Here is a 72,089-nt window from a genome sequence, read left to right on the forward strand (position 1 = left end):
AGTGCAGATTGTAAAGACACACACACGCACACATGCACACTGCTTTGCCATGGCAATCTCCATCCAAATAGTGATGAGAGGAAATGCTGCTGAAGCCAATATAGGTTAACACATGTCTATGCTGACAACCGCGAGTATGATATGAGTGAATCCACAGCTTCTAATACATTACTGAAAATGATGCATAGCCACTTAGAGCCGGAGCTATATATTGGACGTTTCCTTCTTTAGATGCAATGAATCGATCTTCCGTTCCAGTGCTGGGCTATCAGTCCGCACGGAGGGCTTAAAATAGAACAGGGACGTAAAGCTTGAGGAGCCCTTCGCTTAGGTGGGTCGGCCTATCTTTCTATCTGCCCATCTATGCATGCAGCTCCATGCAGACCGTGCAGAAAACATAAGAAAGACATCGTTTCAACTTGATGCATTTTCTGGTCCTGGAGGAAACGGGGTGATGGATGGATGTGGGTTCATTTCTGCACAGTGACAAATAAATCTGGAGTAGACAATTCTCCATGCATGTATGGTGGTGATAGAGGAGGAGGAGGAGGAGGAGGTTTATGCACACAGTGAATATAAGTCACTCCTGATTCAAAATGACATTACACAGGCACCTTTTCCTCCCCCTGTTATAGGCCTACTGGTTCTATAACAGCCTGTGCGATGTCTGTTGCAAGAGCACTGGCCTACATACAGTGCATACGGCTGGGAAAGGCTCAACCGCACCCCAGAGCTGAGAACAGCAGCTGTTGAGATGGATGCTGCACAGATAAAAGCCAACAGGGAGGTTTTTTTTGCTTTTACTAGTCTCAATGCCAGGCTTCATTGAGCTTTTTTTTTTTTTTGCAAATTTCTGCTGCATCTATAAATGAAATATCTCAGGTGAAGTCCAAATACTCGCCACTTAAGGCATTGGTGTGACTGATAATGATGATATTAGGGAGCAAAGTGCAGATGAAGAAAGCAGTTCTTATTTTTCATCTGAATGGAGTGTGTGATGCTGCTGCCCTGCTTTATGATGGGGCATGGTGACACACCCCTTCATCCTCCCACCATTCCTGTTCTTCTTCCTCCCTCCTGAGCAAAGTTACACCTGACCCACCACCACACTCATTAAGCCTCTTACAGAAGAGGAGCGGTGAGAATGTGCAAACTGGAGGTGAACCCTGCGCTACACTGGCCCTTGCATGTTTTCTCTTTCACACAGCTGTAGCCTACATGGGCCTGTAGTGAGTGAGTGAGTGAGTGAGTGAGTGAGTGAGTGAGTGAGTTCTGTGTGGAGGGGGACCTGCAGGATGTACACGCACACGCACACACACACACACACACACACACACACACACACACACACACACACACACACACACACACACACACACATGCATGGTCAGATACAGTGGAGTGATGCTGACACATTTCATCCATAAGAGAAAACAGAGGTGGATGGACTTAAAGGAAATAGCCCAGGCCCAGTCTCTCACACTCTCTCTCTCTCGCTCTCTCACACACACACACACACACACACCCACACACACACACACTAAACATATGCATGGTCAGATACAGTGGAGTGATGCTGACACATTTCATCCATAAGAGAGAACAGAGGTGGATGGACATAGCCTATAGGAAATAGCCCAGGCCCAGTCTCTCACACTCTCTCTCACACACAGACACACACATAAGCCACACACACACACACACACACACACACACACACACACACACACTTCTCCTCTCTCTCTCTCTTACTTTAACATGGCCTCCTCCTTCGCCTCCTCCTCCCGCTGCCGAGCCAGCACAGCCATGATGATCTTCCTCTCATCCTCCGTCAGATGGCTCAGGTCCGGCTCCGGGATAGCCGGGGCTACGGGTGGGCGCGGGCCGCCCCGAGGGCCCACCGAGGCGAACATCTTCCCCAGCACCACCACCTCCCCTCCCTCCCTGCCTCCTCCTCCTCCTCGTCTTCCTCCTCCTCCTCGCCTCGGTCGGGATCACGGATAGAAAACCCGCTGGCGGAGCCCACGGATCACGACATGGGCCACGGACAAAGCGGCGGTTGGAGAGACTGATGCGGAGTTCCCATGGTGGTGGCGGGGGGCACCCAGGGCGGCGGCGGCGGCGGCAGCAGTGTCGGTGCTAGCTGTGGTAGTAGTAGTAGCAGCAGCGGTGGTGGTAGCGCTTCGGTTCCCGGTGGCCGTTTTCAGCCTCTCTTTCTCCCTCTTGCTGCTCCGCTGTCTTCTCCCCCCACCCCCCTCCCACCGCCCGCCCGCCCGCCTCTCCCCTCCACCACCTCCGCTTTACGGGGAGCCCATGTCTCCGGCGGTCGTGCGGGATGATGGCACACGGGAGCGGGATCTCGGTTCCTTCCTTCAGGCCAGGCAGAGAGGGGGGGGTCCCCTGGAGGCGGCTCAGGTCTCCGCTCGGTCCAGTGGGCTGGCTGTGTGGCTGCGGGGCGAGGCGGCGACTTCTTGTTTTCCAGCGCCGCCGCTGATATTGATGCTGATGCTGCTGTCAGGGAGACGGAACCGTCAATGGGACCGCAGCCCCTCGAGCGCGTTCACTTCTCTTGCGGCGGGAGCGCGCAGCCCTCATTTGAGAATGGGGGGCTCCACTCACCGTTAAGATGCGCGCTCACGCCATCCTATAGCACACTGAGGAAATAAACGGTTCCTCAAGGGTGCACTGGGGGTTTTATAGGACCATGATAAACGGACGTTTGGAATCACTTCGAAAGAAGAATACCTTATATTTTATTTCCCACCTTAAAACGATAGTTAAAATGTAGGTAATAAATTGATTAGCCTATAGCCAAAATAAGATCCTTATTGTATTATTTGCACAGGTTTTTTAAGGGGTAAATTATATCAACAGAATAGGGGTTTTAAGGATGGATGGATGGATGGATGGATGAATTGATGGATGGATGGATGAATGGATGAATTGATGGATGGATGGATGAATTGATGGATGGATGGATGGATGGATGGATGATGGATGGATGGATGAATTGATGGATGGATGGATGAATTGATGGATGGATGGATGGATGAATTGATGGATGGATGGATGGATGGATGGATGGATGAATTGATGGATGGATGGATGGATGGATGGATGATGGATGGATGGATGGATGGATGGATGGATGGATGGAAGGGTTTTGGAGGGGATTTCACCTTTTAAAACTGCTCTGATAACATGAGAACCATCCCTGAAGTTCCACCTTAATTTGACAAATGATGGTGTTTATTATGGGATGGCTTTTGTAATTTTTAAGGGGAAACTGTTTAAAACCTCTGAACACCCACACAGGTGATTTCAGTTCTTCCGGCTGATTAGACTCAGGTTGAAGGTGGGCCGGAGCTTAGATGGGAATTTATCGGGTCACTATCAATCAGAATGATAAAGTCGTCATTTGTCCTGCTCTAACAGGTGCAACAAAGCAAACAGGAGACTCAGGAAGAAGGAAGAGAAGAATCAGTAGACACACCCACACAGTCCTGGGAAGAGGTCTAATCAACCGAAAACACCTGGGTATTCAGGGCCTTTAAAATCTACCAAATAACATCACATCTATCATTTGCTTACTAAATCCTTATATTTTTATTTATTAATTGAATTTTTTGGGGATTTTTTGGGATGTATTCTTGTCTGGAGGGATCTTGCTTGTTCACTCGCTCCTATTCTCCTCTTTGGTCTCTTTACCTCAGCCATGTGTGTAGAGGCTGCTGAGACCATTAACAAGAAATGTACTGTATGCCTAGTATACATGAAGTAGGCCTATAGATCCAAATAAAATGATATTAGTAATGTATAAGAAAAAATGAATGCAAGTCTAACAAACCATTTTCTGGTATTATGGGAAACCCTTCACAATAAGAGTGTTTGCACCCTCCTCCTCCTCCTCCACTCTCCCACCAATCACAGCGTGTTACATAGAATGACGTGCATTCCCCTTTTTTCTTTTTCCTCCCATCCTCCCTCTCTCTCTCTCTCTCTCTATCCACTGCTTCCTTCTGTCCTTCCTCCTTTCCCATCCTTCCAGCAGTTCCCACCACACACAAGCACGCACACGCACACGCACACGCACACACACACACACACACACACACACACACACACACACACACACACACACTACTTCTTCATGCTGAAAAACAATCTGAATGGAGCCTGAGGTTTACCACACAGCCATGCACATGTATGGCTATGGGTGACATTTACAGTATGTCAGTGTACAACATTTTAGTTATAGGCTGTGCGGAGAGGGTTTACAATTAAGATACACGGGAATGTGCCAAAGCTAGGAAGTGTAGTTGTGTCACATTAATCTAAATTTAGAAACAAATGTACTTTATTGAATTATTTTTATCCACAGATCCAGATTTAGTAAAACTGAAATATTCATTGTAGACCATGATTTGGTTTAGAAATTGACAATATTTGTTTACAGTTAGGATCCTGTACCAAAATTAGACTCCTTTAGATTAGATTAGATTAGATTAGGTCCTTACACACTGTGTTATGAACCAGTTGATCAGACAGTATCACTGTAAGTTCATAGTGGATTGTAATATCAGCTCACAGATTTGTATTTCAGCACCATGGTCAGCTCACTGAGCTGCAGCGCTATTTAAATCAACTGAGAGGGGAAACATGTACTGAGAGGAGGAGTAGCTGCAAGTCTGGAGCCAGTAGCACGTTGGGAGAATAGGCATCTAGCTATAAAGAAGGAAATATATGTGTGTGAGTGTGTCCGTCCAGCTGTCTATTATTCGAATATCTCGAGAACCCTTCATCTGATCTACTTCACACTTAAGCATGATTTATGCTTCTGTGTAAAATCTACGCCGTGGCTACGTACATAGATAATCGCCGTCGCTCTCTCATTCGCTCTGCCACACACTCCCCAGCACACACACATGCGGGCCCTGCTAAGAGATCGACGCACACACCAACGCACAAGTATAAACTTCAGGCCACTTACGTACGCCTCCACACAAGCATAAATCACACTTTAGAGGGTGTATAGCTGGGTACCCAGTGCAGTGAATTTGGGGCAATTTGTAAATGTGACGCATTCAATATTAATAAACTGTGAATAAAATGAAACTGAACTGACCCGCATGCGCAAAAGACGTCACACGCAACATCGCAACATGGAGGCCACTGAAGTCAGCCATCTGCAGTGGGCTAACGGCGTCTATTTGGAAATGAATACCGCTGTCTATTTCACTGTGTGTGTTTCTGAGTGAGGGTGGTTGCAGGATACACCAACGTTACAACCAAACTCTTCTTCATTTCAACGAGCACGAACGGATATCCTGCAGGAACAAGCGTCACTCTGCCATTTCAACTCAAATTTCAACTCAAATTTGAAAAGAGTTTGTCATACTAACGTATAACACTAAGGTTAACGCCGGGAAAATAACATTACCTTCTCTTATTAAATCCATGCCTTAATGTAACTTTATAACTGCAGTGGTCAAAGCAAGCCATGTTATATTATAGCACACAAATGTCCATTATAAGATTAACAGGAACCTGTGGTTATCTGCCTTTTCGGAGTTAAAAAGCTCCACAAGCGATTGCGGTTGTAACAAGTTGCTGGTTGTAACAAGTTGCTGGCCCACTTACACACCGGCATCTGAAAGGGCTCAGAGATAACTGTCTCTCTTTGAGTAGTATTGCATTACCAGACTGCTGTGGATAAGGTCTGGCTACACCACAGATACATTATTGGTTAGGAAAATAAATGCTCTGGGTTGTTTGTAGAGATGCACCGATTACAATTTTCTAGTCCGATTCCGATTGCCGATTTTTCATTGAGTTTGACCTGCCGATACCGATTTTAGCCGATTCTGATTTCATTTTTTCTATATTTTCTTTAATAGAACATTTTACATTTTGCATAGAACATTTTTTTAACAGATAACCGATCGCTATAAAATAGAACTATATAAATTACTCCTGCATGGTGTGGGAAATTCACACACATCTAAAGTGCAATGTTATGGAAGAACCATTTGCTTCTTTTCACATCCAATATCCAACTACAGTAAAAAATGTTTTATATATTTAGCAAACTAAACTTCTGTATGAAAACAGGGAAAACAGGTAATGGCAATACAATAATATATAACAAATAAAAATCAAATAAATATAGCCTTGCAGTATAACAACAGTGCCATGTCTTAAAGCAACCATGGGCTTAGTGGCCAATGGTGGATCTGCACCCCTCTGGCCCAGAAAGACTTTTTCCATAAACTTTACATGGCAAAAGAAACTTATATATTTCAGCGGATAATTTTTTTGGGGGTACATCAACTTACCAGCCCGAACACTTAAAGGGTCCTTGTTTAAAACGTCACGTTTTTAACATTTTTAACTTTCACTAGTAGCCGAATCCAGAGTTATTAAACTAGGCATGATGAACGCGCATAATAAACGCGAGCAGACCCGTGGAACTGCACCCGCCCATGTCGCCCTGCACTGCGCATGCTCATATGACTGTTCTCCAGAGGTCCTGTAGCTGTAATAATGGATATAGCTGCTGGTTGTTATTCATCATGTGTTCTATTAATACATCCATGGTATTATCTTATGATACATCCGAGGGATGTATGGATGTATGTATGCTGTAAAGCCTGTAACGTGGATGTAACGTCATTAGTGTTTCCCAAACTGCCGGGGCTATCGGTTAGTAGCTAACATCAGCGGTAGCTAGCAAGGATGTATTAAGAGAACGGTAACACTGTACATAGCTATATGCCTAGATAACGTTACTACAGATATAGTGATTGCATCGTTTTGGTTCTCTCAAAACATCCATTGTTTATTCTGATAAGCATTACTAATTAATACATGCCAAAGTGAAGTGTTATAATGAATATTGTCATTGACTGATGTCAGTGACTGCAGGCTAACCTTAGTTGCTAGCGTTAGCTAGTATCTAGCTAGTAGCACGACATAACGATTACATCTCCTTGGTTGTCTTAATACATCCATCGTTTATTTAGATAAGCATGTAAACGATCAGGAACAACGAAAACACAATGTTTAACTTTAGTGAATATTTTAGACAATGAAGTTCATGAGTTCACCACATATACCATGGATGTATTAAGACAGTGGTTCTCAACCGGTGGGGCCCGCCCCCGTGGGGGGGCGCAGACACTCTCCTGGGGGGGCGCGAGTAGGCTACAGGATCGGAGGAAAAAAAAAAAATCACGTAATGTAACTACACGTCGCGGCGACGCACGCTGTTCGGTCGTGGCTGGGTAGCGTTGCATTTCCTCCCCGACTCATTTCCTGGTTCTCCTTCTCCATCAACAACATGAAATCAAGGAGAGGGTTAACTTTTCCTGCTCCAGATTTCACACCGTGGTCACTGTGGTAACCTTTCTTTTTAGTAAACTCTGTGTACACAAACAATGTTCTCAATGCTTGCGTTCATGTGTAGAGCCCCTGGCGATACTTCGAGCAAAGTTTCATGTTGTGTCGAGCCTTCTTAGTGTTTTAAAAATAGCTATTTTGAGGCTAGCATAAAAGTGCCCCTAGGACTCCCATTCAAAAGGCCATTTGACCCAAAAACGAGAATACGGTAAATCTTAAAAGTGACGCTTCCGTCCTAAATATGCTTTTAAACGAAAGTTTCACTCGGGTACATTCACAAAAAGACCCTAGGTTGCATTTTGGCGAGAGTTACGCTTTAAGGTAAATTAAAGTAAAAAAAACAACTGCCTAGTTCCCCTTTAAGTATCACAAACACTTGCCATTCACACTGAATAAGAATAATGTTAAGTATGATGAATACTAGTCACACTGAATAATTATCATTCTATTTCTGGAGTCGTTGGAGTTGTTGATACATGAGCTGTAAGTTTTCATAATTGTCAGAATTCTTTCCAGAAGATGTCCCACCAGACACCCAGTTCATACTGCAAATGTACAAATATTGCAATACTTTAATTAGTGGGCCATATAGGCTCAATCACCACTGTGATACGTCCTTCAGTGATAGATAGTAACTTAACAGACATTTATTTGAATGGAATTCTTTGAGATTACAATTTACATGCTTTAAAAATAACAGCTAGCCTGTATTCCGTCACAGTTTACATGCTTAAACAAAACATTTTATTGCTTGCTAGCTAACTAAAAAGTCAGTTAATTAGCCGGTAGCTATTCTTAAACAAAACATGTAATTGCTTGCTAGTTAACTAAAAAGTCAGTTAATTAGCCGGTAGCTATTCTTAAACAAAACATGTAATTGCTTGCTAGCTAACTAAAACATCAGTTAATTAGCCTGTAGCTATTCTTAAACAAAACAGTTCATTGTTTGCTTGCTAGCTAAAAGGTCAGTCAGTTAGCCTGTAGCTTTTCCTTAGCAAAACAAAACATTAGCTACATTGTTTGCTAGCTAGTTAAAAAGGTAGCCTATGAGTCGACAGAGAAACTCAGCTTTTCAGCTTCTCCTGTCTGGTAGGCGCTACAGAACACTGTTTGCCAAATTATATAGTGTATTTATTCCTCATTCGCACGTTTTGATGTATATTTTGCACATGTTTTGGCAACGCTGCAAGACAAGGAAAATGAACAATAAGAATATTAAGTTTGACAAATACTAGTTATTGTGCTGATGCTGCTTGGAGCACATCGGCACACTTACATGTATATACATTATATTTAATATTTCAGTTCATAATTAGTGCTTGTTGTATTTGCTTTTACTTAATACATATTTAAGAAATTGAGTTTCAGTTTGTAAGTTAGGCCTAGATAAACAGCTGTACATGAAGTGATAACATGCTATGGTATATGTAATTAGGACTAAAGGGGAACCACCAAAGCTCATAATCATCTTCTTTTTTTTTTTTAAACAGAGACCGGAACATAAATGTATGGCACCAGATATATCACAATTCTAACTCCCTTCTGTTGTCCACGGGCATGTATACAGTGCACATATAACAAAATAAAGTATATCATTCTACATAACACTAGGACACCTGAAGGACAAACCAGCATTATCACACCTAAATGACAACACAACTCTCTTTTAACAATAGTTTTAATCTGACTAAAACGAATACTGTATGTAACTGAAAAAGCAGTTTGAGCAAATGTTGTCCAGCTATGTTTTATATAACACTCTCCCTTTGTTGATGATCTTGTTTGTCTTATTTCACCATGAGCTGTAAGAATAAATAGTTTAAAGCCCATGTTGCAGGTTAACCACCACTGTTGATTAATGGGTACATAAAGCACTCAACATATGTATATCATTGTTAAAAATGTCACCAAATAGTGTTAAAGGCCAGTTTTTACCGTTTTAAAAACGGTAAAAAAAAGTTTTTACCGTTTTAGTCGTTAAGTGGGTTTTTTAACGCAATTCGGTGATGACGTCACGTTGGGGAGACGTGCCTCAGTCAAGTACTAGAACTATGGTGACTGACTGAGATGAGGAAGAGGTGGAAGAGGTGTTTTTACTGTCAGTGAATAGCACCGAGTGAAAGTCAATGTTTTCTTTATATCTAGTGACAGTGATCATGTCGTTAGTTCAGATAAGTACTGGTAATCTAGCTAGATCTAGAAATAGAAGGCATGATCATGTTAGCTATGGGCTAACTTGCCAGTCAGTCCCACCTGTGAAATCCCCCGATGTTGTAAACACATTTTCGATTAGATATCTCACGTTTTGATGGACCCTACTAGCTCCAGTAACAACATATTTGCCTAGTGTTTATTTATTACTTGGATGGGGATGCTGTTCGGCTTTTCACAAGTTTAGACAGCTAGCTAAAGCTACGCCGACGTTTTGCTAATGTTAGTGCAACAGCGTTAGCCTAGACGGCTAGGTAAATATTACGACTGCCTTCATTGTTTCCTCTATCTGCGTTCACGTTGTCAACATAAGACATGTGGCGTTAGTGCTCCTTTTGTACCATAATTGTATTGAATGAAATGTTAAGCTTTGCTCCTACGAGATGGGTGGGTTTTTGTTAGCTACGTTACACACAAAGTTAACTGGCTATAGTTAGCCTGTGCTAGCGGAATTAGCTAATGTTGCTTAGCCAGCCAGCAGCTTCGGCAGTAGTTCCGGTGAGCTAACCACGACAGCTAACACATCCACAAGCGTCTCTATTTCAAACATCACGTTGACTGCTTTTAGCAGGAGAGGTTGATTGTGGGCGACAATAACTGTCGTGGTTAGCTTACTGAAACTACTGCTGATTGCCGAAGTTGCTGGCTGGTTATGCAACGTTAGCTAATTCTGCTAGCATACAGGCTAACTATAGCCAGTTAGCTTTGTATGTAGCTAACAAAAACCCACCCATCTAGTAGGAGCAAAGCTTAACATTTCATTCAATAAAATGATGGTACAAAAGGAGCACTAATGCAACATGTCTTATGTTGACAACGTGGACGCAGATATAGGAAACTCTGAAGGCAGTCGTAATATTTACCTAGCTAGCAGTCTAGGCTAACGCTGTTGCGCTAACGTTAGCAAACGTCGGTGTAGCTAGCTGTCTAAACTTGTGAAAAGCCGAACAGCATCCCCGTCCAAGCTGTGTTTCACTTTCCCTCCAATATTATTATACACATAATAAAGACACATGGACTCGGTCGAGACCAAAAGCCATATTTTGCAACACCAGTGGCACAGACGAGCCCATAGACAGTGAACAGAGACGGGGCTTTCGTCTGTCGTCTCCCCAACGTGACGTAGTGCAATGCATTGTGGGGGAAAAGAGCATCATTGTCATCAATAGTACTACTTTTTCGTATTTTATTCCGTTTTGTGATATCCATTGTATTTGATGTTGTTGGGTAACAGTTTAAATGTTTATTACCAACAAGCAAATTGCACAAATTCATTAGAAAATAAACCCTGCAACATGGGCTTTAAGGGACATAAGTAAAGAAAACAAACATTGGTCATAATTGTAATGACGCATACTTGCTTGACTTGCTCAACAGCTTTGACCAAAGGGAAGTTCCTATTTAGGGCAGCAATGTTCAGGGAGAAAACCAAATGCTTTGCACATCCAACTACAACTGCCTCATATCAATAAGTAATGAATTTAGGTAATATTGACTTAGGTAATTTAGAAAAATAAAAAAGGTAAGCCTATTTAAAACTTTAAAAATAGCAGTGCTGTATGAATGGAGTAAGAATGCATAGCCTACTACTACTATTACTACTAGGCTACTACTACCACTACTACTACTACTACTAATAATAATAATAATAATCCATCCATCTTCGTCCGCTTATCCGGTCTCGGGTCGCGGGGGTAGCAGCTCCAGCAGGGGACCCCAAACTTCCCTTTCCCGAGCCACATTAACCAGCTCCGACTGGGGATCCCAAGGCGTTCCCAGGCCAGGTTGGAGATATAATCCCTCCACCTAGTCCTGGGTCTTCCCCGAGGCCTCCTCCCAGCTGGACGTGCCTGGAACACCTCCCTAGGGAGGCGCCCAGGGGGCATCCTTACCAGATGCCCGAACCACCTCAACTGGCTCCTTTCGACGCGAAGGAGCAGCGGCTCTACTCCGAGCTCCTCACGGATGACTGAGCTTCTCACCCTATCTCTAAGGGAGACACCAGCCACCCTCCTGAGGAAACCCATTTCGGCCGCTTGTACCCTGGATCTCGTTCTTTCGGTCATGACCCAACCTTCATGACCATAGGTGAGGGTAGGAACGAAAACTGACCGGTAGATCGAGAGCTTTGCCTTCTGGCTCAGCTCTCTTTTCATCACAACGGTGCGATAAATTGAATGTAATACCGCACCCGCTGCGCCGATTCTCCGACCAATCTCCCGCTCCATTGTTCCATCACTCGCGAACAAGACTCCAAGGTACTTGGGGTAAGGACTCATTCCCTACCTGGAGAAGGCACTCCATCGGTTTCCTGCTGAGAACCATGGCCTCCGATTTAGAGGTGCTGATCCTCATCCCAGCCGCTTCACACTCGGCTGTGAACCGATCCAGTGAGTGCTGAAGGTCACAGGCCGATGATGCCATCAGGACCACATCATCTGCAAAAAGCAGCGATGAGATCCCCAGCCCACCGAACTGCAACCCCTCTCCACCCCGACTACGCCTCAATATCCTGTCCATAAATACTACAAACAGGATTGGTGACAAAGCGCAGCCCTGGCGGAGGCCAACTCTCACCTGAAACGAGTCCGACTTACTGCCGAGAACCCGGACACAGCTCTCGCTTTGGTCGTACAGAGATTGGATGGCCCTGAGAAGGGACCCCCTCACCCCATACTCCCGCAGCACCTCCCACAGTATCTCCCGGGGGACCCGGTCATAGGCCTTCTCCAGATCCACAAAGCACATGTAGACCGGTTGGGCATACTCCCAGGCTCCCTCCAGGATCCTTGCGAGAGTAAAGATCTGGTCCGTTGTTCCACGACCAGGACGGAATCCGCATTGTTCCTCTTCAACCTGAGGTTCGACTATCGACCGAACCCTCCTTTCCAGCACCTTGGAGAAGACTTTACCAGGGAGGCTGAGAAGTGTGATACCCCTATAATTGGCACACACCCTCTGGTCCCCCTTTTTGAAAAGGGGAACCACCACCCCGGTCTGCCACTCCTTAGGCACCGTCCCAGACTTCCATGCAATGTTGAAGAGACGTGTCAACCAAGACAACCCCTCCACACCCAGAGCTTTAAGCATTTCTGGACGGATCTCATCAATCCCTGGGGCTTTGCCACTGTGGAGTTGTTTAACTACCTCAGCAACTTTCACCAGGGAAATTGACGACAATCCCCCATCATCCTCCAGCTCTGCCTCTACCATAGAGGGCATATTAGACGGCTTCCCTGACCACCGGTGTCCACCACGGTGTTTGTGGGTTACCGCCCCTTGAGGCACCTAAGACCCTAAGACCACAGCTCCTCGCCGCAGCTTCAGCAATGGAAACTTTGAACATTGTCCACTCGGGTTCAATGCCCCCAGCCTCCACAGGGATGCACGAAAAGCTCCACCGGAGGTGTGAGTTCAAAGTCTGTCAGACAGGGGCCTCCTCCAGACGTTCCCAATTTACCCGCACTACCCGTTTGGGCTTACCAGGTCTGTCCAGAGTCTTCCCCCACCCCCTGACCCAACTCACCACCAGATGGTGATCGGTTGACAGCTCTGCCCCTCTCTTCACCCGAGTGTCCAAAAATAATTTTTAATATTTATTTATTATTTATTTACTATTTTTTAATAGTAATAATAATAATATTAATAATTTATATTAATATAATTAAATATTAATATAAATTATTAATATTATTATTATTACTACTACTACTACTACTACTAATAATAATATTAATAATAATCTAAATCTTAAATTATGTTATAATAAAATGTTTGACCTTTTCCTTAAATGTATTGTTGTTTCCATTTGTATGAATCAATGCTGCTAGTATTTTTATAAAAAAGACTAACAGCATTGATTTTGACATTCCTCAGTAAAAGCCACCATACTGAACGTAAAATTAGGCTATTTTACAAATATATCATTGCTTATATTTTCTATATATCTCATTTAAAAAATGTTATAGACATAGTAATAAAAGTTGAACATAGACTGTTACATGTTATCAAGAGTTCTATTTTATTTTGAAAGTGTTATTGTCATTTCCTGGAAGGGATGTTGCTTTTTCTGACCTTTACCACTGCTCGCCCACGGTGATATTTTGGTGCGAAGCTCCGTAGTTATTTTCCTTCTTGTATGATTTGTATTATCTGTGCATGCAGGCTTTCGTGTCCCCTATAACGTTAGCTTTCCGTTATGCTGTAAGCAAATAGGTCAATCTTCAGGGTAAGTAGCATAGACTGTAGGTAAGTAGGTGCACTGAGTATTTTCATTAAGCAAACTATTAAGTAAATTGTTGAGTTTTATACGTAGCCCTGGGTCGGTTGTTTTAACGTTACCGGTTGATAGTGCAGATATTAGCCATGGTAGCACTTATACATCTTGCTTGGCTTACGTTATAACATATAACGTTACTTAACCTTTTTTCATGTGTCTCGTCAATTCGACATACCGATACACAGCTCACCAAGCGGCTCTCGTTTTGTATTTGTATCCTGTAACTGCTTTAGCCACCTGTTTTAATAAAACGCTAGTTTTTAACGGCTGGGTAGCGTTGCATTTCCTCCCCGAATCATTTCCTGGTTCTCCTTCTCCATCAACAACATGAAATCAAGGAGAGGGTTAACTTTTCCTGCTCCAGATTTCACACCGTGGTCACTGTGGTAAACTTTCTTTTTAGTAAACTCTGTGTACACAAACAATGTTCTCAATGCTTGCGTTCATGTGTAGAGCCCCTGGCGATACTTCGAGCAAAGTTTCATGTTGTGTCGAGCCTTCTTAGTGTTTTAAAAATAGCTATTTTGAGGCTAGCATAAAAGTGCCCCTAGGACTCCCATTCAAAAGGCCATTTGACCCAAAAACGAGAATACGGTAAATCTTAAAAGTGACGCTTCCGTCCTAAATATGCTTTTAAACGAAAGTTTAACTCGGGTACATTCACAAAAAGACCCTAGGTTGCATTTTGGCGAGAGTTACGCTTTAAGGTAAATTAAAGTAAAAAAAACAACTGCCTAGTTCCCCTTTAAGTATCACAAACACTTGCCATTCACACTGAATAAGAATAATGTTAAGTATGATGAATACTAGTCACACTGAATAATTATCATTCTATTTCTGGAGTCGTTGGAGTTGTTGATACATGAGCTGTAAGTTTTCATAATTGTCAGAATTCTTTCCAGAAGATGTCCCACCAGACACCCAGTTCATACTGCAAATGTACAAATATTGCAATACTTTAATTAGTGGGCCATATAGGCTCAATCACCACTGTGATACGTCCTTCAGTGATAGATAGTAACTTAACAGACATTTATTTGAATGGAATTCTTTGAGATTACAATTTACATGCTTTACAAATAACAGCTAGCCTGTATTCCTTCACAGTTAACATGCTTAAACAATACATTTTATTGCATGCTAGCTAACTAAAAAGTCAGTTAATTAGCCGGTAGCTATTCTTAAAAAAAACATGTAATTGCTTGCTAGTTAACTAAAAAGTCAGTTAATTAGCCGGTAGCTATTCTTAAACAAAACATGTAATTGCTTGCTAGCTAACTAAAACATCAGTTAATTAGCCTGTAGCTATTCTTAAACAAAACAGTTCATTGTTTGCCTGCTAGCTAAAAGGTCAGTCAGTTAGCCTGTAGCTTTTCCTTAGCAAAACAAAACATTAGCTACATTGTTTGCTAGCTAGTTAAAAAGGTAGCCTATGAGTCGACAGAGAAACTCAGCTTTTCAGCTTCTCCTGTCTGGTAGGCGCTACAGAACACTGTTTGCCAAATTATATAGTGTATTTATTCCTCATTCGCACGTTTTGATGTATATTTTGCACATGTTTTGGCAACGCTGCAAGACAAGGAAAATGAACAATAAGAATATTAAGTTTGACAAATACTAGTTATTGTGCTGATGCTGCTTGGAGCACATCGGCACACTTACATGTATATACATTATATTTAATATTTCAGTTCATAATTAGTGCTTGTTGTATTTGCTTTTACTTAATACATATTTAAGAAATTGAGTTTCAGTTTGTAAGTTAGGCCTAGATAAACAGCTGTACATGAAGTGATAACATGCTATGGTATATGTAATTAGGACTAAAGGGGAACCACCAAAGCTCATAATCATCTTCTTTTTTTTTTTTAAACAGAGACCGGAACATAAATGTATGGCACCAGATATATCACAATTCTAACTCCCTTCTGTTGTCCACGGGCATGTATACAGTGCACATATAACAAAATAAAGTATATCATTCCACATAACACTAGGACACCTGAAGGACAAACCAGCATTATCACACCTAAATGACAACACAACTCTCTTTTAACAATAGTTTTAATCTGACTAAAACGAATACTGTTTTTTTTTTTTTTTATGTAACTGAAAAAGCAGTTTGAGCAAATGTTGTCCAGCTATGTTTTATATAACACTCTCCCTTTGTTGATGATCTTGTTTGTCTTATTTCACCATGAGCTGTAAGAATAAATAGTTTAAAGCCCATGTTGCAGGTTAACCACCACTGTTGATTAATGGGTACATAAAGCACTCAACATATGTATATCATTGTTAAAAATGTCACCAAATAGTGTTAAAGGCCAGTTTTTACCGTTTTAGTCGTTAAGTGGGTTTTTTAACGCAATTCGGTGATGACGTCACGTTGGGGAGACGTGCCTCAGTCAAGTACTAGAACTATGGTGACTGACTGAGATGAGGAAGAGGTGGAAGAGGTGTTTTTACTGTCAGTGAATAGCACCGAGTGAAAGTCAATGTTTTCTTTATATCTAGTGACAGTGATCATGTCGTTAGTTCAGATAAGTACTGGTAATCTAGCTAGATCTAGAAATAGAAGGCATGATCATGTTAGCTATGGGCTAACTTGCCAGTCAGTCCCACCTGTGAAATCCCCCGATGTTGTAAACACATTTTCGATTAGATATCTCACGTTTTGATGGACCCTACTAGCTCCAGTAACAACATATTTGCCTAGTGTTTATTTATTACTTGGATGGGGATGCTGTTCGGCTTTTCACAAGTTTAGACAGCTAGCTAAAGCTACGCCGACGTTTTGCTAATGTTAGTGCAACAGCGTTAGCCTAGACGGCTAGGTAAATATTACGACTGCCTTCATTGTTTCCTCTATCTGCGTTCACGTTGTCAACATAAGACATGTGGCGTTAGTGCTCCTTTTGTACCATAATTGTATTGAATGAAATGTTAAGCTTTGCTCCTACGAGATGGGTGGGTTTTTGTTAGCTACGTTACACACAAAGTTAACTGGCTATAGTTAGCCTGTGCTAGCGGAATTAGCTAATGTTGCTTAGCCAGCCAGCAGCTTCGGCAGTAGTTCCGGTGAGCTAACCACGACAGCTAACACATCCACAAGCGTCTCTATTTCAAACATCACTTGACTGCTTTTAGCAGGAGAGGTTGATTGTGGGTGACAATAACTGTCGTGGTTAGCTTACTGAAACTACTGCTGATTGCCGAAGTTGCTGGCTGGTTATGCAACGTTAGCTAATTCCGCTAGCATACAGGCTAACTATAGCCAGTTAGCTTTGTATGTAGCTAACAAAAACCCACCCATCTAGTAGGAGCAAAGCTTAACATTTCATTCAATAAAATGATGGTACAAAAGGAGCACTAATGCAACATGTCTTATGTTGACAACGTGGACGCAGATATAGGAAACTCTGAAGGCAGTCGTAATATTTACCTAGCTAGCAGTCTAGGCTAACGCTGTTGCGCTAACGTTAGCAAACGTCGGTGTAGCTAGCTGTCTAAACTTGTGAAAAGCCGAACAGCATCCCCGTCCAAGCTGTGTTTCACTTTCCCTCCAATATTATTATACACATAATAAAGACACATGGACTCGGTCGAGACCAAAAGCCATATTTTGCAACACCAGTGGCACAGACGAGCCCATAGACAGTGAACAGAGACGGGGCTTTCGTCTGTCGTCTCCCCAACGTGACGTAATGCAATGCATTGTGGGGGAAAAGAGAATCATTGCAAACCGCTGTAAAATAGTACTACTTTTTCGTATTTTATTCCGTTTTGTGATATCCATTGTATTTGATGTTGTTGGGTAACAGTTTAAATGTTTATTACCAACAAGCAAATTGCACAAATTCATTAGAAAATAAACCCTGCAACATGGGCTTTAAGGGACATAAGTAAAGAAAACAAACATTGGTCATAATTGTAATGACGCATACTTGCTTGACTTGCTCAACAGCTTTGACCAAAGGGAAGTTCCTATTTAGGGCAGCAGTGTTCAGGGAGAAAACCAAATGCTTTGCACATCCAACTACAACTGCCTCATATCAATAAGTAATGAATTTAGGTAATATTGACTTAGGTAATTTAGAAAAATAAAAAAGGTAAGCCTATTTAAAACTTTAAAAATAGCAGTGCTGTATGAATGGAGTAAGAATGCATAGCCTACTACTACTACTACTACTACTAGGCTACTACTACCACTACTACTACTACTACTACTACTAATAATAATCCATCCATCTTTGTCCGCTTATCCGGTCTCGGGTCGCGGGGGTAGCAGCTCCAGCAGGGGACCCCAAACTTCCCTTTCCCGAGCCACATTAACCAGCTCCGACTGGGGATCCCAAGGCGTTCCCAGGCCAGGTTGGAGATATAATCCCTCCACCTAGTCCTGGGTCTTCCCCGAGGCCTCCTCCCAGCTGGACGTGCCTGGAACACCTCCCTAGGGAGGCGCCCAGGGGGCATCCTTACCAGATGCCCGAACCACCTCAACTGGCTCCTTTCGACGCGAAGGAGCAGCGGCTCTACTCCGAGCTCCTCACGGATGACTGAGCTTCTCACCCTATCTCTAAGGGAGACACCAGCCACCCTCCTGAGGAAACCCATTTCGGCCGCTTGTACCCTGGATCTCGTTCTTTCGGTCATGACCCAACCTTCATGACCATAGGTGAGGGTAGGAACGAAAACTGACCGGTAGATCGAGAGCTTTGCCTTCTGGCTCAGCTCTCTTTTCGTCACAACGGTGCGATAAATTGAATGTAATACCGCACCCGCTGCGCCGATTCTCCGACCAATCTCCCGCTCCATTGTTCCCTCACTCGCGAACAAGACTCCAAGGTACTTGGGGTAAGGACTCATTCCCTACCTGGAGAAGGCACTCCATCGGTTTCCTGCTGAGAACCATGGCCTCCGATTTAGAGGTGCTGATCCTCATCCCAGCCGCTTCACACTCGGCTGCGAACCGATCCAGTGAGTGCTGAAGGTCACAGGCCGATGATGCCATCAGGACCACATCATCTGCAAAAAGCAGCGATGAGATCCCCAGCCCACCGAACTGCAACCCCTCTCCACCCCGACTACGCCTCAATATCCTGTCCATAAATACTACAAACAGGATTGGTGACAAAGCGCAGCCCTGGCGGAGGCCAACTCTCACCTGAAACGAGTCCGACTTACTGCCGAGAACCCGGACACAGCTCTCGCTTTGGTCGTACAGAGATTGAGAGTGTCCAAAAATAATTTTTAATATTTATTTATTATTTATTTACTATTTTTTAATAGTAAAAATAATAATATTAATAATTTATATTAATATAATGAAATATTAATATAAATTATTAATATTATTATTATTACTACTACTACTACTACTACTACTACTACTACTGATAATAATATTAATAATAATCTAAATCTTAAATTATGTTATAATAAAATGTTTGACCTTTTCCTTAAATGTATTGTTGTTTCCATTTGTATGAATCAATGTTGCTAGTATTTTTATAAAAAAGACTAACAGCATTGATTTTGACATTCCTCAGTAAAAGCCACCATACTGAACGTAAAATTAGGCTATTTTACAAATATATCATTGCTTATATTTTCTATATATCTCATTTAAAAAATGTTATAGACATAGTAATAAAAGTTGAACGTAGACTGTTACATGTTATCAAGAGTTCTATTTTATTTTGAAAGTGTTATTGTCATTTCCTGGAAGGGATGTTGCTTTTTCTGACCTTTACCACTGCTCGCCCACGGTGATATTTTGGTGCGAAGCTCCTTAGTTATTTTCCTTCTTGTATGATTTGTATTATCTGTGCATGCAGGCTTTCGTGTCCCCTATAATGTTAGCTTTCCGTTATGCTGTAAGCAAATAGGTCAATCTTCAGGGTAAGTAGCATAGACTGTAGGTAAGTAGGTGCACTGAGTATTTTCATTAAGCAAACTATTAAGTAAATTGTTGAGTTTTATACGTAGCCCTGGGTCGGTTGTTTTAACGTTACCGGTTGATAGTGCAAATATTAGCCATGGTAGCCCTTATACATCTTGCTTGGCTTACGTTATGTGTCTCGTCAATTCGACATAGGCTACCGATACACAGCTCACCAAGCGGCTCTCGTTTTGTATTTGTATCCTGTAACTGCTTTAGCCACCTGTTTTAATAAAACGCTAGTTTAACGCTAACCCAGACTGTAAAAGGTTTAGCCCATGGGGGCTTGCGCGAGACCACGTTACAGGGTAAACTTTTATTCAAACAGCGGTAAATAAATAATCTATGACGCATTTTCAAAAGACTTAGCTACGTCTCACCAAATTTTGCGGTTAGTCAAGTAAGCAGTATTTTTTTTGTTATGAGTTTAGTGTGAAATTCGTGTTGGAGCGTATCAAAGCGGTTTATCTGAGAGACCAAACGTTTGGTAGGCCTATATACAGTAAAGACGTGAGACAGGCTTCATTGGCTGAGGCAACACCAATCTTTTTATCTAAGTTACTATTTAGTGAAGAAACACGACATTTATTACAGATGTTATTTAAAAACAAAAATATTATTATTAAATGAGACAGAGAACAAAATGAGGGCTATTCATTTGGATATTACCAGTGGTGTGATGTAAGTAATATGTAGTACTTACTTACTTAAGTAGCTTGCTGTACTTAAGTACAAATTTGAGGTACTTGTAATGTTACTTGAGTATTTCCATTTTAGCTACTTTATAGCCTACTGCTACATCTCAGAGGCAAGTATTGTACTTTTTACTCAACTTTGTCTGGCAGCTTCTAGTTGCTATTTACTTTCACTATTACCATTTTATTTATACCTTTCATACCTAAAAGATTTACCGGACTTAATTTGAAATAGTGTCTTTGGAAACTTACAGTTGAGCCAAACAGGCAGTAATGCAGGAAATAAAACTCACTTGATCATGTTAGAACTGTTCTTTACACGTAGCTTCTTTAACACAAGTTTCTACATCCTGTGTTACATCTAATCTCTCCACATTTCCTTCACAGGTGATTGACATGTTTCCAGTAGTGGTGGTCCATGGAGGGGCGGGTCATATCCCAAAGGAGCGGTCAGAAAATTCCACTTCAGGGGTGTGCTCAGCAGCCCGCGCAGGGTACACCATCCTCCAGGGAGGGGGCAGCAGCATGGACGCTGTGGTAGAGGCTGTGACCCAGCTGGAGAATAACCCCTCCTTTAATGCAGGTAATGTAAAAATGAGGTGTACATAGGGCTGTGACGTTATAGTGTTCTTCTTACCGGGGTGACGAAGCAACATATCACCGTGGTATGGGGGTTAACCGCAACCCCCTTACGAGACTATAGTGTAAGTTAGAGCGAGAATGGCAGGGTGCCTTAAATGAGGGATGTCAGTGCCTGTGTGGTCGCGCAAGGAGAGCAAGCGCTAACGTAGAGTAGCATATCGGTACAGATCCATTTGACCGTGCGACGCTTCTGTTGCGCCGCGCTCCACTCTATTCCTAAGGGTGACGTCAAGCGACTTCAACGTGCATGCAAAGCATTCCGGGAAGGCGGTGCTGCATTTGAAAAAATGCTGTGCGTCGATGCCCATCTTTATGCAAATGAATTTGTTGAATGCGACGCGACTATCCAGTAGAAGTAGACGAAAATCTTTTAAACTGACCTTTTTCGATCTGAAATTAAGATTCAGAAACTACATGGCCTATTTCTCGCTTAAAATGTTTTCAGAAACACGTTTCGGTGAACTATTTTCGTAAAATACTAGATCGTATTCTCAACGAGCCGCCATGACACTCTGTTGAAATTCTCGAGAAGCCAGACCCACGTCACGCGTTCGTCCAATCAGCTGCCGGTCAAGGACGTGGAGCATCAACCATGGATGTATGACGTCGCAACACCACGCTTCAGTCGTGTCGGTCAAATGGATCTTAACCGTATGAGTGCAGCTGTGAGGAAAAGCGAGAGGAAAAAGAGATAGCAAAGATGATGTAAAGTGAGTTAAAGGTAACCAGTAAAACAACAAGCTTAAGCTTTTCAAGACACAGTAGCTATATCTGTTGTCAATACCGCCGGTAAAGTGAATGGCGTTACCCCCGAAAAAACATTGGCTTAACCCTTAGCACAGTGTTTCCATTTCAGCTCAATGTGAGAGGCATTACTGTGTTTTGCTGTCATTTACAACCACTCTGCTTTCTCTCCTCTCCGTTGATCTATTCCACAGACAGTTCATAAAGCTCTACTGTGAATGAAGTAAAAAGAATTTTGCCGACAATGCCGAGGGCAGACGCTTCGCAGCGCAGAGGTCTTAGCAGCTAAGCAGACAGAGAGCAGAGAGGGCGACTCGGCAGTCCGCTAACTTGTTGCTCTCTCTAATATAAACAATATAAGCTTGCTCTGTTTAGGCTGTTTAGGTTTTGTCGGGATTAAGCTATGAGCGGAAGGAAACTCCGCTAGCTGCTAGGCTAATGTGCAGTGGTAAGCACTACAGCGTTAACGTTAATGTGTCCACGTCCACCTCAGCTCAATGGACGAGCAGAAGCAGCTGAAATGACGAGCAACTTAAGTTTTTTTTTTTTCTCTCTATAGGCCTACACATGTTATGTATTTGTCAGGGTTCGACATAAGCGGCCCGTGGCCAGTAAAACAGTCCGTTTGATACAGTATTAGGGGACCACTAAGGTCTATATAAAAGACACTTCAGATACAGTATTAGGAGACCAGTAAGGCCTATATAAAAGAGACTTCAGATACAGTATTAGGGGACCACTAAGGTCTATATAAAAGAGACTTCAGATACAGTATTAGGGGACCACTAAGGCCTATATAAAAGAGACTTCAGATACAGTATTAGGGGACCACTAAGGCCTATATAAAAGAGACTTCAGATACAGTATTAGTGGACCACTAAGGCCTATATAAAAGAGACTTCAGATACAGTATTAGTGGACCACTAAGGTCTATATAAAAGAGACTTCAGATACAGTATTAGGGGACCACTAATGTCTATATAAAAGAGACTTCAGATACAGTATTAGTGGACCACTAAGGTCTATATAAAAGCATCCAAAGAGCACCATGTCATGGGACCTTTAATAAACACTATATAGGGAATTGTGAATGAGGGAACAGTTTCGAACACAGCTATAGTAGGTTTTTTGAACATCAAAGCAAGTAACCTATTCTAGTAGACCCCAAGAGTACAAATATGATGTTGAAAAGTAGTTTAATAGGGGCTCTTTAAGAATAATGTAGTGCCTGCTCTTTCCTGCTTTGCATCAAGATGGGGGGGGGGGATCACTTTTATGATTACTGCATGAGTTGTCCTGTAGTTCCACAAATAGGCCAAATGTCACCTCTGTATACAAAGGTTTCTTTGTACCCGGAGGAAAGACTATCAAATAGTTTCTCAAATCATGTTTCAGGGTGTGGGTCTGTGCTGAACGTCAAAGGAGAGGTGGAGATGGATGCCATTGTGATGGATGGGAAAACACTGGGTAGTGGTGCCGTGTCTGCTGTACGCAACATAGCCAACCCTATCCAGCTAGCAAGACTGGTTATGGACAAGGTACGTACTAGAGCTGGGGGTAAACGATTATTTATTAAACGATTAATCGGGCGATTATTTTATCGATTAGTCGACTAATCTAACGACTAATTGGACGATTAATATAACGATTATTTTTCTGTTGCTCGATTAATAAAAACCATAATGCATCTCAAATAAATACCAAAAAATTCTTAATAATATATTTTATTAAACAATTTTGCACAGCAAAAAATCTTCTGCTTTACACAAAATAAAATAATTATTTTACTGTTATACAAAATGAAAGGCCAGCCTGTTTACTCTTTTACAGTACCAACATAACTCTCTTGTTCAAAAAAATCAAGTTGTAGTGCAAAAAAGAAAAACACTGTGCAGTGCACAGTACAGACATTCCTTGGATTGTTTAACACAACATAACAGTCCCAACATAAAACCTGATGCATAATCAAACTGACTCTCTTAACTGCTATTCTGTAGGTTTACATGCTAATGCAGCTGTGCACTTTGGTGGTGCTAGGCTAACCAACGCATCTTAGCTCTCTGTGCAGTTTGTTCGTGCTAGGTTAGTAGCTAACGTTCACGTTAGCTAACGTTAGCTACTATAGATAGCTGTGTTCTGCAGCTGTAAGCTAGCTACCATTCAAGCCAACATTAGATGATAACTAACGTTAGCTAAACACAGCTGCCTAGGCGCCAGTAGCTAGCTAACGTTAACGTTAGCTACTAACCTAGCACGAACAAACTGCACGGATAGCTAAGATAGTTCGCTAGCACCACCTAAGTGCGCAGGCTACACAACACACTACACGAACATGAAATTAATTTAGCTAACGTTAGTACTTGGGACTATATTTTAAGTATTCCCATACCCTCGATGATTAAGGGCGAGCTGTTTTTTTAGGACTTCTTCTTTTCATGGGGCTTTTTGCAGGGCTTTGTTGGGAATTCTGTGAGGAGGTTGCTGTTTCCTGCAATGTTTTGGTCTCCCACATGTGTGTGTGGCGAAGCGGCGACGCAAAAATACGACGTCGACGTAATTTTGACGTCGATGCGTCGACGTAATCGACGCGTCGCTGCAGGCCTAGTACGTACATTTAAATATGGGATGGTCAAGGCATAAAATTGGGAATTGTGTAATAAGAACCAAAATAACATCCATTAAGTAGAGGTGTGACGAGATCTTGTCTCCACGAGATATCGCGAGATTAAACGTGACGAGATTTCTCGTCGAGGTAAAAAGTGTCTTGTGATATCAGTACACAAGTGCAGAGCAGCAGCCTTGAAATTAGCATAGAAAATCCCCCGCCCGTTCTCACAAGTTGACAGAGTTTTCTTTTGCAGAGCGATAGCTTAAGAAAACAGCTGCCTGTAAAACCCAGCGTTAAAAAAAACGTTTTAGCCGCCATAACCGCCGCTCTCTCTCTCTCTCTCTCTCCCTCTCTCTCTCTCTCTCCCCCCCTCCCTCCCTCTGTCTTGGCAGAGACACACACACGTCCGCAGCGTGCAGAAGCGGACAGCAAAACCTACCTTTTACTTTTAATGATATTAAACAAAGAGAAATGTTCTCCGTTCGTCCTATAATGGTCGTAAATCGATACTAGAGTAGCCTACTTCCTTGTTTAGTGCTGCAATTAATAAAATGCAGAGGAGGAGAAAAGAGCTTCTGTCATCACAAAAGTCATCTGTTGAGTGATGGTAATTTATTTGTGCTTTAGAACGTAATCAATGTGAAACAATAGTAAAATAAGCTTTATTTCTCTCTGTCTACTGTACAATGACAAATTCAAGTACAAAACAGAGACTCTCTCTCCACCATACATATGGAGTAAGTAACAGTGTAACTGTTAGTTATACAGGAGAGAAGCAAGTCATTTGAGTTTATGGCAGAACCATTTAGTGCTCTGTTTTAATTTTGTGACTTTCAGTTGAATAAAGGACTATTTTTCCAGTCTTATTTCTTCATTGTAGTTTTCTGTAAAATAGAGTTGTCCTGTCTAGTGTCTCGTCTCATCTCGTGAGCTGGGTGTCTCGTCACATCCCCAGCATTAACCATTGTTATGGCTGCAGTCTAGTTGAAAAGTGACCTCAAAACACAGCACCAGCCACTGTATCGCGTATGTTTTGGCTCTGCCCAAAATCAACAGATTTATATCCACAGATTTATATTCACAGAACAGATCTAGAACTTCTTTTCTAGGGGTGCAACAGATCACAAAAAACACGGTTCGGCTCGAGTCACGGTTTTGAGTAAAGGATCAATATTCCGATTAGCCCAAAAAAGGGGGGAATTTATGATTAATTAAAAATGTAATAACAATAACTTACAGTTGTGTTCAAAATAATAGCAGTGTGTTTAAAAAAGTGAATAATTCTTCTCAAAATCCTTAGAATAGATTTTAAGTCCATAATATCAATGCATTGGGAACACTGCACATTCAATTCCAAATCAAAACATGACCAAAATTGATCAAGTTTGTGTTATACCTTTACAGAAAGTGAAGAAAAAGGAATATTAGGCTGTTAAAAAAATAGCAGTATTTGCATTTTTCTTTACAAACTCAAACATTTACTGTATAAACTGAAAAATGTCTCAATGGTTTGCTTTACTTTGAATCACTGTACTAATATTTAGTTGCACAACCATTATTTCTGAGAACTGCTTCACATCTGTGTTGCATGGAGTCGACCAACTTCTGGCACCTGTGAACAGGTATTCCAGCCCAGGACGATTGAACTACATTCCACACTTCCTCTGCATTACTGGGTTTTACCTCAGAAACAGCATTTTTGATGTCACCCCACAAGTTTTCTATGGGATTGAGGTCTGGGGATTGGGCTTGCCACTCCACAACATCAATCTATGCTCGCTTACTGGTGTGTTTTGGGTCATTGTCTTGTTGAAAGACCCATTTCAAAGGCATTTCCTCTTCAGCCTAAGGCAACATGACCCCAAGTATTTTGATGTATTGAAACTGGTATGCGATAAATAGGGCCAACACCACAGTATGAGAAAAATCCCCATAACATGATTTTTGCACCACCATGCTTTACTGTCTTCACAGTGTACTGTGGCTTGAATTCAGTGCATGGGGGTTGGAGGACAAACTGTCTGCGGCCCCTAGACCCAAAAAGAACAATTTTGCTCTCATCAGTCCACTGAATGTTGCCCCATTTCTCCTTTGGCCAGTCAATGTGTCCTTTGGCAAATTTCAACCTATTCAGTACATGTCTTTTTTTCAGCAGTGGGACTTTGCGGGGGCTTCTAACTGATAGCTTTGCTTCACATAGCCTTCTTCTGATCGTAACAGTACTCACAGGTAAGGTTTAAGTCTTCTTTGATTTCCTGGAGCTGATCATTGGTTGAGCCTTTGCCATTTTGGCTTTTCTTCGATCCATTCGAATGGTAGTTGACAGTTTTTTCCCACATCGTTCAGGCTTTGGATGCCATTTCAAGGCATTTGAAATCATTTTGGCTGAGCAGCCTATACTTTTCTGCACTTCTTTATATGTTTTCCCCTCTCCAATCAACTTTTTAATCAGTCCGCTGTTCCTCAGAGCAATGTCTGGAACGACCCATTTTGCTGAGTATTTCAGTGTGAAATGCACTATAACCAGCATGCACAACATTTGCTTCCTTCCTTCCTTAAATATGGGCCATAATTGACACCTGTTTCTTCACAGAATCAATCACCTCACTAATTGAACACAACACTGCTATTATTTTGAACATGCCCCTTTCAGTTACAGATTCAATTACACAGAATGAGCAGCATGCATGTCATGACTGTTGGGTCTGTTGGTTTTCTATGACTCTACAACACTTAGTAGTCAATTATTTGCCATGTAGAAATATCACTTCTACCAAAAAATTTGATTTATGAGGTTAGTGATGTTGGACTGCTATTATTTTGAACACAACTGTATAACAATAACATATTTCACCAGTAAATTTCTGTTTAACGACAAAAACACAAGAGAAAATGATATTTTACAATAACTTTGAATGCACCATAAGGTTTACCAGTTTCAAGTAAAAGCACCATGTAGTCTTGTCTGTGTTGTTTTACCGCCAACAGCAGTGGCCAAGTGCTTGTTTGTGTCTTTAGCTGCAGACTGTTGTACGTCCCAGTGTTGGAATCCTCTACAGTGAAATACAGACACACTTTTACACTGTTTAGCTGTCAGCATTTTAACCGTGCTACTGTGTTAACTAGCGTGACATGCAGCAATGCTTCTGTTGCCTCTAACCTTTGGAGCATCAGAGAGCAGCACAGGCATTTAAGTGGCACCAAAATCTGCGTTGGTAAACTTTGCAATTAATCCGTGGCTCACATGCATTCCGAACCGTGAGTGTTGATCCGTATGGACCACGGATCAACTATTACACCACATTATGGATGTAACGGTATGAAAATTTAACCTCACGGTTATAGTGACCAAAATGATCACGGTTTTCGGTATTATCGCAGTATTTTTAAAAGCATGTTCAATATGTTCAGAAAGCACTGATAAGCCTACCCAAGCTGAAATAGTTTCAAAAAGTGTAACAGTGTTTATTATATTACAAAAATATAGGCAATAGGCTTGTAAAAACTGTGAAAACTGGCTGCTGAAACACCGGCCCACTGTAGGGTGTCCGGTAAGAACTTGAACCAGTCTGACTTTGAGATCCAGGAAGATTTATTAACAACTCCAACATGAAGTTAACTATGAAGTTGTATTTGACGTTACATGTGAAGTTGGATGTGGTTCTGAAATATAAGCAAATAATAATGCACGTTAATAAGCATCTGACTTACTATGAACATTATTTACCAAAACTAAATGTTATAGCTACCAGCATATAACAAGAAACAATACTAAGAGTTACATTAATTTCTCTGTAATAATTAACATAAATGTAACATATTGCTAAGTAACACAAACTGAGAATAAGCCACATCTATTACAGCACATATAGCCATAGTAACAGAGCAAATACACCTTTAATCGCTAAGCACGTGGCTCCACAGCGCTAGTCTGTTTACTGGCGATTGCACCTTGGTACCAAATCGTAGCAGAACACTTATTGAAATATGAATAAACGTAGCTTTAATGTTTACACAGATAACGAGGCAGTAAAACCCATGACAGTTTAGCAAGCTACAGAATAGTTTTAACTTACGTTCTGGGCTACACACATCACTTCAATAAGTCCGAAAACGGGAAAGGAATGATAAAGAAAAAAGTCTGTTTACTGCCGTTCTGTCCTTCTCCTGTCTGAGCGTGAGTGATTGGCAGGAGATCAAAGCGATGACTCTCGTCACATCATCTCAGGAGAGAGAGCAAGTGTTACTACTTTTTTACAGGGCTGATAAATGTCCTGAGCGCTGTCATCTCCTACTTCCCCCATGATTCCAACTTCAAGAAACACACTGGCTACGCAGTACGCCCAACTTGAGGAGACTCGGATGAAGCTGGGAACATGCGGTTTCCACACCGTGGTAATCCACTGTGATAAAAATTATATTTTAAATGAAAACGGTAATTGTTATCATCAACATTTTGACCGTGGTTTACCATTACACCGGTAATCGTTACATCCCTAACCACTATTCTTTTCTGATATCCTAGAAATATTCATAGAACCTCTTGCCATAATAGCAATATTTCGCACGGTACCGTAGGATCTCCATCTCAACTAAAGCAGTAGAAACATGACGGCCTTTGCTACGCTCCTGGCTAGAAGACTTGAACTGCTGAAATGGAATTTATTTTGTATAACCTAAAAGAAAATTTCAAAAAAAAATACTATGAGAAAAAAAAAAAATAATGTTTTCCATGTACACATTTTTTTGTTATAAGTTTAAAGATGTGTTTTATAGACGTGAACTTTGATCTCTATTTCATCTCTTTGATCTCCATTTCAGACAGGTCATGCATGTCTGACCGCAGAGGGGGCCAATCAGTTCGCCCGGTCCATGGGTGTCCCTGAGGTGCCTCTAGAGTCCCTCATCACCGACTACTCTCGCATGCGCTGGAAAAAGAACCTGGCACCTGATGCCAACCCTGTGGAGTGTCAAATGTGAGTCATAGTCGGTTTGGATTTACAGCAGTTTCAAATGCAACATGGCAAAAACCACGTCAAGACGTCCATAACAACTTCTCAATCCACTCCTGCATCATTATATACTTCTTAAGGTGCTTACACACCAACCAGACGGCCGACCGTCGGCAGAAAAGGCAGTCGGACTGATCAGTCGGCTCTCCGAGGTCCAAAAAACGCCTCAAAACACACTGAGGCGACGCCGACTTGAGCGTACGCTCTGCGCGTACGCGAAACGTAATACGTCTCCATAGCAGCAGGCGGCGCTTCTCTGTATTGTTTCTATTAACAGTCTATGATTGTTTCCCAGAAAATGAAAACCGGCAGCTGATTGGACGAACGTGTCACGTGGGTCTTTTTTCTCCGGAAATTCACAGCCAGACTGTCAGAGCCGCTTGTTCAGAATACGATCTCATATTGTACTAAAATAGTTCACCGAAACGTGTTTCTGAAAACATTTTAAGCGAGAAAAAGGCCGTGCAGTTGCTGAATCTGTCTTCATTTCAGATCAACAAAGGTCCGTTAAAAAGATTTTTGTCAGATTTTGAGCAGCTCATCCACTCGCCATTTCCGGGAAATGAAGGCCGACGGCTCCTCCGACGGGCGACGGCACGGGACACACCGAACAGACTTGAGTCGGCCAGACGGTCCGACGGCCGATAATCGGCTCTGTGTGTCAGCGCCCTTACATGTTGATCCATACTGTCTGTCCTTTTAAGGTGATTGCACAGCAGTCAATCCTTTAACTGTCTCATCAGACCAGCTGACCAATCAGTAAACAGATTGTGACAGGAGTTTCGTAAAAAACTCGTCATAGGATACACCTGGGGGTCCTTGCTCGAAACATTTAAGCCAGTGGAACATCCTCAAAGGTGGCATGTTTTCCATTTCTGGGTTTGAGGAAGGAGGACAGGAGGGAGGATAATTAGCTGAATGAAAAGCCCCCACAGGTTCTCCTGGACATAACTAAATACACTACTGTATTGCCTCCTCGTATCTCAGAACCCCCTGAAGCATCAAAGTCAACATTTAGTGGGAAATTTCTGGAACATACTGAGCACACAAATCCACCATGGCAATTTGGATTATGCAGCAGAAGTTTGAGGAGCTTCCGTGGATGTTTGCAGGTTGTTTTGCCGTGACTCTGGGTCATCATTGGAATTCATTGGGATTGCTGTAACTCCCAGCTGACTACAGCTGCATTCTCCACAAAAGAGCAAGCTACACACTTTTCAGAGCCGAGAGCAGTGAGGACCTGATACTCAAAAATTACTTGGTGACGAGTTTACTGTGTCAAACTGATTAAACCTACGGCATTCTTTAGAATAAAATGAAGTAATTCGAACCTAATTCTATTTTTCCCGTATGTTTTGTTGTGTAGGGGGAAGATGGGCACGGTTGGAGCAGTGGCAGTCGATAGTGAGGGCAACGTAGCCTGTGCAACCTCCACTGGTGGGATGCTGAACAAGATGGAGGGACGGGTGGGTGACACACCCTGCATAGGTCAGTCCTCACACATATAGTTAGGAGAGAGAGCGAGAGAGAAAGAGAGAGAGAGAGCAATGGACATCATAGTCTGACAACCGGGACCTTTGACCGGCATCTCTGGTTAATTAGTAAACAAAACCATGAGCTCTGTGTTTGCTAACAGCATACATTTCAACACTGCTGACACATGTTGCAGAGTGCAACTTTTGATCCTTATATTGTTGACTTTGTATTATATTGATATACTTTCAAACGAGATATGGGATGAGACAGTACCATTTACAATGATATAGTTTGATGTTGCGTTAAATAACCTATTTCTTCCGTGAAGCTGTGCCACTGTTTGCATCTCTCCTCTCTCAAACACTCTGGGTAACCCCGCCCCCACTCTCCTGCTGCGTCTGCCCGGCTCACTCGCTCACAACCGGGTCCAACAATTAGGATTGCCCAATGCTCGGGCCAGTAAATACAATCCACAGAAGTGGCTTCTGGCACCTTCAGGCCTGTCTAATCTGTCACTATCAGTAAATAAGTGATTACACTTTCATGAGTCAGTGGCTAAGTACAGCCTCGCTCTGAAACAGAGAAACAAAGGCTATCTGCTAAAAGATGACCCTGAAAACAAAAAGTTGAAACTACAATTCAGTCATCATCATGATGAAAATCACAAACATAGGACATTGAAACAAAACAATTATAACAGTTAAATAGTAATTTGCCTAAAAATGATATCCCAGGTAAGTAAAATAGTAATTGGCCATTAGTCTGTTGGACAGAGTGGATCCTCTGCAGGATTCATGTCTGAACCTTTTAATGAATCATCCTTTGGGCCCTATTTTAATGATCTGAAACGCAAGTATCAAACGCCAAACGCAATTAGCTTTGTGGGCGGATCTCGGGCGCTGTTGCTATTATACCGGCGGGATAAATGACTCTTGCGCCCAACGCAAATCTAAAATGGGTTGGTCTGAAGTAGCTACATCACTCATAGGTGTGGTTTGGGCGTAACATGCAATAAACCAATCAGAGCGTTATCTCACATTCCCTTTAAAAACAGGCGCGCTTGTTCCATGGCGGATTGCTATTATAATGGCGGATTCTTAACATGATACATGCATCCATGGCCGCACGCCAGGAGCGGTTCACAGCCGAGGAGACCGACGTTTGCTATTGATTTTTCTTTTTGACAAAATGTAAATAAAGAAATGTCACAAAAACACACTTTCAGATGTTTTGGGCACACTCTCACTGAATCACGAGGTTATGAATGCATGGTGATATTTTTGCAATGTAGTCTAACATTAGACCGAGATTACCTCACTATAGACGATGCAGCTCTTCTGTTTCTCCTCTCCCGTGCTGCTGCTGGGGCTTTTGGGTTAAGTGGCATCGGCACATGCAGTTCAACATCACATCTCCTTAAGTCCTCTAATATTTCCTCATTTATGTCATCAACACATCCATGATTCATGGAAATGTTGTGTAAAACAAGGTCATATTTTTCCTTGTATTTATGTATGGTTTGCCAAAATAGGAACTGCTGGGTCCGTGAGATGAGAGAAGCAAAGTGTATGCGCGGTGTGCACACTCTACATCACGGTCAAGCATGCGCCCTTAAAATAGCATCTGAATAACACGCCACTGACTTTAGACTAGGTTTTTCCTGGTCTGTGGTGGAATTTTTTTCTGAAACTGCACTAGGGAACATTTGCGCCGGAACACACCTCCTCTTTTTGCTGAACCGCCCCCGGGAGCGCAAATTCATTCCCTAATTTACCGACGTCAGTCTGTGGAGGGAAAAGTCCGCTGTGTGTCGGGTGCAAAATAGGAATGATACATGCGTCGGTGTACAAAGTCAATTGAGCTGGGTGACCCTTTGTCTGTTGTGTAAACCTCCGAGTGCTATAAGCTGTGGAGTTGATATTTACCGCTGCTACTCTTCCATAATAATGACGGCATTGAACACTAACAGTATCGGTATGGAAAATTAGAACAATGTGGCAAGGTTGAATTATACTGTAGCTATGACCAGATGGTCAATAAAGTGTCAAAGTTTGTTTAATGCCACTACAATGTATTTCTAAAGAAAAGCAGCTTTAGCATTACTTTCCCATCTAGTGAAATGGATGTGTAATAGCATCCCTATACTAACTGCTGCTCTGTAACCCTTTGCAAAGAAGGGTTAGTCATAAAACTGTTCATTTACAATTTACATTCCTAACCAGAGTTGCCAAGGTTTTATTTTCTGACGCTATTAATACCCCATTTACCACAGTATGATTTAATTTTACGATCTTACTGTATTGTCACATCTACACTACAAATATACAACTTTGTACCTAAAAAATTAATTCAATTTAACACTAAATGTGCATTTTCTTCTCAAATTCTCACTGCAGGGTGTGGAGGTTATGCTGACAACCAGGTGGGAGCAGTGTCAACTACAGGCCACGGAGAAGCCATCATGAAGGTTATTTTAGCCAGACTCATCCTGTTCCACATGGAGCAAGGTAACACACACACACACACACACACACACACACACACACACATAAACGGTTACATTTTTTTGTTGCTGTTGCAAACAGGTGGGTGCACAGAAAAGTAAAGTGTTTCAGGAGGCTTTAAAGGAGAACTCCGGCCGATTTTTTACCTGAATCTTGATCGCTAGATTTTTCCGAGTTCTGTCGATAGGAAAAAAAAAAAAAAACGACCAAAATCGGTGCTAGCAAACTGGAGTTGCTGCAGCTATGGCCAGAGCTCCCAGTTAGCTAAAATGCCAGTTGTGGGGGCATATTTTAAAGAGTGCCTTTGTGCCTCTTAACTAGGGGTGGGCAATATGGACAAAAAATAATATCTAGATATTTTTGGCGATTTTGATGATAACGATAATTAGACGATATCCTTTAAAAATGTGTTTTTAAAAGTCAGAGTTACTTAATCACTGATGATAATAATGGGCACAATGTTGAATGAAAACAGTTCTTATTAAGTAAAAACTATTCAAAGACATACAAAATACTAATTGAACTAGTGTAGAAACATTGAACTCTGAGTAAACATTCAGTTGTAATGTAAATTGTGCAGCACACAAGCAAGATGAAATCATAACAATAAACAAAGGGCTCTGTTCTGTAACATATTGCACATAACCATGTCCTTATTGGAGTAGTCCTGGAGCTGGGATAGGGCAGTGTCAGGCCAGGTTTTGATAGTCCTTCTACTTAGCTGTATAGTCCTTCTGACCGGGATGCTGAGATCAGGAGTAGTTGGATGTGATCTGACTGGCCCAGGTGAGGGAGAGGAGTAGTTCTGTATGCTTTCTTGATGTTAGAGTATGCTACATGGTCTAGTGTGTTCTTCCCTCTAGTAGCACAATCTACATGCTGGAAAAAGCTGGGGAGTACAGACTTTAAGGACGCCTTGTTAAAGTCCCCTGCTACGATATGTATCCCCTCCAGGTGATCGCGCTGCAGTTTGTTCACTATGGTTAGCAGTGAGCCAAACCGACAGGAGCCGACAGGGCTTCCAGGTCAGGTGAGCAGTGCTGGGCAACGATCCTGCTGTTGGTACTCCATTCATTATGCACAAAAATGCACAGTCCTCCTCCTCTGGTCTTGCCGGAGTTCTTGTCTCGAACCTGCCGGTAGCTGGCTCGGCCTGCTAGCTGCCGACAACAATCCACGGAGAGCCCGGTCTGGCTATGTCCTCCGGGATGTTATGAGCCGTCTGGAAGGTTCTCATAACGGCTGTGTTGTATCGTAGTCCTATATTGATTAGTTCAGTGTGGCTGTACTTATAAATATACCCCGACAGGAGAGCTAGTAGCCGCTGCACAATCGCGCGCCGCCATCTTTGTTGACATTAGTGAATGTGTAGCGTTCCAATGTGTGTTTTGATGTGTTTTTTTTTCTAAGTAATTTAAATACTCGATAATGTCAATTTGCACATCGTTAACACAACAATGACGATATCATCGTAGATGATGTATATCGCCCACCCCTACTCTTAACAGACACAAAATGCAATTAAAATTTCTGTGCTTCAAGTTGGCCTTATTAAAGTCTCCTGCGATTATATGAACACCGTCAGGGTGGGCCCGCAGTCGGGTGGAATATACACAGCCGTGACGATCACTACTGTTAGCTCTCTCAGTAGAAAAAAAGGCCGGACTCTTACAGACATGTACTCTAAGGTCATGGGAACCGTGTTTATCTATAATTGTCCCATTATTACACCAGTTTTCATGCACGTACATACAGACTCCTCTCCTCTGTCCTCAGTCGGAGCAGAGTGCGACCTGCTAGCTGCATGCTAGCATCGGGTATCCCCGGGTGAAGCCAGGTTTCAGTGATAATCAAAACACAGCAGTCACGAACATAGCGATTTCCAGCGAGTTGCCCCCACAACTGGCATTTTAGCTAACTGGGAGCTCTGGCCATAGCTGCAGCAACTCCAGTTTGCTAGCACCGATTTTGGTCGTTTTTTTCCCCTAGCGACAGTACTCGGAAAAATCTAGTGGTCAAGATTCAGGTAAAAATCGGCTGGAGTTCTCCTTTAACCTCAGGGACACGGGCCTGGATCCCAGTACACTTGACCCCACAGTCCAGTTGTTTGATTAGAGTACCGTACCCGGGCATAGATCGATGAAACGTATGGAGGATAAACATAGAAAGACAAATAGTACTAACAGAAAAGCGTCTTGAATTAGATCAAATATGCACATTGGAGATTGACACGGGCTGGGCGGTTTATCAGTATATTTTCAAACAAGATATGGGATTAGACAATACAGTTTATATCGATATAGTTTAATGTTGCGTTACGTGACCCATTTCTTCTGTAAAACTGTGCCTGTGTTTGCATTTCTCCTCTCACTCTCCACGCAGCCTCGCCCCCACTCACAGGCTCTCCTGCAGCAGCGCCGGTCCACACTGCTGACATTTGTCTACAGTTTTAATTTTTATTAACACTGCTGACATTTGTCTACAGTTTTAATTTTGATTAACACAGCTGTATATTTTGTTAAGCATTAGAGGAAAACCTGTATTTGTATCTGTGTTTCCGCTGGTAACTTTCTGTTGTGGCGGCCCGCTAAAAACGCGACGAAAAACCGGAAAGAACAGTAGTTACTGGATGTAACTAACTTAAGTTCTATGAGTTCTATGAAAAGGGGTTGCTGGACCAGGGCGAGAGATGTGACCCTTGGCCAGATTATGATAGTTCATAAAAATACAGCGCAGTTACGATACAAACATTACATACACAAGATGTTTGTAATGACGATGGCCTGCGCATTTAACCCGTGCTGCCTGGACCTGTTCATAATGAATCAGTCTTCACTCTGTGAGTAGAGAATCCAGTCTGTTCAGACACTTCACTGATAAACCAGAGAACTGTACAGTAACAATCGCTTTATGGTCCGTCCATCACACGCTCCCTCTCTTGTCTATGAGCATCTCTCTCAATCTCACTCCCTCTTTTAATCAATTAATTTAATCAATCTTTTAGTCTGTTACTGTTGTTGAAAGCAACTGAAGGAGCTTTCTCAGAGATAGGCCTTTTTTATTTAATAAAGGCTAATTATTTTAGATAATTTTTCATTTACATGTGTTGCACCTGTATTTTTTTTTGTATTTTGTATGTTTTTGCATTTTATTTTCATTTTAATAAAGTGCTTGTGACATATCACATGTGGCTTTGACTTACAGTTGAAGATTTAGCTCACTTTGAAAAAAATACCGAGATACTATTTATCATGTATCGCCATTAGGCCAAAAGATACTGAGATATGATTTTTGGCCCTAATTGATAGATTGAGGTTTACACAACAGGAAAGTTACGATGTAGGCTTATAAACGTAGGACAAAAGTGGATAGAAATTAAATAATACATATTTGAGTAACCTTAACCTACCAATAGTGATACAAAAAATACTAAATAAAAAAACAAAACAGAAATCAAACAACAAATACAGGGACTGAAAGCAGGAAAATCTCCAGGAGATGACGGATTAACAAACACATTTTATAAAAGAATTCTTAGGCAAATAACTCCTTTACTATTAAAATGTTATAATGCATTAGAGGAGAATGGGCACATACATGGCAATCCTCTATAATGTTGCACTGTTGGGCACTCTCAAATCCACCTCTATGCAGACCACACCATCCTGTACACATCCGGCCCCTCATTGGATAATGTGCTATCAAACCTCCAGGAGAGCTTCAATGCCATTCAGCACACCTTCCGAAACCTCCAATTACTTCTAAACTCTGGCAAAACCACGTTCATGCTTTTCAATCGATCACTGCCCACCCCTGCCCATCCGATTAGTATTACCACACTCGATGGGTTGGAATTAGAAATTGTGGCAGTGTACAAATACTTAGGTGTCTGGTTTACTATTCCAGTTACCATTACAGTTCCCTCTCCTTCCAGCAACACATAAACCACCTCCAATCTAAAGTTAAGTCTAGGGTTGGTTTTCTATTCCACAACAGGGCCTCCTTCACTTACGCTGCCAAACTCACTTTGGTGAAAAAGACAATTTTACCAATTCTCGATTTCAGTGATGTAATTTACAGAACTGCCTCAAACTCTCTCCTGAAAAAACTGGATGTTGTCTACCACAGTGCCATACGTTTTGTGACCAGAGCCCCTTATAACACCCACCACTGCAACCTCTATGCATTAGTTGGCTGGCCCTTGTTACACACTAGACACCTAACTCACTGGTACCAACTCATTTACAAGTCCGTGCTAGGCAAAGTCCACAAACTGTACGTTGAATCTTTACTTCATCTCAGCATTTATCATTCATATAGACTGTCTTTTCATGTATGCTGTGTTATTACTGATCTACTCCATTACTACTATAATAATAACAATCATCTATAAAGAAGGGAAGGATGCTACAAGTGTTCCTTATACAGGCCCATATAACTGCTTAACACTGACGATAAAATAATATCAGCAATATTGGTCAATAAATCTAAAGGTCACAATTCATACACAAGGCAGCTCAAAGTGCTTTACAGAAGCATAGAAACACATTGTAAACATAAACAATAAAAGTACATTCAAGAAACAAAGCACGATTACACCGACAATATTAGGTGAACCATACATTTAATTGATTATGCTCAAAAGCAAAATCAAGACTTTTTGTTAATAACATTAGATGCGGAGATGGCTTTTGATTTAGTGAGTTAGCCTTTCATGTTTAAGACCCCAACAGTGTTGGCTTCAACAAGAAGTTTTAACTATGGTTACAAGCAATTTACAGCAATCCAATTTCCAAATTTTTCAGTACAAATGAACGGCACACTGTCAAGAAGATTTACAATACAAAGAGGAACCAGGCTGGGAGAACTTCTCCTCCGTTTTATTTGCTATACTGTATATATTGAAGTGTTCGCAGTAGCAGTTAGACAAAATGTAGATATAAAAGGTATACAGTTAGGAAAACAAATGCACAAATTAGCACTTTCCGCAGAAAATATAATAATGTATCTAACATCACCAGAGGAATCAGTGCATAAACTAAAGAAAACAATTGAAGAATATGGTAAAGTCTCAGGATATAAATAAAATAACAAATGTAAAGCCTTAACAATAGGAAACTACTATTTAAGACCACTATTGAACGCGAGTAGCAGTCGGCGGTGAAATCTGCATATACACAGAGAAGGTGATTTGTTCTCAATCAGAGTTGTTGCTGTGACTTGGTTGACCACTGACATCTTGATGACACTTCTTTACTGATTTATAATCTAATTTCTTCTCTCCTCTGTTCTCAGGTCAGTCAGTAGAGGCTGCCAGTGATTTAGCTCTGGCCTACATGAAGTCCAGAGTAGGTGGGCTGGGTGGGGTGGTGACAGTGGACCCTCAGGGCCAATGGGCCGCTCGCTTCTCCAGTCTGCAGATGGCCTGGGCTGCAGCCCAGAAAGATATCCTGCACTATGGTCTGTACACTGGGGAACACTTCACCCAGAGCATCGATGACCCACTCTGATATAACCCAAATAGGTTTCATATTTGTAAGCTTAGATTTTGCACTGAATCAAGAATAATAATACTGCTTGAAACTCATACAAATATTGGTAGCCTTTTATTGGTGATTTTTCACGGTAACAGCCGAGTATATATAGCTATACACTGTATGTATATAGCAGGACTTTGTACTGTGAAAAATCACCAATAAAGGATTCTAAACCAAATACTACACAACCGGACATGTCCCAGCAATAAAGTGGCAGGATTTTGGGGAGAAATGACCAGCATTGGCCAAGATTACAGCTATGTCGTGTTAGCATGCAGCTACATAATAGTTGGCTAGGAGTATGCTGGGCTCTCACAGAGATCTCATTTGTAGCCCTGTTTTTACCTGATACTTTCATAAAAGTACAAACACATGACGTGAGAGGTATATACACATGGTTAGACTTTATTTAAAGCATGATTAACCTGAAGCTGGACGGAGTCATGACTTAATACACCAAAGCAAGGCTTCTAGCTCAGGCTAGCTAGCGTTAGCAAATTACCTTCAAAGTTGCAAAGAAATTAAGAAACGTAAAATTTGAAGCCTTTATCCAATTTGCTACGTGGTGTCGTACTGGATGGCCGGACGACCCTCCGTATATTATTAACAGATACTTTAGGCAACTCCAGCAAATACCTTGTAAACTTCATCTCTGCCATCATAACGGTCTACTGTCACTGTCTAATGTTTTCTTCCGGTAACCGGAAATGTCCAAGCATCCTTACGCCAATGCGGAAGTGATGCATGCATAGAGCCTCTTCTGTCATTGGTGTACAGGCCGGAGTGAGGACCCAGTACACCGTTTCTACCATCCTGGAGTTCATGCAGTCCCTCTTGGATGACAGCAGGTCTCCTTCTATCCTGAAAGTGTATGTTGCTGCAATATAATGTTGACATGCTAAGGTTGACAGTGGCACAGTGGGAAGTCACAATCTGGTGTCCCTCTTCCTGACAGACAAGGGAGGGAACAAGCTGGAAATTGTGTGCCCAGTACAGGCCCTGAGAGCCTATATTTTGCAGCTACCACGGGCATTCTGCATTCAGAACAGCTGTTCCTCTGCTATGATGGCCCGAATAAAGGTTGAGCTTGCTTGGAGAGAGCTCCCACTGGGTTGTGGATGGCATTAGCCATGCATATGGGACGAGTAACCATCCCCTGCTATCTGGCATGAGGTGCCACTCTACTAGGAGTGTTTCCATGTCATTGGCTGCCCTGAGAGATGTACCCCTGGAGAGCATTTGTGCCGCTGCATCATGAGCATAACTGGGCACATTCTCCAGATTCACTATGGTCAGTATTGCCATTACCCATCTACTGGGGGTGGTCCTCCTTCCAGGGTCCCCTTAATCTCCTCAATGAGGTGGGTATTTAGGATTCCTCGTGACTCTGCTGGTATAAGTCATGCAGTGCTTTAAACACCGCCTCTGGTGGTCACCAGGGATGAAATAGAACAAAAGTTATGAATGTAACTACGGTCTATGAATCCCGAATGACCGCCAGAGCGCTCTGTCACTCAGAATCCTTGTGATCTCTTCTTCCATTTTGCAATACCTGTTGTCTGCGTCACGTCACCTGTACACACATCGTCAGTTGCCGTAAGAAAAACTGCATCTATGGTTTTTAATAATCAAATTACTCGAGTTACTTAAGGAATCATTTCAGCCCTAATCTGTTCAGAATGAATTTGGCTTTGATATGATTTAGTAAATTTCAGTGTTGTATCTTAGATTGTTAAACTTTAGCAAAATATAGAATGTTTCAAAATGGTAATGAATAGGAAATTGATCACTGATTGAGTTTTTTTAGCAGAGTATTTAGAAATCAAATGAAATATAAGTATTTTATGTGTGTGATTATCAAATGACACAAAAAAAACTTATAACAAAAAAGGCATTCTATAATTAAATGTATTTAATAAGAGAATCCATGTGATTTTTCTGTAGTAGTGTTGTACTGTAACACGGCCATCACTCCAACGTCTGAACCAGAGCCAGTATCTGTGAAGTGCTGCTGGTCAGATGATGATCGTCAATGCTGTGTGTTAGGAAAACACTGATTCTTGACAATAAATGTCTTTAATCCCAGACCATTGTCAGTTTCATGCTTCATTTACCCATAGTCTGTGTGTAGAGGTGCACTGATGTGTTGAGCTCTGACTGTATGTGTTACCCTTTTGGATCCACTAGATGGGGCTGTTGAAATACAAGTCAACACTGAAACACAACACACAGTTTGCATGACTTCTCTTGAAGAATTTCTCTTTCTCTCAAACCCTGAGACATTTTGTTTTGTTCTTTTGCTGCATTTTTTTTTTTTTTAAAACGTGTGTACGTTAACTTGATTAACATTTACAATGACTGCCTTAGTTTGCACAAAGTTCTGCATTTTTGACCGGTCTTAGGCCTGATATTACACTTTTTTTTCGGTTGAGTTGGGTCAAAACACAACTCAGCCAGAATGCATCGTCATTTGACACTTTGTATCCAGAGTCAGCAGCAGTATGTGATCGGGTTAATCTTTGCTGTGCAATATTATAAATAAACTCTTGTTACTATTTATAGTTTGTCCTTAAGCTAAACCCACAGCAAGCTGAGCTTTTTTCTCTTCCCTCCCTCCCGCCCTCTCTCTCTCTCTCCCCCTCCCTCCTTGCTTCTTTCTGCCCTTCCTCCTTATCTATCCTTCCAGCAGTTCCCAGCTCGCACCAAACACACACACACACACACACACACACACAGACTACCTCATGCTGAAAAACAATCTGAATGGAGCCTGAGGTTTACCACATAGCCCTGCACATGTATGGCTATAGGGTGACATTTACAGTATGTCAGTGTACAACATTTTAGTTAGAGGCTCACTGTATCACTAAGTTCATAGTGGATTGTAAAATCAGCTCACAGATTTGTATTTCAGCACCATGGTCAGCTCACTGAGCTGCAGTGCTATTAAAATGCACTGAGAGGAGGAGTAGCTGCAAGTCTGGAGCCAGTAGCACGTTGGGAGAATATCTCTGTCTGTGTGTGTGTGACTGTGTCCGGCTGTCTATCATTCGAATATCTCGAGAACCGTTCATCCGATCTGCGATCTGAGCAAAAGATGTCACACGCAGCACGCCGTCATACAAAAGTAAACATGGAGAGGCCACTGAAGTCAGCCACAAGCCGTCTGCATGGGGCTACCAGACACTATTTAGACCTCTGCTGTTTATTTCATATAGAGTGTAAAAAATTATTGAATGTAGCATCCGTGACATCACCCATTGGTTTGTGGACTGACGTTTTGAAGCCTCGAATGTCACCATCTTGGTTTTTTAGAATCTGACGTGGCGATATTTGACAAGAGGGTGGAGCTGGGGAGGATGACACTGCAAAGTCAGTGTTTATGGTCGCAATGGCGCTGCGCTAAGATAAACGCTAAAGGGGGAAAGTTTGCAACCCTCGGCGGACTTTCCCTTAAAGTGATGGTTTGGAGTAATTTCACCCTAGGCTGCTTTGCACCTTGACCTCAAGCCAAACAACCCCCCATAAGCTTTATTCCCTTGGTCGAGTTAGCGTTATCAGCTGGTTAGCTTAGTGCAGGCGCTAATGGATCCATGTTTGTATCTCGTAAATTACCCCACTAATAATGCCCGTAATGATACCAAACTTCTACAGTAGTACAAATAGGTTATTTACTTATAAAACGAGGTATTGGAAAGTTTGTAACTACACCAGAAGTATATTTAAATAACACCTGCCCTATGGATACTCCTCTCAGCTGCTACCGCGCTATCGCACAAGATCCCGCACAAAGCACAACATCTATTGCCGGAAGAGACTACCGGTAAAGAAGAATCAAGAAGCGAGTGAACAGCAGAAGCAGCTACTGCAGCGTGAGGCGAAAGGACAAGATGCCACACAGTTGTATATATCCCGGCTGCGGTTTAAAAGCAATAGATGTGCTCTGTGTGTGATCTTGCGGCATCTCGCGTGGTAGCAGCCAAGAGGAGTTTCCATCAGGCAAGTGTTATTTAAATATACTTCTGGTGTAGTTACAAACTTTCTAATGCCTCGTTTTATAAGTACAGAAACTATGTGTACTACTGTAGAAGTTTGGTATCATTCCGGGCATTATTAGTGGGGTAATTTACGAGATACAAACGTGGATCCATTAGCGCCTGCACTAAGCTAACCAGTTGATAACGCTAACTCGACCAACGTTATAACAAGGGAAAAAAGCTTATGGGGGGTTGTTTGGCTCGAGGTCAAGGTGCAAAGAAGCCTAGGGTGAAATTACTCCGAACCATCACTTTAGTTCACAACTTACGCTAGCGGCAGCTAGGTAGCTTGGTTGGCAGAACATTGAACAAAATATTTTTAGGTGACCAAAGTGAATGAAGTGAAAACAGTGAGTGGGTCAAAGTTTAAGATAAAAACACGGACAACACCCCAAAAACAAGTTCACAGCTATATTAATGCACACACTGCCATGGATACACATTGCTCATGCTGTGTTCATCATATTTGGATCTTTGGGTTTACTCGCGTTACCCGCCGGTGTAGAGCTGTACGCACCAACAACATTTCTTTCTGTCATCAATATGGCCAAAATAACCACTATTCAGTTCCTCCAGGATTTCGCGATGTAGCGATCGCGCCAATTCACCAAATTCAACCAATCACCGCGAATTTGGTGCGACTCGCAATTCTGATCAATCACCGCAACTTTTCCACACATTTGACCAATAACCTGAAGTTTCCCGCGACTTCAACCAATCACAGCAGTCCCACGTGCATTCTGACAGCCAATGACCAATCGGGAGTGAGAACGGGTTGACCATTTCCTTGTTTTTGATATGAAGACGAGACGTGTGTGTGACTCATTTACCAACAAAACGTACAGCGAAAGACCGTGCAAAACATTTCAGACTGTCCGATACATTTTAACAGCAATGTAGACTTTACGATTTAAAAGTCGCTGCCGTTTCCATCCTGGCTGTCGGCTCTCTGCAGTGGGTGGGGCTACTGTATAGGCTGAAATATGTGCCACCAGAAACTGAATTTGAATCATTCATATTTGAATTTGAATTGCTAAACTTGAATAACTGCATTAAAAAACTGAATTTGAATCACATAATTTGAAATTGTATTGCTTAATTTGAATCATTGCATTGAAAAACTGAATCTGAATAGTATAATTTGAAATTGAATGTATTCGTTTGGAACTGAAGTCCAATCAAATTTGATCCTCACTGAAAATTCAACTCTCTATATATCTTCACATTCAGTTCTCACAATTCAGATTCAGATCACCAAATTCAATTTCAAGTTACTGAGACAGACATCCGGGTAGTTGGAGGATGAAGGAAGAGCATTCGAGTGCAGATCGATATATAGAGTTCAGTGGCGAAGATACGCCGTACTCCTCTTCGGCCAATCAGCACCTAAGTTTTGGAGTACAGAACCTGCCATGAAACGAGGAAGAAGTGCTTGCCTCGCCTTGACCCAGAGACTCATATATATATATATATATATATATATATATATATATAAAATATGACTAGATGTCGCCTTGGCTACTGCTGTTCATTGGAACAAATGTGTCAATAGAGCTGGCATCTTGGCGTGGGGAAGCCACTGCTCTACATTGATGCTGATGTCAATGTAGGCAAAGGTCTAACGGAAATATAATCATAAATCGTCAAAATCTCATACGATTTTCTAGTTTTTTTAGTTCGTTCCAAAGGTCAGACATGTATTTATGATCGAGTCCAGAGAAAATTTAAGCTTTTGATATTAATATAATTCATGTTCAAAATATAATGCCTAGTGCTAGTAGGCCTAGGTTTATTAGTCATACCTAATACAATAATAATACCTAATACATACCTAACCTAATATATGTTAATTAATTTAAACATTTGAATGGTATTGGTTTACTTTGTATATCAGCAAGGCTGCAATACAATGTGATGTAAGAGCCAGTCCCCTGAGTTTATACAACATGTTTCCACATTAAAACACAAAATAGTTAATTATTATTTGAGTCTATTTTTATCAACTCTATCTGATCGTTTCTTACAGCGTTTATAAAAATATTAGTTAGTTTTGTTTGTGATTTAAAAGTGTAGCTTTATAATAATGTACAGTAACAAACTAAACAAAGAGACTTATTAATGTGTTGATACAAAGAATATTTATTATAATCAGTTCACAGATCTGAGTCCAAACAGAAACTTCACCCTTCTGAACTAAGAGTTTCTGCTTCAATGTGAAGTTTAAACAGACTGAAATGTCCAGGCTCACTCCTCCACTATTGATTCATTTATTTCTGCGTGTATTTATTTATTTAACGAGACTAAAAGTCAGGTTTCGTCGTCCACAGGCCGAGTCCCGCCAGACTCCCTTTAGGAAACCTGTGATTTAAACTTCAACAGGCTTTGACGGTCCGCTCCGCTTTTTTCCTGGTTCTGGTTCTCCCAGGCTTCCCTTCCCTCCAGCGGCCCCAGCAGTACGGCCTGGGCCTCCAGCTGCGTGGTGTCGGTTTTGGCTCCCAGGAACGGGCACAGAGCTCCAGATCCTGCAGCCGCAGACGGACTCTAATGCCCCGCTGTAGTTTCTCTCAGTCCGCCGGCCGCCGACAAACGCAGTGGAACTTCCCGCCGAAATATACGTACAGGTCGTCCTGGATTACGTGGAACATCCTCTTTATCACCACTCTGTCTTTGGCCGGTCCCATCTGGATCAGCGGGGACCGGCGCAGCAGCGAGGCGAAGCTGTGTTCCTGCCCGGGGGAAGAGACGCTGCCGCCGGCCACGGAACTCTCCGCCTCCCGCCGCCGCCGGAGGTCAGATTGCAGGTCGAAGGCGGCATATAGTATATCATAAAACACATTTTCACCTGTGAAATGTTATCCCTTGCTGTTTTTTTCATTTCTGTCGTTCGAACATTCATTAGCAGCACAACAGTTTGGCATATTTAGCTAGTGCTGATGATCCTGCGTCATCCTCCAACTACCCGGATGTCTGTCTTAGTAACTTGAAATTGAATTTGGTGATCTGAATCTGAATTGTGAGAACTGAATGTGAAGATATATAGAGAGTTGAATTTTCATTGAGGATCAAATTTAGATTCAGTTTTTCAATGCAGTTATTCAAATTAAACAATACAATTTCAAATTATGTGATTCAAATTCAGTTTTGTAATGCAATTATTCAAGTTTAGCAATTCAAATATAAATGATTCAAATTCAGTTTCTGGTGGCAAATATTTCAGCCCATACCTACTGCTTCGTACGGGGGGTACGACTGACGCTTGCACACACACAAACACAAACACAGACACACACACAAACAACACACACGGTGGATGCAGGAGAAAAAGGAGATGAGACGACACGATGACCTAAATTGAGGACAGCTGCGCTCGTTATTGTAAGTGCAATGATAAGTTAAAGTCAGTACTTTATCAAACCGTATGAATGTGTGTCCTAGGCCAGGATAGGAAATTAACTAACAATGTAAAGATCAACAAGCCACTGACAGATATGTTCACATTTGATTGATTCAATAATTTTTTTTTTTTTTGTCTTAAATCCACCAGCCATTTTCATATTATACCAACATTTGCAGCATCCTGAGCCTTTTTGGTAAGGTTACTAGGAAAACTCAGCCCAGAGTTATTTTATTCTCCCCAAAACAAGTTTCCTTTTTATTTTGAAAGAACTATATATATATATATATATATATATATATATATATATATATATTAAAAAAAAAAATCGCAACTTTTTTGCAACTTTCACTGTCTCCCGCAACTTCATTGCAACAAACATACAAAAGACATCGCAACTTTTATCGCAATTTTTTACAAAAGCTCCCACGAAATCAGGCATTTTGGGCCGCAACAATTTCAAAAAAAGTCCGCGAAATCCTGGAGGGACTGACTATTACTGCTTTGTGTCTGTTGTGGAAGTCCCAGATACGTCGGAAAACCAAACGGTGTCATGTCTGGATTAATAATATCATCTGGTGGAGCAAAAAGCACAGTAATGTTTACTGCCTTCTCCAGGAAGTAAACGTTATGTCTGGATGACTGCCACTTCCAGCACTACTTGAGGTTCAGATTTAGCTTTTTTTAATTGCATGGTCCACGTAGAGTCTAAAGATACTATGTTACACAAGCTCTGTATTCTACAGACCACTCTACCTCTGTCTCCTTTTAAAAACTCACTCGCCCCTCCATGAAGTACATCTGAGCTGACGGTGCGTACAAACTATATCCCAACATAGGGTCTACTGCACAGCGAACTCCAAAAACCAGCGATGAAAAAAGTAGGCCTACCTAAATATCTGTGTGAATGCGTGCACATAAACTAAAATGTTATTTATATAGTGCAACCAATGTAAATTATATATTATTAGCAATACGTGCATAATCAAAATGTCTGTTAAAACAAGGAGCTTGACGCACCAGCATTGGTTTTCTAGATGACAATGTATGTTTATTTATAACAACAACAAGTAGATTAAGTGTTCATAAACCGCATAACGGCCAAAAAAAGGCCTAAATGCCACAAAGTAACAGACCATGCAAAATCTTTCTTTTCCGACAGTATGTGACAAATTCTAAAAGGTTACAGACTATTTGTTTCTTTATAATAGGCATACATAAATCACAATCATACTAGGCTAAATATAGGCTACCATCTGGGCCTGCACGGTGGCAGGAAAAAGACGCAGAGATGTAAGACGCCGTCTATACCTTACGATGATTTCGGTACACCAAACGTAGATTTGCGCTCTGGAGTTCAGCTGATAAACTCTGCCATGAGACCCTGAATATCCATATCATCCAAAATGTCTTTGTGGACGGGAAGCAGTGCCATGTGTGAAAGTCTACTCTGAGTGATAGTGCTATGGAGCCAGGTTTTCAGGCGGCAAAGAGCTGAGAAAGACCTTTCGGAGCCAGCAGTACACACTGGTAAACAGAGGCACAAGTGGATCAGCTTTTCCACCTCGGTGAAGAGCCCTCTTGTTTGTGGATGTAGAGCTGATACACAGCAAGCAAGTTCTTTGACTGAGTGAAATGCTTGTTGTTTGGTGAGGCCACCCAGCATCCTCAGTTGCAGGCCTAGGGATGCAATGTCCACCTGCGGAAGCATATATATATATATATATATATATATTATGCTTTTTAAAAGCAATAGTTGGAATGGTTTGATGAGACTTGCCGTCACCTGCAGTCACATATTCCCAGACTTTCTTCTCCTAATTATTGACTGGTTGCCTGTAGCCTATGTAATGTTTCATTTTAAGTTTATACTGTGCTTTAGGCTGGATTGGCATTGGTTGCTTGAAAATAAAAAAAATAAAAACAGAATTTAGGTAATATTGAAAAATAATAAAGAGGTAACCCTATTTTAAACTTGATCTAAAAACAAACAAACAACCAGTGCTGTATAACTGGAGTAAGACTGCATAGCCTTCTACTACTACTATGACTGGTAATAATAATAATAATAATAATTAAAATTAAAATCTTAAACCATGGTATAATAAAATGTTTTGACCTTTTCCTTAAATTGATTTTTCCATTTGTATAAAAAGACTGATAACATTGAATGTGACATTCCTCAGTGAAAGCCACCCTATTAAATGTGACGTTAGGCTTATTTTACAAATGAGATTTAAGAAAATGTATGCATGATCATGCATCCATCTCATTTTATTATATCATCATTTATATAATTTATAAGACATACTGTAAGTTGAATGTAGTCTGCTGCATGTTATTAAGAGTTGTATTTTATTTTGAAAGTGTGATTGTCATATCCTGGAAGAGATGTTGATTTTTCTGAGCTGTATGACCATGGGGGTATAAAAAGACTGTTTAGACCATGTATTATAAGACCTTGTGTTATTTTGGTACAAAGCCCCTCAGTTTCTACTACTACTCCACTACATCTCAGAGGCAAGTATTTTTTTACTCCACTACATTTGTCTGGCAGCTTTAGTTGCTATTTTATTTACAGATTACAATTGTTCATACCGTTCATGACCAGTGAAAAACATCTCCAAATTTGGAGATTTTGAATTTGAATGTTTCTGACAAACTGAAGGATGAAAGTGTTTTTCTGAGCATCAGATTAGATAAACCTTACACATCTACAGCAGTACAGTACAGCAGTACAACATACACATTAATGCAGCAGTAATATTAATCCAACAACATCATATATAATAGTTAAACACTGTCAGGGAACATTTTACTGCACAGTGAGTACTTTTAAACTGTTAATTGGCATACATTTCCAGAACAGAATTGCGAACTTTGGATAAAGCCAGGTTCAAAATTCTTTCTTGTTGACATATTAGAGTCAGAGGGGAGGGGATTTTGGATATCTCTTTTTATCACTCCATAAATCAGAAAATACTGTAAAGATCCATACAAAAAAATCAATGTTCGCCATGTTTTAAGGTGTACAATGTTACATACATTCAGCTATGCCCTCAGTAAAAACCTTCACAATGTAGACAGTCTGCTCATACAAGGCGATATCATCCAATCAATCAAGGACAATCCCATCAAATATCTGGGAAAGTAGTATGATGAGTCACTAAGTGACAGTAGCAATGTCTACAGCATTGAGAAACAAGTGGAGGGGGGACTGAAGAATATTGAGAAGTCCGGACACATAGAGAAGTTTAAGGCATGGCTGTACCAACAAAGCCTGCTCCCCAGACTGATTTGGCTGATGATGGTGTATGAAGTCCCCCTCACTGCAGTGGAAGGAGTAGAACGCAAGATCAATCCACTGGGATTGCCTTCAAGTTTGACATCAGTTGGGCTGTACATCAGCTATCGGCAACTGCAACTGCCCCTTCCATCCCTTGTCGAAGAGGTCAGAGTGACAAAGTGCAGGGTTACCATGACCTTCAGGGACTCTAGTGACAAAAAGGTCAGGGAAGCTGCGATAATAACCAGATCAGGATGAAAGTGGGAGGCCTCTGCATCAGTGACCCAAGCTGAAGAAAACCTCAAATTTACAGACATCATAGAAACGCCCTGCACAGGAAGGCAAGGACTGGGATCAACTCGCTCTCAAAAGTTAGGAAAAGCCAACCCAACTGACAGGATAACCATGGTCCAGGCAGAAATAATGAGCCTAGAAGAAGAGTGGATAAAGGCAAGAGCGGTAGAGCTAGGATCCCAGTTCAGTCTGGAGGTTGCTGACAGCAGTGAGACTGACGGGGAGAGAGAGGAAAAAGGCAGCGTGAAGGTTGGTGGAGGCACCAGAGAGAGCGTCAGGTTGGATATGGAGCAGGAGGGAGGAGCTGAGCTGGCAGCCAGGAGGGAGCAGTGGCTGTCCACCACTGCTGACCCACCAACAGGAAAGTGTTATGGTTTCCCCTTCCTCTTCACATCCAGCTTGTCCAAGGCTACGTCTCCTGCTTCTGATAGATAGATAGATAGATAGATAGATAGATAGATAACGTTACAGGCATGGATGTATGGATACAGGGCCAGCTGCAGCATGACAGAGAACACTACAGGAAGGCTTTCATCGGCGACCCGATAGCTGCTGGTTAGTAAATACGCAGGAACACCAAAAACGGGAGGAAGCGTGGGTTAATATGTGGATTGATGCTGGGATGTCTACACAACTGTGTGAGTCGATTGACTTCAAAAAGTTCGCCACTTTACTCAAACCAAAGTTCAAAACACCTGTTCATGTATGTCTTTTTTAGTCTGTTGGCTATTTAGTTTTTTTTCCTGGAACACGTCACTTGTACATTTTGCACTTACTGTGGCGTCTTGTGTAGACTGTTTACATATTTATGAACATATGTAGGCTACATTTTATTTACTGGTGTTATTGTTGAATACATTGTGAATACATATTTCTAAAACTGTATGATGTTTTTGTTGAGTTATTATTACACAATACTTTTTCTGACCTTTTTGAATCCCCCGACAAATAACCCATATTACAAAAAAAGACTAAAACTAATAAAAAACTAAACTAAAACTAAACATTTTCAAAAAATAAAAACTAAACTAAACTAGCAAACCCGCTATAAAAACTAATTAAAACCAAACTGAATTTGAAAAGTCAAAACGAAATAAAAATAAAAACTAATGAAAAATGCAAAACTATAATAACCTTGGTCTTCTTGAAGCTTCTTTCATGCTACAAACACATTCGATTAGCATGAAAACATGTCCCAGAGAGCGACAGAGTGGGTACGCATCTGTTAATAACCCCTAGGTTCTTTTTGTGCCGGAATTGTCCTTTAAGGTGTCCTGATTAATAACCATTTTACTATTGATTAATATAAATATATAATATTATATTAATTATATTAATTGTGTTATAGAACTTAGGGAAGAAAACATACAGACAGGCCCAACTGATTAGTTAGGCCCCATCATGAAATCATCTCCAGCACACAGGAGTTTACGATTCCCCCAAGTCTGAACACTGACAGGACTGTAGAGACCACGTCTGGAAACTTACTGTAGCTGCAGCAGGATATCTTGAGGAGCTAACTGACCTCCGACCTGAACTTTTGTCACACTCTGGAGGCAGGTTGTCATGAATGATGATCCATCACCAAACAACCTGCATGAATCCACAGAATCAGCCATATGAGCTACAGCTTTGAAACCAAAATGTCAGCCCAACTGAGGAGAATCTTTACGTCTTAAGATGATCTTTAGTACACTGCAACCAAGTGAAAGTTATGAGGTCCATCTATAATCCCCCCCCCCAAAAAAAACAAACAAACAAAAAAAACAACCTAATAAACTAATTCAAACTTTAAATTATTCTAGTTTGTTGATTTGTCACCAAAATTGTTTTACAGAACCGTCATATGTAAACAAAATGTGTAATTGCCCATTTGTATTATCATTGGTCAAAATCTTAACCCAATTGTTCTTAAATCTAAGGTTCAATTGATCTAATTTGTGCAAAATTAAGTTGGCACACAGAGGAGATTTGGTATGATTTAGTAAATTTCAGTGTTGTATCTTAGATTTTTAAACTTCAGCAAAATATAGAATTTTTCAAAATAGTAATGAATAGGAAATTGAGCACGGATTGAGTTGTTTTAAATCAAATTAAATAAGTATTTTATGTGTGTGATTATCAAATGACCTTATAACAAAAAAGGCATTCTATAATTAAATGTATTTAATAAGAGAATCCATGTGATTTTTCTGTAGTAGTGTTGTACTGTAACACGGCCATCACTCCAACGTCTGAACCAGAGCCAGTATCTGTGAAGTGCTGCTGGTCAGATGATGATCGTCAATGCTGTGTGTTAGGAAAACACTGATTCTTGACAATAAATGTCTTTAATCCCAGACCATTGTCAGTTTCATGCTTCATTTACCCATAGTCTGTGTGTAGAGGTGCACTGATGTGTTGAGCTCTGACTGTATGTGTTACCCTTTTGGATCCACTAGATGGGGCTGTTGAAATACAAGTCAACACTGAAACACAACACACAGGTTGCATGACTTCTCTTGAAGAATTTCTCTTTCTCTCAAACCCTGAGACATTTTGTTTTGTTCTTTTGCTTTATATTAAAACTAGGGCTGTCAAACGATTAATTTTTTTAATCGCGATTAATCGCTGAAGTTCTATAGTTAATCGCGATTAATTGCATATTTTATCACATGATTAAAATTCTATTATTTTGCATTTCAGAACAGTTTTTAAGTACATATTAACAATGGAAAGCATTTTTTACCAGTGTATCTTGATTGGGAATCAAATGAATGCAAAGAAAGTTACTTTATGAACCTGATTTTAAGATTTGTAATTATTTATTTACTGTAAACAAAAGAAAAATGTGTGAATCTGTCATTATTGCACAATTCCTCCAAGTAACTAACTAAAAAAATAAAAATCCCTATCCTTACTAGAGTCAATAAAGTGTGTAGTAACTCCTAAATAGGGCTGTCAAACGATTAATGTCTTTTAATTTCTCTGAATTTCTGCGATTAATGCGATTAATGCAATTCAAAAAAATTAATCGCATCGTGGCGGCCCTTAATCGCATCGCGATTAACGCGTTAATGCTGACAGCCCTAATTAAAACATATTAAAAAAAAAACGTGTGTGTGTGTGTGTGTGTGTGAACTTGAATAACATTTACAATGACTGCCTTAATAAAGGTCCTAAGGTATCTTGGATGGGAATAGACGTTAATCTCCATCAATTTGCACAAAGTCCTTTACAGCTTCAGCCTCTGGCACAGCTGCATTTTTGACCGGTGTTAGGCCTGAGATTACACCTTTTTTTTCAATCAGGTGAGTCAGGTCGAAACACAACTCGGTCACAATGATCATTTGACACTTTGTATCCAGAGTCAGCAGCAGTATGTGATCAGGTTCATCTTTGCTGTGCAATATTATAAATAAACTGTTATTGTTGCTATTTATAGTTTGTCCTTGAGCTAGAGCCCACAACAAGCTTATATTGTCGAGAGACTTTAGGTTGCTTTTCTTACAGCTTCTCCTGTCTTTGCGGAGAGAAAGTCTGGAGCTCTTGTAGCAGGAAGTTTGTACAGTCTCAGCATCACCTAAATACTTCATCTGCATGAATGATGCCTGCAGTGTCCATATTGTCACACAGCTTGACACGTAATGCTTCCTGGCACGTATGCATCATTTCCACCTTCAGAATCATGTGTCTGCATGCATAGCTGGAGAGACATTTGATGACACTAACAGCTTGGAAAAGGAAGAGGATGAGGCCAACAATAGGTGAAGGCAGCGCTGTGGCCTCTCAATAAAAGGTTACCTGTTGCTCTTTCCTCCAACTGGTATCTGCAGATTCAAGAGCGTTTCTGACAGGGGTGGGGCCAGAGGGGGGGCCATGCCATCCCTGAAATCAGATTGGGCCCCCCTGAGTGCCCCCACTACCAGAGTCAGAAGGTGACAGGAAGATTACTGAACGGTAAAGACATTTCTCATTGGAAAGTCAATCCAACAACTAAAAATAGACGCAAAGTGACTACAAAGACACGCAAATTACGACAAAGAGACAGAAAACTACCGCAAAGAGACAGAAAACTTCTCCAAAGAGATGGAAAACTTCTGCAAAGAGACGCAAAACGACTACAAAGACATGCAAAGTGACTGGAAAGAGATGGAAAACTTCTCTAAAGAGACGGAAAGTTTCTCCAAAGAGACGGAAAAAACTCATGCAAATGCAATGACTACAAAGACATGCAAAGTGACAACCAAGAGACGGAGCGCTTCTGCAAAGATACACAAAATGACTACAAAGACACGCACACTGAAAACAAAGAGAAGGAACCCCACTACAAAGAGATTGAAAACCACCACAGAAAAATGCTAAATGACCACAAAGAGTCTTGCCGGGATGTCTTGCTGCTATGTGGGAGGAGTGGTGGGCCTTTTACATATTCAACTTTTACACATAAATGTATATACTGATGACTTGGGTTTTTTGAAGCACCTGTTACATTATTCCAAATTGTATCCCAGTCCAAATCTTGTTCTTGTCCCAATTCCAGACAGTTCCCTATCCCAAGCTTTCATGCCTGATGTAGGCATATATTTATGAGAATTTAAATTATCATAAATATGTGACACTAATCGTTTGGGACCACTCTGCACCCAGCTCAAAATAGGATGTTCCTTTATATCTGCCCCCCAGGGAACTCCATAGGCTTTACAGGCCAACCATATTCTAAAGTAAAAGAAAAGAGAATGTTTCTTTTTTATGTTTTTAGACATTGCTCCAGTGGTGATACATGGTGTTGTGTGTATTACATTTGTATGTTGCTTGAATGTCTTTCTTTTTTATCTTTCAATCCTGACTGCATATCAAGTTTCCCATTTGGGATAATAAAGTGACTGAACTGAACTGAACTGAAGGTGAGTGATGGGCGGAGACGGGCAATGTTTATGAGGTGAAAGAAGGCAGTTCTGGTTATTTGGTTGATGTGGTTTTCCAAAATGAGGTTGCTGTCGAAGATGACTCCCAGTTTTACAGATGTGTGGGGATGGAGACAGGGTGGCGTTGTTGACAGTGAGACCGAAGTTATGGGTGTTCTTTGTGAGGGATTTTGGGTCGATGAGCATCAAGTTGGATTTATTGTAGTTGAGTTGGAGGAAGTTGGTTTGTATCCAGGTTTGAATATCGGTGAGGCAGTTCGTCAGGGTGGAGGATGTAGCTGTGGTGATGGATTTGGTAGAAATGTAGATCTGGACATCATCGGCGTAGCAGTGGAAGCGAAGACCATGTTTGTGTATGATATTTCCGAGTGGCAGGATGTAAAGGATGAAAAGGAGAGGACCAAGCACTGAACCTTGGGGGACACCTTGTGACAGAGGAGCAGGAGGAGGAGCAGTTGTTGATGTGTATGAACTGTTGTCTGTTGGTGAGATAGGAACGGAGCCAGGAGAGTGCCGTGCCACTGATGTTGCAGTAGGTTTCCAGTCGGGACAGGAGGATGGAGTGGTTGATAGTGTCGAAGGCTGCAGTGAGGTCAAGCATGATAACAATGGTGAGGTGGCCAGAGTCAGAGGAGAGGAGGAGGTCATTGGTGACTTTGAGGAGGGCTGTTTCAGTGCTGTGTTGTGAGTGGAATCCAGATTGAAATGGTTCAAACAGGTTATTGGAGGAGAGGTGGGTTTTAATTTGAGCAGTGACAACACGTTCCAGGATTTTTGATAGGAAGGGGAGGTTGGATATGGGTCGGAAGTTGGACATGGTGTCCGGGTTTTAGACCAGGTTTCTTGAGGATGGAGGTGACTGATGCAAGCTTGAGTGTTGTGGTGACTGATCCGGAACTGAGAGAGGAATTGATGATTGTAGTGATGAGCGGGGTGATGGATGGTAGACAGGTCTTAATGAAAGCTGATGGGATGGGATCAAGGCTGCAGGTAGAGCTGTTCATACCTGTGGTGAAATGTGAAAGCTCCACAGGGGACAGCAGAGACAAATGAGAGAGTGACTGAGAGGGTGTGTGTGTGTGTGTTGGGGCGCAGGTGTGGTGGTTGAAGTAGCAGGGGAGGTGGTCAAGTTGTTGTAAATGGTGTTGATTTTGGATTGAAAAAATGAGGGAAAAGAATTTCATTTATCCACTGTGAAGGTTGTAGAAATGTAGTAGGACCGGGCAATGTTTAGGGCATTTTTGTATTTCTGTACATGCGTGGAGGTGAACTGTTCAACCGGTTGGACCTCTGTGTCTGTCAGACGGTCTTAATGAGATACTACCATATCAACGGAGCAATATGTTATTGCACAGCAGACTATATTACAACTCTCCAAATCTCGGAGAACACAAATGGGAGGAGTTATATTTTTAATGTGCACAAAGTTGTAAATATGAGCAGAAATCTTGCTGAAACACAGCTGAGCTATTGAAGTCCAGGGGTTTATAAATTAATTTAAAATAATTAATGTATGATTCACATGAAGAAGTGCCACATGCACATTTAAAGAGGTTACTTCCCCAACAAAAGAGGAGGGAAGAGTAAATTAAGCCTACATGTGTGTTGACTCAGCAGAGTCAACACACAGAGAGAGAAAAAGTTGATCTACAAGAGAATAGTTGAAAGTAATACAGAATGCCTGAGGGCCTTATTTTTCTATATTTTCAATTGTTTCCAGCATAAATTGATGTAGAAAAGGGTAGAAATATGTGCATACAAATTCAGTGTTTTGTGTTCAAAATTATATGTCTCACAAAATCTGGAAACAAAACCTATGCCATTGGGTTGCCAGGCCAGCTGTGACTGGTCCAGATGTTTGTGACAGCTCACCAGGGGGGGCAGATATTGGGAAACTTTGGGCCACTATTGTGCTTCTCTAACCTCTGTGCATCTGTAAATGTAACTGTAAATAATTCATTAAATGTTTCATAAAATGAACAAAATGAACATATAGTCTCTCTTTTTCCCAAAACATTACGTAAGTGGGGCACAGAGGATGAGGGCCAAACATTACTGGGCCTTGGCACAAAAAAAGGCTGTGATATAACACATGCACAAAGTGAGCCATGCTGTGTCTTTTGTCCTGCTGTTGGTATTTTTCAGTCTATTTTCTGTTGGACCTTGTGGTGGAGAAAGGCCTTGATTGAAGAATGAATTTCCCTCCCTGCCTAACCTAATGAGGTTTGGTCTTTGGCCACCAGTCCCCCTGGTGTCCAAAAATGATTATTTCTATTAATTTAGTTTTGAAGGATTAGAATTTATGTAAATCAGTGGTTCTCATTCTTTAGAATTTAAGTGGTCCTAGTAGATCCCTTTGGTAGAACAATGTTAATTTAACTTTGGGACCCTGGTCCCTACACTGAGAACCACTGATGTGTGTGTGTGTGTGTGTGTGTGTGTGTGTGTGTGTGTGTGTGTGTGTGTGTGTGTGTGTGTATATATATATATATATATATATATATATATATACACACACACAGGGTTGGGTAGTAACGGATCAGGATTACCTGATTACATTTTATCATGCAAACAATGCAACTTTTTGTGATACAACAGAAAACTTGTTTCTGTGGCCTTTGATTAATGTGCTTTGAAAAATTAGACGTCTTGAGGAAATAATAAAAAATGCTAATATGTTGAAAAAGGAACATGTTCACTTTTTACACTGTTCTAAATAGGGCTGTCAAACGATTAATTTTTTTTAATCACGATTAATCACTGATTTTCTATAGTTAATCGCGATTAATCGCATATTTTATCACATGATTAAAATTCTATTATTTTGCATTTCAGAACAGTTTTTAAGTACACATTAACAATGGAAAGCAATTCTTACCAGTGTATCTTGACTGGGAATCAAATGAATGCAAAGAAAGTTACTTTATGAACTTAATTTTAAGATTTGTATTTGTTATTATTTATTTACTGTAAACAAAAGAAAAATGTGTGAATCTGTCATTATTGCACAATTCGTCCAAGTACCTAACTAAAAAACTAAAAAAAATCCCTATCCTTACCAGAGTCAATACAGTGTGCAGTAACTTTTAAATAATTTTGATTACTCACTGACGTCCAGTGATCACCGGTTAATGAGACAGCGTTTGCAGCACCTTGCAGCAGTTCCAGTCTGGCTGCATTCTCCGTGGAGTACAGGCTGTGTATGTGTGAAACTACTGTCCCCCTCGATGGCAATAAGATGGGTCAGAACATGCCAACCGTAGTCTTTAAGACCCGAGACTTCTACAATGCTGACAGGTCTGCAGTTAGTTGCCACCCATTTCGCAAGCGCGGTAGTAATTCTTTTAGATTTGGTTTCATCAACAGGTTGGCGAGTAGCACTCTCCAAAATAGTGCTTTGCCTGAGTAGGTAGCATGCTAGTGGGTAGCATCAACCTGAGTCACGTTAATTAGCTCGTAGGTGCTCAAGCTTGACTTGCTTCGGTGATATTTTAATTCGGCTTTACACAATGTGCATATGGCTTTTGACTTGTCTACGAGCCGTCCGGGAGTTTTGGAAAATAAAAAGCGGCATTCAGAACTGTGTTGCTGCTGTCTTAGTATCGCAGCTTGATGATAAGTAAAGGTGCGGCAAAGGGTCAAAATAGTAGCCTGTTAGGCACGACGCAAAGCTGAGTGAAGTGTAAAATAAATTAATAAATGGCGGCATGGATTAATGCGATTAAAAAAAATTAACGCGTTATGCTCGGCCCTTAATCGCATCGCGATTAACGCGTTAATGCTGACAGCCCTAGTTCTAAGATATGATTACAGTTATTTTGAGATTTTGAAAGATATGTTGTGGATATGTTATGAGAAATGTTCAGAGAGAGAAATATGACAAAATATAGAAAAATGTTTTAGGAATGTTTTTAGTTTTAAACATTCAATATGATGTGAGAAAAGAGTTAAACAGATTGATATGAGGATATGTACTGAGAAACGGATATGTTCAGAGTAAAGAAAGTACTTAGTAATACATATAACATTTTTAGTTAATAATGTTTTTAGTTAGTTCACACAGGAGTGCTTTAATTAGAGCAAAACAATTTCTTAGATGTAATGAAATAATAAAGAGAAATATAAAATGAGAATTCAATGATCAATTCTGTGGCGGTGTCTTTTATTTAAGTTGCATATTTATTGAAGTGATCTAAGAGTAATCCTAAAGTAATCAGATTACGTAACTGTTTTGGGTAATCCAACTGATTACGTTACTGATTACAAAAATTGCCATGTAATTTGTAGTCAGTAATGGATTACATTTCAAAGTAATCTGACCCAACCCATATATATACTTTGTTTGTTTGAACGCGGCAAAATTTTGGTTGGCCCCACCAAATCTCACTCCAAGGTTTTTTTGAAAAGTTGGCAGCCCTGAATAGGCAACCTTTATACAAAAACTGCATTTCTAATTCAAGTTTTATGGAACCTTAGTAACACTATCCTAAATAAAATTGCATAAATTGCATGTAAACATCTCTCAAATTGTATTATTTCCCCATAACTTAAGTTACAGTGTTGTAATTTAGAGGCATTAAGACATGCATGCTTATTTATCCCTCCCTGCACCGGTAAGAGTAGAAAGAATGCACTAAAAATTAGCCTCTTTAAGTTACTACACCATAAACTCCAGTTAAACAATTAAACTCACAATTTGTACTAACATTCATTCAACAAAATACCCACAGCTAGCAATAGTGTTGAAAAGCAACCAATAGATATAATCATTAGCCTTTTAACAGGCAATATACAGTACTCCGCTAGCCTTTTGTGGCTAATTACCCTATTAGCATATCAATACAGCACCTTAGTTAACCCGTTAGCTTTGAGCTATTAGCACCGATTAGCATGGATGCTAGCGAACTCAAGGCCTAGTGCTAAGGAATGACTCACCATTTTAACGGAATTCACTGCCTTTAACTCCGTGACGACAGTGGATTCAGGCACAGCTCACTTTCGCTCTATCTACAACAAGGCATAGCCAGTATTAGGTAGTACAGTATTTAGTATGTAGAATTGATTTAATTCACTAAATGTCGTTCTTTTTCTCTTACTGGGTGACTAACGGCAGCCTCCTACATTCCGATGCAGATGCCAAAAAGGACGTGAGGAGACGCCTCACACTTTTTTCACGTTAGTTTGGGTGACTTGTGTGAATCGTGCAGATCCAAAGAGGTTTTTTTAAGGGGTGGGTGGCTGAGAGGGTCTGATCATATATATAATATATATATAATTTCACCAACAGACAGTAATTCTGGATTGCCTCCACCAAACAAGTAAATAGGAAATAAGCAATCAGAACACTGCACGCCAAAACAGCAGTATGCGCGCAAGCGTGAACCACTAGTGTTTCTTCTTGCTGCGTATCTTTTACTGTCTTGACAGTTGTTGACACTTTTTGACTGGTGAGATGGCAGCAACTGGAAACACCAACAGCTAAAGTAAGTCGTTCAAAACCTTTCTTTTTAGTAAACTCTGTACACAAACAATGTTCTCAATGCTCGAATTCATGTCTAGAGCCCCTGGTGATACTTCGAGCAAAGTTTCATGTTTTGTCGAGCTTTTTTAGTGTAAAAATAGCGATTTTGATGCTATCATAGTAGTGCCCCTAGCACTCCCATTCAAAAGGCTATTTGACCGTAAATCTTAAAAGTGTCTCATGGCAGTTCGTGAAATGGTTACGTTACACGATTATGTTGTTTTTTTCGTGTGGTGATTACAATTTTAATTTAATGTATTTAAATGGGAAGCATATTTTGTGATCACAGCACGACAGCGGTAGGGAGTAGCATGACAAGCAGACAATCTGCGTAGGGAGGTTGGTCGGGGTGGTGGATGGGCCAAACAATACAGAACTTTCACCCCGGAGAGCGGGGATCGTGTCCTGGGTGTTGCAGTTCCTTTCTGCGTTATTCTCTTCCTAACCACAACCGTCCCGTTGTTGTCGGCGTGTCCTGCGTGTGACGGTTCCTTTCCCAGTATCTTCTTTTCCTAACCTCAACCGCCCCGTTATTGTGGCGTTTCATGTCCCCGTTGTTGTGTGCCACAGAGACCGCGGATCGTGTCCCTGCGCCCAGGGATCGCGTCCCCGTGTGGCGACCCGTCCCATTGTTGTCGCCGGCGTGTGGTGTTGAATTTCCCCGTTGTAGCCGCGTGTGGCGGTCCGTCCTGTTGTTGTTGCCGGCGTGTGGCGTTTAATTTCCCCGTTGTTGCGTCCCCCAGAGCAGCCCAGTGTCATGGCAGTTCGTGAGACCGGGTTGGTTGTATATCTATACCTACTGTTTTATGGTTATGGTTATGATTTAGCAGACACTTTTGTCCCAAGTAAATTATTATTATAATATCTTATCTAAGAAGTACTCATACTGTTACAGTCTTTGCAACATTTTATGTATACCATTGGTATTGCACAAACTTTAAATCTGTATGCACTGTTATCTATATGTTGTATATTTGTATATATTGAAGGCCCAAATTGTAAAGAAGATTTGGGTGGAAAACCAAAAAGTGGACCATAATCGTAGTGTGTACCTTGGTGTCCTCCCAATTTTGAAGGAATACATGATGGTCTTTCAAGTGAGTATTTTTCTATACAGTGAATGCAACTCAACATAGAAGTAAGATGATTCTGATGTCTATTGAAAAACAACAGCAAGTTCAGTTAGTTCTAAAAATGCACTTTTTATGTTCATTGAAGGGAAGTAAAACCTTGGTTCACAAGCTTCATGACAAGCAACTTGAAGTGTTCATCAACTTTCTTGCCTGCTTCATCAAGCCCGAGCATTTGAAGATGTCACCAAACAAATTGCTAGAATTGGACTTGGCCAATAACACATTTCACTCCCAGATTTACGTTGGGAAAGTCGCAGAAGACCTGATTGCAGCCCATCCAAAGCATCCGGTGAGTATTTTAAATAAAGTTTACTACTTCTTTTAATTTTCTTTCCATTTTATCATTAGCGGTTCAGAACAGCAGTATCCCTTATATTAGGTCATGCTGCCACCTATTGGTTAAAAAATGCAACAGCGTAATCACGAAAGCACAGCATATGGTACAAATGGAACATGTATTGTAATTACTCTGTTCAGTATTAGGGAGTAACGGAATACATGTACCGGCGTTACGTATTCAGAATACAAATTATGAGTAACTGTATTCCGTTACAGTTACAAGTTAAATAGTTGGTATTTAGATTACAGTTACATTGTTGAAATCAATGGATTACATGATGATACTTCTCTGTTTCACGAGTTTATTCACTCTCTAAATCAGGGGTGTCAAACTCAAATACACAGTGGGCCGAGATTAAAAAATTGCTAAAAGTCAAGGGCCTGACGGGTTAAACATTTATTGAAAACTTATTGAAACAACCTTATTGCACATATTGAACCTGGAACTAACAAGGCCTATAGATTGTTGCCTATAAAACAACATTAAAAGAAATAAAAATAATAAATAAATAAAAGAAATTTAATCAGTTTCACTAATTTCTTATGGCTCTATCTGCAGTTTTTCCAGAGTAATTTCAAGTGAAAACATTTTCTACAGGCAAAAAACAGCCAAAGGTTATTTACTTCAAAGAAATAATCTAATTGTCCTGTAGTAGCAAGAGAAAAAAATGCAAAAATGAAGCTGCATTAAAAACTGAAAATGCGTCAAAGCACCGTTTGCTGCTCTGTGATGCTCACTAGTCTGAGCCAGATGCTTGGTGTCTCATCTTGGATACAAGTTCATCAATGTCTGGGGTCAGGCTCTGAGCTGAGGAAATCCTCAGGATTGAGTGAAGGTGTTCATCAGTAAGGTGACTCCTGTGGGAAGTTTTGCTTGTCTTCGTCAAAGAGAACAGTTGTTCACACAAGTATGTGCTGCCAAACATAGAGAGCGTTTGAGCAGCCTGGGAGCGCAGCTGGGGCATTGTGTCAGGGATGAAACTTGGAAACTCTGCAGCGCCCACAGACTCATATTTTGCCTTCAGTGTGTCACTACATTGGAGCTCAATCAGCTCCATTTGGAGGTTTGATGGTGCGCGTTCCACGTCAGCTGTAAATGGATTACTGAGCAGTTCAAACCTGCTTTTTTGTGCTTCAAAATCAGCAAATCGCCGTGTGAAGTCAGCACCAAGTATGCCGAGTTTTTCAGCAAACTATGTAGTTGGGAAAACGGCGGCAGCGACCTGCTCTTTCATTGTTTGGCAGTGCGGAAAATGGCTCAAGTTTTCCTGCAGCATCTGCGTCTCCCACAGGCGCAGCTTGGTTTTAAAAGCCCTCACTGTAGCGTACATGTCAGTGATGACACGGCCCCGCCCCTGAAGCTGCAGGTTGAGCGCATTCAGGTGGCTCGTGATGTCACACAGAAACGCCACTTCACACAGAAACTTTTTATTTCGGAGGTCTGTTGTGTCTTTCCCTTTGCTTTCCATGAACTCACAGATCTCCTCACGCAACTCGGAAAATCTTTCCAGCACCTTTCCCTGGCTTAGCCATCGCACCTCTGTGTGATAGGACAAGTCACCATATTCTGAACTTAACTCCGCCAGAAAAGACTTGAACTGGCGGTGATTTAAACCTTTGGCTCTGATAAAGTTAACCGCTCGTGTTATGATGCTCATCACATGTTCCATTTTCAAGGCTTTGCCACACAATGATTCCTGGTGTATGATGCAGTGATAAGCAGCTCACCTGTGACGTTTTCCTCCTGCATCTTTTCTCGGATCCTCCCCACCAATCCACTTTTTTGACCGCACATCGCAGGCGCTCCATCTGTTGTCAGTCCCACAAGTTTATCCCACGGCAGCCCCATTTTATCTACACATCTGGACACCTCTTCAAAGAGATCTTTCCCCGTAGTTGTGCCATGCATTGAGTGTAATCCCAAAATCTCTTCTGTTACGCACAGGCTTGACTCCACTCCATAGATGAAAATTGACAGCTGGGCAATATCAGAAGTGTCATACTCTCATCCACAGCAAGGGAGTATGCGATGAAATCTTTTCCCTTTCTCACAAGCTGTTGTTGGAGATTGGCAGCAAGGTGACGCACACGGTCAGCAACGGTGTTTCGGCTCAGACTCACATTTAAAAATGCTTGCCTTTTTTCTGGGCATACGGCGTCGCAAACTTTAACATGCAGTTTTTGACAAATTCCCCCTCGGTAAAGGGCCGGGCTGATTTTGCAACCTCTGCTGCCACAATAAAACTGGCCTTAACAGCAGCCTCGCTTTGTGATTTGGCTTTAGTGAACATAGCCTGCTGTGACACCAGACGTCTTTTCAACTCTTCTACCTTCTGTAGCCTTTGTGTCGTGTCCAGATGCTTGTATTTGTCGTGGTGCTTCGTTTCACAGTGTCTTCTTATGTTGTATTCTTTCATTACAGACACACTGTCTCCGCACAGGAGACACACAGCTTTGCCCTTTACATCCGCGAACATATACTGTGCCTCCCACCTGTCTTGAAAACCCCTGTTTTCAAAGTCCACCTTTCGTTTAGCCATTTTTTGGGGAGAGGGTTAGTTGACTGCTGATGAACGAGTGGGGCGCGCTTTCGCAGGCCTGTGATTGACGTGCCGACGCACGGCCAGTGCATTGTGGGATTTGTACTATTATGGTGGTGCGATATACCGGCGGCCCAGCTCTAACAGTAAATACATTTTGTCATGCAGGCCAAAGATAATTCATTCACGGGCCGGATGTGGCCCGCGGGCCTTGAGTTAGACACATGTGCTCTAAATAAATTAAGGCAACTCCATGCATTTCCCAGAAGCCCCAATATGAAAATGAAAAAATGACCTATTTGCGTGATCAGTCACAATGGAGTCGGAAGAGGAGCAGCAGGAGCTAGAGGTAGAGAACAGAGCCAGGGCAGGAATTCGTTTCTATCTTAGAAATTCAAACAGCATTTCACATTAAAGAAAGAGAAGGGAGAATGAAATATAACTGTGCAGTGCAACTTCTGCTTGCCAGCAACCAACCTCCTTTCAGTGTCCAAATTACTCCACCTCCAACCTGAAGAAGCATCTTAAAGTAAGTTTTTTTTTTTTTTTTTTTAATTAGCCAGGGGTAGTCGTCTGCTGTAGTTTTACTGGTCACCTTGCTATTTTATAGTTGTATTAGGTAGCTACCTGCTTAGTTGACGTGCGACTTTACATTCTCCTATGTGCTGATTTACTAGCCCCAGAGCCGTTGAAAGACTGACTAGCCCTGTTTGACATGCTAGCTAATGTTAGCTAAAATGAGCTTGTGGTAGCTTAGACTGCGGTTAGATTTTTGTAGTATGCAGTTCAATGTGCAGTTAGTGCAGTTAGTTACATTTAGCCTACTGCCTACTGTCTTCAGTTAGGCTACTGTCTTATGTTTCCTTAAATGCCAAGTCCTCCTGTGTATGCAATGTGTAGACCGTGTTGTAACATGGTATGTTGAATAGCCTAGGTGGTAGTAGACTTCACACATTACATTTAAAACAGATGATTATTATGAGTATGCGTAATGATTACTGTGAAGTGTAATGTCACCATCAGCACCTCTAGGACGTTATATTTACAATAGTCCTCTATTCTTCCCAGCATTAAACAATTTCAGTGTTATTAATGTGTGCTCTTTCTGTCTTTATTCATCTCTTTATTTTAGAGGAAGCATTCCAGTGTCTTGCAAAGAGCAGAAATGGCATCAGGTGATGGTGGTGAACGAAGTGCCATGCCCACCACACCTCCTCTCAAACAAGCAACATTCAATACCTCAGCAATCACCCAAAGGAAATTAAACTCCTTGGTTCTTGAGTTCATTATTGCAGATTTGCAGCCCTTTTCATTAGTGGAGAATGCCCCATTCCGTGAGGTGATTGAAGGAGTTAGTGGGGGTAGGACACCCATGTGCAGAAAAACATTGATGCTGCGCATTGAAAGGGGATCTAAAAATATGAAGGAGGCACTTACTGAAACTCTTCAGGATGTTCAAACCGTGTGCACAACAGCAAATATATGTACCGCTCATCATAGGAGTTTCATGGGAATCACATGTCACTGGATTGAGCCAGAGACATTAGATCGAAAGTCTGCTGTGTTGGCATGTGAAAGGATAAGGGGCCGCCACACCTATTGCTGCCAAAATTAGTCAGATTCATGCAGAATTCCAGATCCAAGGCAAAGTCAGTGCCACAGTCACTGACAATGGTAGCAATTTCGTTAAGGCATTCAATGAATATGGAGGTTGTGAAATGGATGATGAGATGGATAGCACAGATACATAATTTGAATCTTGTTGTCGCGACTGATCTTGACAAAGTTGCCTCACAGGGTGTTTCTCGAAAATTATACAGAAGTGCAATGTCAAAATGTGCTGCAATCTGGAATAAGGCTCATCGCTCATCAGGTGCTGCTGATGCAATTGAGGAAATTGCCCAAATTAGATTTTTGGTACCTTCAGTGACTAGGTGGAGCTCAGAGTATCATGCAATCGAGAAGTTAATGAGTCTCACTGAGAGTCAGCTCAATGGAATCTGTGACCAGCTGAAAGTGGCCAAACTGCATCCTCAAGAGACAATGTTTCTAAAAGAGTACACAGCCATTCTGAAACCTCTTGCCTACTCAATCAACCTGCTCCAGGGAGAAAAGAACTGTTACTTTGGCTATACAGTTCCCACCATTCTCAGCCTAAAAGCCAAGTTAGCTGAAAAGTTGACCCAAGTGCAGTTCTCAACCCACATCCTCTCAGCTGTTAGAAAAGCCATTGACACTCGATTTGGGCAGGTGTTGGCCTCCCGTGAGGCAAAGATGGTGGCTTCCACCATCCCAAAGTTTCAACTGCGGTGGCTTGCTGATGAAGAGAGGGGAGCCATGAAAACAGCAATGGTCCAAGAGACTCGTCTTCTTCATACAGAGCCTTGTGAGGATGCCGGCACCACTGGAAATGCCGCAGTTGGAGGTGATCCAGAAGATGATGACAACTTCTTCACTTTCGAGACAGCACAGATGACAAGTTCATCAGCGGAGGAAGAGGTGCAGAGGCATCTCCAGGATCCAGACAAGTCATTGGCTTCGTTGAAGATGTATCCAATGATCAGAGCCCTCTTTTTAAAGTACAATACTACTCTGCCATCAAGTGCTCGACCGGCTTTTTAGCCAGGGAGGACTTATTTTCACTCCACATCGTTTTTTCATCTTTACTAGAGTGTTGACATGTAGAGTAGGTGGGTCAAATATAGGTAGGTGGCTCAAAACATATTGGTCTTTAGGTTCACAGGCATTTCTCCTTCCAGGATTTCGCGGCCTTCTTTTGAGATTTTTGCGGCCCAAAATGCCTGATTTCGCGGGAGATTTTGTTAAAAGTTTCAATAAATGTTGCGATGTTTTTTGTATGTTTGTTGCAATGAAGTTGCGGGAGACAGTGAAAGTTGCAAAAAAAGTTTTTTTGTTTTTTTTGTTTTTTATATATATATATATATATATATATATATATATATATATATATATATATATATATATATATATATATATATATATAGTTCTTTAAAAATAAAAAGGAAACTTGTTTTGGGGAGAATAAACGCGTCAGTCGCGGGGGGAACGGAGCAGCAGCCCCGCCGGCTGCAGAGAGCCGACAGGATTGAAACAGCAACAGCTTTCAGTGACTTTAAAGTGAAAAAACGTCACAGCGTACATTGATGTTAAAATGTATACAGGTTGGCAGGACGGTCTGAAATGTTTTACACGGTCTTTCGCTGTACGTTTTGTTGGTAAATGTGAGATGTTCAAGTCAGTCACACACGTCTTGTCTTCATCAGAAACAAGGAAATGATCAACCCGTGGCCGTTCTCACTCCCGCTTGGTCATTGGCTCTTAGAGTCACATACTGACGGCACGTGGGACTGCTGGGATTGGTTGAAGTCGCGGGAAACATCAGGTTATTGGTCAAATTTGTGGAAAACTTGTGGTGATTGGTCAAATTTGCGGTGATTGGTTGAATTTGCATGAATTGGCGCGATCACGACATTGCGAAATCCTGGAGGGACTGCCTTACATGCCTACTGCAAATGTTTGCAAAAAAAAAAAATGTTTACCCTATGTTATGTACAACTTTGACATTTTGGATAGGTTTTTGCTGCTAGCCTTTGTTGTTACGTTACCAAGAAGTAATGTTGTTTTTTCAATACAACATTGTTTCATGTGGGTAAAATGATATTTGGTGGCGTAGTTTAAAAGTTTTTTATTATTTTGCCATCATCACATTCAGTTGGAGTTTCTGTTTTATTTTGATGGACCGTTATTAGTGTGTCATTCTTAATGAAAAAACATTAATGTGAATATAGTCAGCTGTAACAATCTTGACATTTTTTATGGAATGTTTCATATCATCCTATTATGTTTTTATACTGTAAAATCAGGAAAAGGGTAAGGGAAATGCAGGTTTCCTTCTGTTGCTTTTTATTTTAAGGTGATAAAAGTTGCAACACCTATGCCTTTAGTCGCTCAGTGAAAATTAGATGTAATAGCAAATTCTGTAATTCTGTAGAAACTGAATATTTTATGTTTGTCTATTTTCCCACTTTTAACAGCTGAGTAAATAAAGAAACTGAAAAGGGAAAATTGGTCAGTTCTTCTCTTTTTTAACAAATCAAAACATCTTTTGCATAACCATACGCTTATAGTCTTTGTTCCTCTACAGCAAATTCTAATATATTTCATTTTCAGGGAGACTTGGGCCTAACACATTCAGCCAGTTGGAACAGAAGAACACACCAGAATAGGCCTGTTTAGTAAGCAGGATTTGATGGCTGCATTCCTACACTTATAAAATGCAATTCAATGTGGAAGTAATCCAAGTATTCAGAATAACGGAATACGTTACAAATTACATTTTTGGCCATGTATTTTGAAAGTATCCTTCCCAACACTGATCCTGTTTTATAACATGATTTCTTCTCTCTTCTGTTCTGACGTCCCTAGTACTTCAACCACTCAATAAAAAAACCTGTGCTTTCTTTTCTGTTCTCCTCACTTCTAACAGATCAGTGAAATTTGAGCTCCAGCTCCTCTCCTCCCACTCCTTTGTCTCTCCTCTGCCATGTTTGCATTCTCATGTATACGAAACACACATTTGCCTAGATGTGCAAACACTACCTCTCTTAACTCCCATGGGTGTATACTGTATATATATATACACTGTTTTGGTTGCAGATCATCATCTATAGTGAGATTGACTTGTTTTCACAATTGACAGATTCTGATCTTCTATTAAAGAAAAAGTTACAGTAGCCTAATTATGTCTTTTTAATCCACTTCTGCCAATCAGATAGTGATTACTAATGCAAAGACTTTGTCTAGAAAAAGCAATACATGTTTGTCCCTGACCATGGCGCCTCATTCATGCCTCATTTGCCCATGAAATCTGTGCTGACGTGCATTGACGTTTAAGCATTGCTTGTTTGTATTAACTTGATAGATTGACCGTTTCAGTCGATAGTAACATTAAAATAGCCAAAACGCAAAGGTCCCATGATGTTGTTTTGACAGATTTTCCTTCTTGCTCAAACTTGTGGTCATTTTGATAGTCTTTTCAGGGCAGTTCATAGAAATGTAAATAAATGTCGATTTTATTTTGATATTTTCTGTTGTGGTAAACAATGACACGTACAGTTGGTGAATCCAATTAAAGGTATCTTGTGGAGTTTTTCAACTCGAGTAGCACTACGCTGCAGATTTTTCTGAACTGGTCCCCGGTGACGCCTAGACAGGCCAGCCAATGGTTTTCACGCTATTAATTGACAGGTGGTGTAATGCGCCAAGAAAAGCAGCGAGGTGCCAGCAAAGTAAAAAAAAAAAGAAGACTGCTTGTATAACAGGCTCTGGGCGTGTGGCCTGTAGTCAGATTAAAATGTTGTTCTGGAAAGAACAGGAAAATGATGAGACCGGCAGAAGGTTTTGTGTTTCCTTCTCTCGCTTCTGCCAGACATTTTTTTTTTTTTTTTTTTACACATAAACGTGTACTTTAACTGTGTTCTCAATTTCACATTTCTTGTCATAAAAACATCATAAAGTTACCATAATCACAACATAACTTGAATTCAGTTTCCCAAATAAACATTTTAATTTTCAGATCCAGGTGTTCTGTTTGTCTTGATATACAATCAATATATATATATATATATATATATATATATATATATATATATATATATATATATATATATATATATATGAAAATAAAATAAAATTTTTAAATAGTTTAGCCAGCAGTGTTTTTTTTTGCCGCCTCCAGCTTCTTTTGAAACAAAATTTGCCATTGTGTAATTTGAAAAGCTGAGCAGAGCTGGTACTAGCAGTGGCTAAGCGCCATTAGACTATATCCTTCACTTTCCACTTCTGGGATTGCTCCGGTGCCGCAGGAAATTCCCAACCCGGTCTCACGCCAGTTCGTGAAATGGTCACGTTATTTTGATTTATTGATTTGTGTACAGGTCACGATTTTGACGTTTATTTCGTGTACATGTCACGAATTTTAAATGTGTACAGGTCACGATTTTCGAACCTGCTCTTGTGGATGTAACGACGGGGAAATGAAGCGTCACACGCCGGCCACAACAACGGGACGGACCGCCACATGTGGGACGCGATCTCCGGACGCGATCCCCGGGCGCAGGGGCACACAACAACGGGGAAATGAAACGCCACACGCCGGCCACAACAACGGGACGGTTGTGGTTAGGAAAAGAAGAACAGGGAAAGGAACCATCACACGCAGGACACGCCGACAGCAACGGGACGGTTGTGGTTAGGAAGAGAAATAACGCGGAAAGGAACTGCAACACGCAGGGCGCGATCCGATCGATGTTGTTTGACCCATCCACCACCCCGACTAACCTCCCTACGCAGATTTTCGCCTTATCAATACTACTCGCTACCATAATCGTTCTGTGATCACGAAATATGCTTCCCATTGAAATACATTGCTTTAAAATTTGTTATCACCACACGAAAATAACGACATTATCGTGTCCTGTCCACGAATCAATAGATTCAATAACGTTACTATTTCACGAACTGCCATGAGACTGGGCTGAAATTCCGCCAGATGCATGCTTTTTTTTTCCGCCAATGTCCCTTTCCTTTTGCTTTCTCTGTGTTGGAATTTTAAACACAGCGAAACTACGCACAATATTCGTCACCAACACCAACATGGCTGTTACCTTGACACATTTCACTTGGTTCCTCCAGAGAGAGGGAAAGAGTTTATTAAAAGAGGCGAAAATCACTACAAGTCTGGCCATGGGAAGCAAAAAAAAACCAAGCAAGACCCGGTGCTCGTGTGAGTACATCCCAGTACGAAACAAACCATTGTAGCTTCAGCGAGAGAGGAAGTAATGACGTCACCTACGAGACTTTTGGGTGTCAACTGTGTAGTCTTCCTCATTATTCACAGTCTTATACTTAAAACAGTTTTATGACAAACTGTGACTTTCTTGACTTCCAAAACTAGCTTTTAAATTTACAAACATAATATGTTTTATTCAACTACTATACATATGTATTCCAAAATAATGTCCCATGGTAATCCGATGGAAGGGGAGGAACTTCCCCTCTAACAACAAATTTTATTTTTTTTTAAAAAGTATTTTTAACAAGTAACATTTTTAACAAAGTAAGTATTGCAACATTGAAAACTGTGTAGGTGACACGATTATGGAGCTAGAGGAAAGGTCAGGGGATCACCAAAGTGATTAAAATTAATTCTAAACATCAATGTCGCTACTCTTTCACTCTAATTCAACCAACCAAGGCTGTCTACACAAAATTTCATGGCAATCAATCAACTAGTTATTCAGATGTTTCAGCCTTGACCAAAGTGGTGGACCGACTGACTGCCAGGCCAACAGACCAACATTGCCATCCCCAGGGCCACACTGCTAACATGGGAGTGGCTAACTACAGGGAGGACGTGGAAAGCCTGGAGGAGTAAAAAAAAAAAGTAGTGGTAGTAGTTAATAAGAACATGTTTAGGCTGCATACGTTACTCAGCCGTGATCACTATGTGTACAGTAGCTGTTTGTCATATGATGGTGCTACTGTTTCCTGAATTCTGTCTTACAGTAAA

General features: G+C 41.2%; 2 protein-coding genes and 1 pseudogene across 8 annotated transcripts in view; 1 reads left to right on the forward strand and 2 right to left on the reverse strand.

Moving 5' to 3' along the window:
- Positions 1-2,593, reverse strand: part of LOC116044074 (regulating synaptic membrane exocytosis protein 1-like) — a 168,711-nt gene extending 166,118 nt beyond the window's left edge. For 2 of the 7 annotated variants that reach the window (XM_035992041.1, XM_035992033.1), the window contains exon 1: positions 1,753-2,591. In XM_035992041.1, the coding sequence (XP_035847934.1) occupies positions 1,753-1,913 (161 nt within the window). In that variant the 5' untranslated portion in view covers positions 1,914-2,591. Of the gene's footprint in view, positions 1-1,752 lie in introns of all 7 variants that reach the window. The other 5 variants (XM_035992040.1, XM_035992034.1, XM_035992035.1 and 2 more) reach the window with 5 other exon arrangements.
- A 17,055-nt stretch (positions 2,594-19,648) lies between these two features.
- On the forward strand, positions 19,649-51,476 carry asrgl1 (asparaginase and isoaspartyl peptidase 1). Its single transcript, XM_031291152.2, has 9 exons — positions 19,649-19,667; positions 20,912-21,107; positions 23,306-23,448; positions 29,340-29,494; positions 30,897-31,018; positions 33,403-33,513; positions 38,806-39,111; positions 46,191-46,200; positions 51,325-51,476. The coding sequence occupies exons 2-7, from the start codon at positions 20,921-20,923 to the stop codon at positions 39,018-39,020; spliced, it is 933 nt and encodes a 310-aa protein (XP_031147012.1). The 5' UTR covers positions 19,649-19,667; positions 20,912-20,920; the 3' UTR covers positions 39,021-39,111; positions 46,191-46,200; positions 51,325-51,476.
- Positions 51,477-62,448: 10,972 nt separating this feature from the next.
- LOC116044140 lies at positions 62,449-64,697 on the reverse strand (annotated as a pseudogene).
- Positions 64,698-72,089: the final 7,392 nt, after the last annotated feature.

This window comes from Sander lucioperca, chromosome 15 (assembly GCF_008315115.2).
Source record: "Sander lucioperca isolate FBNREF2018 chromosome 15, SLUC_FBN_1.2, whole genome shotgun sequence".
In the NCBI taxonomy this organism is placed as follows: domain Eukaryota; kingdom Metazoa; phylum Chordata; class Actinopteri; order Perciformes; family Percidae; genus Sander; species Sander lucioperca.

What these genes read in the sequence shown, in the direction of transcription:
- asrgl1 (XM_031291152.2), top strand. Translation starts at nt 20,921, where the DNA reads ATGTTTCCAGTAGTGGTGGTCCATGGAGGGGCGGGTCATATCCCAAAG. An exon ending in TAACCCCTCCTTTAATGCAG is followed by an intron (nt 21,108 to 23,305) that starts GTAATGTAAAAA and finishes ATCATGTTTCAG; the next exon opens with GGTGTGGGTCTGTGCTGAAC. An exon ending in AACCCTGTGGAGTGTCAAAT is followed by an intron (nt 29,495 to 30,896) that starts GTGAGTCATAGT and finishes TTTGTTGTGTAG; the next exon opens with GGGGAAGATGGGCACGGTTG.